This window comes from Adiantum capillus-veneris, chromosome 10 (genome assembly GCF_014529385.1).
Source record: "Adiantum capillus-veneris isolate H3 chromosome 10, ASM1452938v2, whole genome shotgun sequence".
Lineage (NCBI taxonomy): Eukaryota > Viridiplantae > Streptophyta > Polypodiopsida > Polypodiales > Pteridaceae > Adiantum > Adiantum capillus-veneris.
In genome coordinates, this window is record NC_140940.1 from 28,251,746 (window position 1) to 28,323,834 (window position 72,089).

At 42.6% G+C, this 72,089-nt stretch overlaps 1 protein-coding gene and 1 pseudogene across 1 annotated transcript; both read left to right on the forward strand.

The window, feature by feature from the left end:
* The first annotated feature begins 21,867 nt into the window (after positions 1 to 21,867).
* On the forward strand, positions 21,868 to 24,240 carry LOC147448608 (uncharacterized). The gene is made up of 6 exons (XM_086521423.1): positions 21,868 to 21,959; positions 22,056 to 22,393; positions 22,480 to 22,519; positions 22,593 to 22,627; positions 23,710 to 24,020; positions 24,102 to 24,240. The coding sequence occupies exons 1-5, from the start codon at positions 21,868 to 21,870 to the stop codon at positions 24,012 to 24,014; spliced, it is 810 nt and encodes a 269-aa protein (XP_086377549.1). The 3' UTR covers positions 24,015 to 24,020; positions 24,102 to 24,240.
* Positions 24,241 to 26,746: 2,506 nt separating this feature from the next.
* Positions 26,747 to 54,176, forward strand: LOC147448609 (uncharacterized; annotated as a pseudogene).
* The last annotated feature ends 17,913 nt before the right edge of the window (positions 54,177 to 72,089 follow it).

Below are 72,089 nucleotides of genomic sequence, written 5' to 3' on the forward strand. Positions count from 1 at the left end.
ATCTGCAGGAATTCGTAGCACACCATCCGAAGATTTATTCTCCTCATGCCATGATGCTAGGGCGGCCATGGACTTACATTCGAAGAAATGCTTGATGCGAGGAAGCATAGGGAAATGTCGCAAAACCTTTTGTGGAATTTTTGTCCCGTGGAGATCTACTCGATATCTTTCGGAATCACATTTCGGACACTTCTCCATGTCTATGTATTCCCCTCTGAAAAGAATGCAGTCATTAGGACAAGCGTGGATAGAATTGTAATCCATCCCCAAGTTTCGCAAAATCTTTCTTGGTTCATCTCGGGAATCTGGCATCACATTGTCAGCTGGTAGTATGTGCTCTTTCAGCAATCTACACAACATAAAAATATGATACAGTCGTGTAAAAATCTATTAGATCATTATACATTTAGAGTTTTATTAAAGTAAACTAATTGTAATAGATCACCTGAAAAGCGCTGTGACACTAGTGTCACTCCATCCAAACTTTGCTTGCATGTTGAGAAGAACCAGGAGTGCTTTCAATCTAGACATACGTGCTCCATTATACAATGGCGTATCGGCTTCACTTTTCATATCATCATAGATAAGCCTTTCTGAATCCATGATCGTCTCGATCATTTCATCAATCTCGGGCTCAAACATTGCCTCGTTGGGAATGTGCTCTGCATGATCATCCCCCGAGCTGTCAGAGGCTACATCTTGTGGCCTCACATATGCTGCTTGACCAAAGCGCCTGCGAACACGTCTATTGGGTTGCAAGATTGCTGCTTGTTGGCCAGCGTCAGAGTCCGACAAGTTATAATTGGCAACAACTCGATCTATAATAGATGGATCGAACTCGCCAAATTCGTGAACGTGCTGCAAAGAAACACGTCTTGTCCGTCGCACATCATGCTTGCATTGATTACAAGGACATAAGACCCTCGTTGAGAGATAGGTGTTTCGGTTGGACGGTCCCACATCCTCGTCGCTACTCATAATGAGGATAAAAAACTTATAACCTGGACAACAAATTTAATATTCTATTGGCATTCTTCGTCTTATCTCTCTCTCTCTCTCTGTGTCTCTCTCTCTCTCTCTCTCTCTCTCTCTCTCTCTCTCTCTCTCTCTTTACCTCACATTCTCTAGTCATGTCCAATCCCCGCACACCTCGGTCTAGAGGTGCACGGAGATCAGAACCACCGGGTTATAATCTCGTCTTTATTGGTAAATACCTATATTTGTGGGTACAAGAAATCTACATACCCACGTCTACATGATACTGCATGTAGTGGACAAAACCCCTTTGCCTCTTCTCTAGCTGTAGCACTTCACAGCATCTTAACATCTTTTCACAGTAGATCTTTTCACTGTTCGTCTAACTCTAAACCCTAAACCGTAAGTAATTCTTGCGTGGACTCGATCTAACGTAAATAAGCGTAAATCTAACTAAAAATAAACCTAAATCTAATTTAACGTAAGTCTACATCTAACCTAATCTTTAACGTCTTTTGGGATAGTTTCCTACGACGTTAAAACTCTCTTCTTCTTGTGTGTGTGTGTGTGTGTGTGTGTGTGGGTAAACCTAAATAAACCTAAGTCTAATCTAATATAACATAAATCTAAATCTAACGTAAATTATGTTATATTAAAAACAAAGAACTAAACTAACAGGGATTATAAGAACCTTAAAACTGATTTAACACATAATTTTTCACATAACTCGGCAAGAGTTGGCATTCTCATCACTAAAGATGTGAGAGTTAACTTCCGGCGATGACGCTGCCTCATCTCCATCCACATTTGACGACAGCAATTGGCCCTTTAGACCGTTCTTGCTCTTGTTACTAACTTTGAAGTTGCTGTTGAATGACTAGAGGTTGTCTAGATGGTCATTGTGTCGGGGATGTAGTGACTCTTGCCGCCCTGAAGATCCACCTTCTTCCCTATCTTCTGAAGACATTTCACCAGTACTTTTGGATCGACGGAGCCCACCATGAGTGAAGGCAGCAATACCCTATATTCCATTGAGGGCTTTCTTCACCCGCTTCATGCAGGCATCGCAGTCTATGGAGACCTAAATCTAATCTAATATAACTTAAATCTAAATCTAGCGTAAATAAACGTAAATCTAGTTAAAAATAAACCTAAATCTAATTTAATGTAAGTCTACATATAACTTAATCTTTAACGTCTTTTAAGATAGTTTCCTACGACGTTATAACTCTCTTCTTCTTGTGTGTGTACGCGTGTGTGAATGTGTGTGCCAATAAAAAGAGATAAATGGTATAACCTTTCTATCACCCATGCCAAGTATGATAGATTGATTATGCCATTTCCCTTTTGAATAATAGGTCTTGAGTTCAACTCCTCGTCGGCTAGATCTTTAGGTCTTTTAATTTTAATTAGTTTCCTACGACGTTAAATTAGTTTCTCTCTCTTTCTCTCTCAATGTGTGTGCGTTTTTTTGGATCGTATGCATGTTTTCTCTCTCTTTTCCTCTCTCAATGTGTGCGTTTTTTGTTTATGCATGTTCTCTCTCTCTTTTCCTCTCTCAATGCGTGCATTTTTTGTTTATGCATGCTCTCTCTCTCTTTTTCTCTCTCAATGTGTGTGTGCATTCTTTGTTTATGTATGTGTGTGTGCGTTTTTGTTTTTGTTTGTACTCTCTCTCAAAAACACTATGTGTGTGTGTGTGTATGTGTGTGTGTGAGAGAGAGAGAGAGAGGGAGAGAGAAAGAGGGGAAGGGAACATGAGAATGAGGAGAGGGAAGGAGCATACCTGGCTCTCCTTCCTCTCCTCGTGTGTGTGTGTGTGTGTGTGTGTGTGTGTGGAGAAGAAAAAGAGAGATAGAGAGAGAGTGAGGGAGAGCGTTACCTACTCCTTGCTTGAGGGCGCTGAAAAACTCAGATCTGAGATCTGAGTTTTTGGGCGCGCTCGGTTATTTTTTTAGCCCAGCCGACGTCGCTATGAGCGTCGCAAATTCACAAAGAAATTTGCGACGCTCATAGCGACGCCGAGATTTTTTTTTTTTGAGCGTTGCTGTGTGAGCGTAGCTAATATGAATAGCCTCTTCTAGTGGACGCTAAAAAAAAAATTTCCCGACGTCGCTATGAGCGTCGCAAATTTACTTGTAAATTTGCGACGCTCGTAGCGACGCCGGTTGGGCTAAAAAAATAACAGAGAGCGCCCAAAAACTCAGATCTCAGATCTGAGTTTTTCGGCGCCCTCAAGCAAGGAGCAGGTAACGCTCTCCCTCTCTCTCTCTCTCTCTCTCTCTCTTTCTTCTCCACACACACACACACACACACACACACACATGAGGAGAGGAAGGAGAGCTAGGTATGCTCCTTCCCTCTCCTCACTCTCATGTTCCCTTCCCCTCTTTCTCTCTCCCTCTCTCTCTCTCTCACACACACACACACACATAGTGTTTTTGAGAGAGAGAGAGAGAGAGAGAGAGAGAGAGAGAGAGAGAGTACAAACATAAACAAAAACGCACACACACATACATAAACAAAGAATGCACACACACATTGAGAGAGGAAAAGAGAGAGAGAGAGCATGCATAAACAAAAAACGCACACATTGAGAGAGGAAAAGAGAGAGAGAACATGCATAAACAAAAAACGCACACATTGAGAGAGGAAAAGAGAGAGAAAACATGCATAAACAAAAAAACGCACACACATTGAGAGAGAAAGAGAGAGAAACTAATTTAACGTCGTAGGAAACTAATTAAAATTAAAAGACCTAAAGATCTAGCCGACGAGGAGTTGAACTCAAGACCTATTATTCAAGAGGGAAATGGCATAACCAATCTATCATACTTGGCATGGGTGATAGAAAGGTTATACCATTTATCTCTTTTTATTGGCACACACATCCACACACGCGCACACACACAAGAAGAAGAGAGTTATAACGTCGTAGGAAACTATCCTAAAAGACGTTAAAGATTAGGTTAGATGTAGACTTACGTTAAATTAGATTTAGGTTTATTTAAGTTAAATTAGATTAGATTTAGGTTTATTTTTAATTAGATTTACGTTTATTTACGCTAGATTTAGATTTACGTTATATTAGATTAGATTTAGGTCTCCATAGACTGTGATGCCTGCATGAAGCGGGTGAAGAAAGCCCTCAATGGAATATAGGGTATTGCTGCCTTCACTCATGGTGGGCTCTGTCGATCCAAAAGTACTGGTGAAATGTCTTCAGAAGATAGGGAAGAATAAGGTGGATCTTCAGGGCGGCAAGAGTCACTACATCCCCGACACAATGACCATCTAGACAACCTCTAGTCATTCAACAGCAACTTCAAAGTTAGTAACAAGAGCAAGAACGGTCCAAAGGGCCAATTGCTGTCGTCAGATGTGGATGGAGATGAGGCAGCGTCACCGCCGGAAGTTAACTCTCACATCTTTAGTGATGAGAATGCCAACTCTTGCCGAGTTATGTGAAAAATTATGTGTTAAATCAGTTTTAAGGTTCTCATAATCCCTGTTAGTTTAGTTCTTTGTTTTTAATATAACATAATTTATGTTAGATTTAGATTTATGTTATATTAGATTAGACTTAGGTTTATTTAGGTTTACACACACACACACACACACACACACATACACACACACAAGAAGAAGAGAGTTTTAAGGTCGTAGGAAACTACATGGAGCGTGGTACGTGGAGCGTCATCGCTCTGGCGCATCATCGCGCGTTCCTACTCCATCCGCATATCCCTCTCTTTCGGAGCATTCGGCGCGCTCCGAAGCTTCGACGTCGACGAGACGAGCTTCACACTCGTCTAGACACCGGCGCTCTAGTGGTGGCGGTGGCGGTTGTTGTGGGGATTCCGCCGCCGATGCCTCCACACCGCCTCGTGTTCGACGAGGCTCTTTACCCTCCCCTTCTTTGCCCGCCCCCACACCAGCCACAGCATCGCCATCTATGCCCGGTTTTGCGCGGCTGACTGTTCCTAGCAGCTACACACCTCTACCTACTCCGCCAGGAGCCACCCCACTCGACACTCCTCGCTTCGGGGCCCAGACGCCGGTGGAGACACCTGACGTCGGTACCCCCATCGACACGCCGCTAGAGACCCCTGCCGGGACACCCAGGTTCACGTGTCACTGGCCAGAGGGCTTGCCTTACTCCATCGACTTCAGCGGCGGCATCATCATGGATGATGACGGCAAGAAGGTGATGTCGCGCATGCGTGGTCTTTGCTCTCAGCTGTTTAGACACTACATACTAAACAAATGGAGTGAAGTACCAAGTGATTTAAAAAACAGAGTCATCAGCATACTTCATGATGAGTTTCCCGTTCCAACACGGCATCAGTGCTTCAATGAAGACCTGATGAAGATTCGAATGCGCGAATATTGCAAACACAAGCGTTCCGAAGTGCAAAAAGCAATCAAGCATGGGTGGAACAGGCCAGATTGGCTGGCCAAAGAAGATTGGAAGAATGCGAAGAAAGCAGCGCGCGAGAATCCCGTGGAAGCAACAAAAGGATGCAGCCAGAGCGCGAGTAGAGGCAGGGAGCTCGCACCACTTGGGGAGCGGTGGATGGGCATCATTTGAGGCCGATTTTGTAAGTGTTTTCGCATTGCTCTTTATGTTCGATAGTTTAGGGTTTATGAGTTTTTTAATTCTAACATAATGAAATCTTTGTATGTTTTGACATTGGTCGATGACAGGACGTGATCCCACACCGTACGAGCGCGAGTACGCAGGCAAGAAGGGCTTAAACGCCCTGATGGACATTCTCAGTTCTCGCGGCGGCATGGTTAGTATTAGGGTTTACTCTTTTCTATTTTTTGTATTGTTTTATAAATGTCGTTATATGTTTATACTTACTGAAAGCTGTTTTATTGTCTTTTTTTGCAGAATCCGACAGATACGCCGCTTGGACGCGATGAGACGTCTGACTAGACGACGTCAGTTTAGCCGTAGCTAGATAGCATTAGTTTAGGGTTTCTCATAGCTTATGTATCATGAGACGGATTTTATACGTCTTTTTGAACCATGTATATTATTACATTTGTCACCGCAGTTCATTTTGCCAATCAATTCTTTATGCCTATGATGTTGTACAATTGTCATTATTACATTTTCCAATCAATTCATTTTGCTTATGATGTGTACAATTGTCAATTTTATGCTTGTCAATTTTGCAAACAATGCGTCTTGTGGGTGACTATTTTGGGTCTATTATCTACCCTTACACTTTTTTTAAAAAGTGAATGAAGTACAATATGCTTGATGGGTGGCAGGGCATTCAATGCCCTGTCACCAATTTTTTTTTCTCTCGGGCGTCGCTATAACCGTCGCTATTTATGGCTCTGTAGCGTCGTTATGAGCGTCGCTATAGACTTCTGTGTAAACGTCGCTATAACCGTCTCTATGAGCGTCGCTATATAGAGACGCTCATAGCGACGGTTATAGCGACGCTATTAGCGACGGTTTTAGCGACGCCGGGGGTTATAAAAACCCAGTGTATTTCCGTCGCTAACAGCGTCACAAGAGCACACAACCTCTTGTAGTGGCAGCTTCTCCCTTCGCCCTTTCTCCTTCTCTCTGTTGCATGCTTCCATACACGCACACTCCGCACTAGCGTCCATCAATTGGTATCAGAGCTCAAGAGCAGGATCCCGAGCCCCAGCATCCCCCACTCCCCTACCTGCATGTCCAGCTGCCCCCCAAATAAGGGAATCTTGGGAAGCATAAGTCGCTTTGCAAGGTAGTCAATGAAGCAAGGGCGGCAGCAGGTTGGGATCTGTAAATTTGAATTGGGAAGCCTTGAAGCCTTTGAGAGCTTGAGAATTTGCATGGTAAGAACCGAGTATAGTCGAGCTCAAGAGAGGAAATCAAGAAGCTTGGAATTGGGAGCTTGAGGCTAGTATAGCGAATAGGGAAGCGAGTCGAGAGACAGTGAATCGAAAACAAAGGCATCTTGCTTGCCCGTCAGCAAGGAATTAAAGCCTTGGTGCTTTGGAAATTTGGGAGCTCACGAGCCATTGAGTGGGTAAAATAAGCATAGCGAGAAAGAAAATGAACAGAACAAGCTCACACACACTCTGTTTTGACAGCCCTCAGAACCTGTAGCATCTCGTCAGTCTGCAAAATTTTGTAAGTGAGCAGGGAAGTTAAACACACACACACACACACACACACACACACACACACACACACACACACACACACACACACACACACACTCTTAAGCTTGCAATTGGCAGCGCTGGAATAGGGGGGCTGCAGGTGACTTGACCGGTTGCAAAGGAGCCGTGAGCAGGGAGCTCTCACAAGGAGTTTTTGACATGTTACCATATAGAAATTCGTTTTGGGTTCCATGTACTTCCTAGATCTAAGTAGGAAGTAAGGAGCTTTTTGCTAGATTGAACTAGAAAATTCATAAGTTACTATATGATAGGTCTATAATTGCTGGATGGAACTAGAAACTTTCAAGTACCTCTAGATTTCCTATATAGTACTAAGTGGAGTTGCTACATAGAAGTAGTAAATCCTTGGTCTAATGCAATTACTATATAGCAACTATGTTGAGTTGCTAGTTGGAAGTAGTAAAACCCAATTCCACACAATTACTATATAGTAACTATGTTTACTTGCTAGTTAGAAGTAGCAAATCCTAAATTCAATGCGATTACTATATAGTAATTATGTAGTCACTAGTTATAAGTAACAAATTCTAGCTGGTCCAGCCCACTTACTAAGCATGACTTTCCACATCGCAATATAGTGATTACTTTATACTAAGTACTAATCATAATACGTATTCTTTTAATATATGTATGTACTATGGTACTTATACTATGTTTTATTAAGCTATTTTGTGATGTTTTTATTTTTTCTCGTAATTCATTTTTGCAAAGAAGCATTGGACTGCATTATAACTCTCATATTCCATGACCTTGAAAAAATCAATACCTAAGTTTGGGCACTTGTCTATATCATTTCTCATATCTTAGAGTTTTTTTGTCTTTTTAGAAGGTATATTGTATGGTGAGATTTTTCCAAGGAAAGTTGTGCAAGACCTATTTAGTGTGTCTACTTTCAAAGGAGAGATTGTGGTGCCATCTCTTACTTTTTTATGGTGTGATTATGAAAATACTTATTAGTGTATCTTAGAGGTGATACAAGTACTGCAAATGGTGCTACACTCCTTGAAACTCATTGCATATATATCTAGTTCAACGGGAGAATGTATTCCCTACTACAAGAGGCAATAGAATATTGAAAACTTTAAATGTCAAAGATCCATATTAAGGCTTATAAATTCCATCTCCACTTGATGCTTGTCCATACATTGGGGGCTTTTTACAAGGAAGATACTCTTTGTTGTGAGATCAAATTTCTCCAATAAAAAATAAAAAATTGTATCTTTTCATAAGAACAATGATCGTCTATCAAATCAAGATGCATATCTAGAATTTGAGTTGACTATGTAGGCTTTGGAGATGATTTGCTTCATTATTTTTAGGTATAAATTGTCCTTTTTTGGAGGTAATTTGTGGAAAACTACATCCCTAGCAATGGCAAGCACTCAAAAACGGATCTCATTTGTCAAAAAGGAATAAAAATTAGAAAATAACGCACAAGGGTATGTCGGGAAATTTTGAAATTTGCGTATTATGGGAATTTCCACAAATTAAAGGAGTATTTTGGTAAATTTTCCTATATATATATATATATATATATATATATATATATATATATATATATATATATATATGTTGTTTCACATCAGGTGAAGGTGTAGTGAGAATGGGAGATTGTTCATGATTGCTTATCAAAGCATGATGAGAGAGCTAAGAATGGAAGTAACCTCACAATGTGGAGCTCATGCCTTTCTGTTGTGGTCTAGTTCATTGAAGCAGGAGACATCAATCAACTTGTATTGAAGGTGTCTACGATGAAGCTAAGTGCCGATATCTTGTGTGTGTGATGCTTGGCATATGAAGCACAAGAGAAGATTGAGGAAGGTATGAGGTGAAGACACAGGAAGGTACACATCTTTTCCTACGTCGAGGGATGCAAAAATAGCGGGAGAAGCATCCTATGCCGGGCTCTCTCTCTCTCTCTCTCTCTCTCTCTAAATTGCAAATGTTAATACTTTATCAAGAATTGGAAGCATGCAAAAAAATGAACCTCTAGGCTTTGGCTATGTTACATCAAAACTCAATAACTTTTCATGTAATCAACCCTATTTAAAGGCTCTTCTAATGAGCTGACATACATCAAGTTACATCAACAAGGCGATATGGTTATCGATTCATGATGCTTCAATTCCTCCTTTCCTTTCTTGTGACCCCCAATGTAAAGCCAATCTCTCTCTCTCTCTCTCTCTCTCTCTCTCTCTCTCTCAAGTGTGATCAATCACCATACTTTAGCGAATTGGATAATTCCAAGACATGCCAGATTGATATCCAAACATTCAAAATGAGATGAATATCAACTGTAATTTTTTGACCACAGAAGTATAGATACAAAATGGGAATTACACCATGCAGACACTGGAGGAAGATATCATGTATGCAATAGCATTGTCACACTCCGTTGCCTGCACTCATTAAATGCAAAGTTTGTTAGTCATCTCAAAGCCATAAAACACCTACGAATTCTTCTGCAGATTAGGTCCATCAATGTAGCTGTCAAGCTTTCTCACCACGCAAATGTGGCCGCAATCTACAAGCTGCACAAAGAGGGTATAGGATGGTAGTTTCCCAATTTATTGGCTTGGGAACATCTCAGGAGTGTTTGGGTCACATATCCGACACTTCGCGGGGCACGGCTCACCACACATCCCAATACAAGGATGACCACATTTTAGAGCTTTGCCACAAGGTGTGTCACATCGAGACCTTGTGCATATAGAACTGCAAGGAAGACTACAAGAATAGTGTTCACACATCCAGGACATGGCAATTAAGGTTTCTCACAAGCATGGGACACAAGGTTTCTCACAAGTATGGCACAACGCTCATGCACACAACAATTAAGGCATGGTTTCTTGAGGCCACAGGGCTTGCATGGTGCACCACATGGCAACTTGCATATGTGGAAACAGGGCAAGGGAATTGCACATGGGTGGTTTCAAATGCTCACACGCTGCTCAACTTGGCACCTTGCACACGTACTACTGCAGCTTTGTCCACAAGGCAGCTAATGAGAGCAAGGGTAGGAGCAAGACTACCACAATCCTGAGGTTAGTCGATGGAATTGTATAATAGCTTTATGGCCGCAGAGCAAGTTCGCATCGACCATCGAACGACATTGTATTGAGGAGATATGTTCCGCTAGACTGCATACCACCACCTGAATGTACCTTTGCATTGCAACTCATAATTTTTCTGTTACTGCATTTTGCTTCTGCGACATGACCGCAAGCTATCTGCATGCTGAGAGAGAGAGAGAGAGAGAGAGAGAGAGAGAGAGAGAGAGAGAGAGAGAGAGAGAGAGAGAGAGAGAGAGAGAGAGAGAGAGAGAGAGAGAGAGAGAGAGAGAGAGAGAGAGAGAGAGAGAGAGAGAGAGAGAGAATATGGCTTGAGCCATTGCAACCCTAGCTGTGCGTGGTGGTTCAACATGGTATCAGAGCCTCACGAAGATAAGCGAGGAGTTTTGCAGTACCGAGAGCTCTGCATGATAATGATATCATGGAATTGAAACATCACGAAAGATTACGAAGATGTCTGTAATACTATCATGGCGTCATGAGTCTGCCTGTAGTGTGACACAACTTCATGAGGAGCATGGTTCAATCACGTAACCATGAGAGATTATTTTGTGCCAAGATCCATGACTCATGATGAAATTCTACAGCTCAAGTTACCTTACATTGATGCCCTTTTGAAGAGCTAGGATCTCCTTGACAAACTATATCATCGTGAGTTCTTTTTCTCATCTCAACATCTTGCATTGCCACTTGTCTTCAAGATGCAAGCATAGGTGGTGATTGCTGTAACGGTAGATGGTCTAACATGCTCTTTGTTGGCAGCCTTTCATCTCAAGTAGCGACGGGATCCAATCTGCCTGGTGAGAGCAATAGCACCTGTCAAGCCTATCCCTTTCACATATCCATTAGCCTCGAGTGAAATTGATTCTCTTGCCACCACTGCCTTCACACTTTTGACCCTCTTAAGTCCTAGAATTTTCACAGTCGATGCAGTTGTTATTGTCCAAAACTTAGGTGCGATGCAAGAGTAACAAACGGATTTTCTTTGCGGGGCCCATCCGAGGGTTTGTAGTTCAGAGCTGGATCCCATGGTACAACACAGACTGAAGTCCTGTTAAATGTATGGGGACCTTTGTCAAGGATCTTTAAAACGTCGGATGCCTCCTTGAATCTAACCGAGAAAAAACCCTTGGCTAGGTAAGTAGTATTTTCAATTGTTCCCTCATGCTCGAGGATGTGCAGCCCATGAATCCATTATATCAGCTCATATCTATTAGGGATTCTCTCACTGAAGCCAAAAAACAGTGTAAGCTTAGTATCATAGCTAACTAATTTTTGATGAGAGATGGCAGAATTGTGACAGAAATAGCATGTGCCACTTCAAACTATTGTGGCGGAGACTTCTTTAGAGCACTAAAGGCTCAATCCGCCAGCCCATCTTCGAATGACCCATTGTCTTCTCCCTGTGAGCAAGTTCTCTTGTTACCATTAGGGCCACTAACTGCTGCCTGTTCACTTCCATTAGCTCTTGTAAAGTCGAGTCTTCACACTCTTCAGATTTTCATGGCCTACAACACTTGAGTCCTCAGCAATTGAGGCTTTAGCACACTTCTTAGCGTCAGACCCCTTCAAGATGCTTGAAAAAGAGATTCCAAGTCTGAGAGCTACAAAAACAGCCATCACCTTGTTTTCATCCGTACAAATTGTGCCTTCCGGCTCACCTGCTTTGAGGGTTTTCACCTCAAAGTTACATTGTATAGCATTTTTGGTCACACCGGCCTATTGTCGGAGTAACACCCCCCCAGCAAGGCTCCGTTCAATCATCGCATAGATGGCCTATTGCCTTCATCCATTGGGGTGATTGCATCACTCCACGATAGGTGGTGATTGCTCACTTTGCACCTTTTGAAAACAACTCAAAGCTTCTTGGCCCTACCACATTTGTCATACATATCGACCAAGGTAGTGCTAAGGGTAATGTTGTTTTTCAACAGTCATGCTGGCAATATCATCGTGAGTTCTTTCACTGCAATTCATTACTATTGTAATCATGTCTACTACAATCTCCATCATCATCACTTCATTGACTTTTGTTGTATCTCCACTGCGGTATTCACTTCTCTAATCATGTGTATCGTCACTGCTGCTTATGTCGTCACTGTTGCTTATGTGTTGCTCCTCTTCTGTCAATTTAGCCTTGTGCTCAAGATCTTTTTGGAGATCTTGCTTTTACACTATATTTCTCTAAATTTGTATCTCAAATTTTAAGCTTTGTAGGTAAGGGGTATGTCTGTGTAGATCAAATTTTAAGCCTTGTAGGTAAGGGGTTGATTGATTTGGGCCCACTAAAATTAAAGGTGTACCTACCTCAGCTATCCTATCGCCTGAAATTAACCAAGAGGTATGGCGCATGGGCGGGAACCCAGCTCAGCGCGAGCCAAAAGGAGAAAGCCTAGCTCGCAAGCTCTGCTACACAGTTAATTAGCATTAAGCTTCTAGCTGGCCGGAGATATACTCACGCGCGCATACACAGCTACTGCTGCTCCTCTACATACACGCAGGAGCGGCGCTCTGCTCGCGGTGCCGGTCGACGTGCTGCAGCTTTTTCGCTACATACAGACGTACGCTCTCCTCTACTGCTGCTCCTCTACATACACGCAGGAGCGGCGCTCTGCTCGCGGTGCCGGTCGACGTGCTGCAGCTTTTTCGCTACATACAGACGTACGCGCGCCGCGACTGTAGATTATATATATAAGGTGCTGCTCTAATATTTATAAAGAGCTTCTAATTTCGATCTATGATTATATTGTTTCTGATTGCCTCACACAATATATCCCCTCACTCAGATCATGATCAGGGCTGCTTACCGATCAAGTCTCCTATGATCGATGCAGCAGATATATCCTGCAGCTTCCTTACCCACAGCTTTGCAACTCTCAAAAAGTGGAGTGCGGTTTCGACCCTGCGACACCGGCGACATCCGTTTCGATGAAGAAGATCATGATGTGCTCCTCTTGCCAAGAATCACAGTGAGTGACACCACGTCTAATTATATAGAATTAATTAAGGTACTTCTCAATTCTACAGACATCGCCCCGGCCCAATTATATTGCGTCTCAGCTCATCAATTAACTGTTTAGTGGCTAGGGTTGGCGATACCCACGAGCCTCGATCAGCGCTGTCTTCGAATTCCCACTGCTGCAGCTTCAACTTAGCTCTACTTATACAGACCGCGTCGGCTGGTGCGTGCTGAATAATATTCCTTCTCAACGAATTCGGGACTGCTAGCTCCACAGCAGACGGCAACTCAATATCCAAGTAAGCTTTGGTAATTAAATCGTTGATAGCTTTAATTTAACACAGCTATTTAATAGTTAAATTAAAGTACAGTAGCCTGTTCAGGAATCATTTTTCGAAACATAGAAAACTCCTTTCCTTGAGTAGGAAATTTTAAAAAATTTGGATATTTTTCGGGTTTTTACACTGTTTTTTTCTATTTTGCAGTGGAATTTCTCCTTATCCTCTTGCCCTCAACCAACATTTTTGAAACTAGAAATGGCATAAAAGATATTAAGTTGAGACACATTTTTCCTAAACACTGATTCAACACGTTGAAAACATGGTGATATTTTTAATTGAGCAAGCTCGAAAAAACTAGATTTATTGAAATATATTTTATGATATGCATTGAGAGAGAGAGAGAGAGAGAGAGAGAGAGAGAGAGAGAGAGAGAGTAGGCTTGCCAAAACCGTTTCTTTAACCATAGAAAATAAGCACAAGACTCCCGTTAATTTCTAGGTTAAATTTGAAACTAGAAATGGCACGATATTAAGTTGAGACACATTTTTCCTAAACATAGTGATATTGTTTATTGAGCAAAGCTCATGAAATATATTTTATGATATGCATTGAGAGAGAGAGAGAGAGAGAGAGAGAGAGAGAGAGAGAGTAGGCTTGCAAAAACATTTTTCTTAACCATAGAAAATAAGGACAACACTCCTGTTTGTAGGTTAAATTTGAAGCCTTTGTCGGCAACTACGCTAAAATGTCTTATATTTGTTGAATAATTAGGGTAAAAAAGAGATCTAATTATTGGGTGCGTAGACTTGATGTGTATTTAGAGAGAGAGAGAGAGAGAGAGAGAGAGAGAGAGAGAGAGAGAGAGATTTTTTAATAATTACCACTTCAAACTTATTAGGTATTTGTAATCACATTGTCGTTATGGAAAAAGATCAAGAATTGCCTTGGAATGTTATGAAAGCAAGCGCTTATAAGGTTCGCTTTGACCTCGTGAAAAGCGTTGTTGATGGCTTGAAGGAAAACGGAGTCAACATAGATCATTGGCCAGAGACCTTCTATTATTTATTTGGCAAAGATGGGCCTCCCACATGTGTAGTAACCATCTTTATAGACGATTCTATAGGGTGGCATGTAAAATTGGGTGTGCTATCATTGAAAGCATGTCTTGGGCTTGTATTTGGTTACAAAATCTCTACCCTAGGATTCCAAAGTATGCCTATTGATGTAATTCACTCTAGGCTAAAGCTTTTACTAAGCCTCATACCCAACAAGAAAATTTGGAGTTGTGTTCTTCCTCCATTGGTTGTAGAAGATGCTCCAAGCTATGATTATAATTTGTGATTAAGAAAGTTCTTATTTAAAGTGTCATCTTCTTTCATTAAAAAAAGATCAAAACTTCTATTCTTGCTTTGTTTTCTTTCTTAATGATGATCTCAAATCTGTATTGACGTAAGAATTCTTTCTGAAATATAGAGTGTTTATTAGTCATGAGTCAAAGTCTATCTTGGAAGTGCTCGTGCGATTACCTTTGCAAACACTTATCAAATGGGTGTGCTTTTGTAACAAAGAGGACTTTCTATCATCACCGTCAACAAGATGCACTGGGAAAAGTCCACCCATCAGTAAGTAAAAGGAGAAGGGTGCAGCTAGAGTCAGACTGCCCTTCCACGTCAGCTCTGGTTACACCTCTATCTACACCTACAACTATGTCAACTCTTCTTGAACCCCAAGTTTCTCCCTCTATTGGTCCAATTAATAGAGTGGAAAGGGTTAGTAAGGGTGAAAGACACACTATCTGCCGTTGCTCACTGTATTGCGGAGGCGGTCGACAAGTTCATGCTTCGACCTATTATCGTCATCAAGATCTCTTAAAAAAATATGATAGCTTAAAAAATAAGTTTGGCTTAGCTGAGCATGGGCTATCAAGCGAGAACTTCGCCTACGATCATGTGCAAGACTCAAGTGACCGTGAACACATGTCATTTGAGGCAGAAGTGGATGATCAAAGCCAAAATGAGGCTCCCATGGACACCAATGATGTTCTAGAAGATGATTTCTCTATTTTGTACATGGAGCTCATTGAGAGAGTAGTGGAACTACAATCTCTATGGGATGAACATCGATTACCAATAGGTGTACAAGATAAAATGCTTCGCTTGATGTTCGACGATTTTGGGGGATCAAGGGTCAGTTGTCCAAGCGCCAAGCAAAGTTTAGCGAGACTCCTAATTCAGCTCCCATCTACATGGGAAGGAGACCTTGGTGGTATTAGAGTCCCTGCATGTTGGGACCAACTACAGACAATGCTGAAAGGGCTCGGAATGATTTCTGCCCAACGTTATCGTGTCTGCATAGGATATCAAGGGGCAAGGCATCCGCCACAACTCCTTCAACCAAGTTCGGAAGATAATTTTATTGGAGAAATGCCAAAGTGTTTATGCTCTAGAGAACCTCGCTCTAAAAAGCTAAAGCGAGATTACCTTCAATGTTGTGAAAAATGCCCCGTTTGTGAAAAGCCAAGGAAGTGTATGCTATCTTTCGACTATATACCAATTGGACCTCAATTAAAGCTTTTGACTAAATGCAATACATTTTGTCATGAGATGTTGAATGTATGGCGCCATAAGCAAGAATGGCTTCCTGAAATTGTAAACGATGCACAAAGAAGGATCGTTGATTTCTGGAATGGAATGAAGTTCCAAGAAGTAAAAGATTTCTGGGATCCAATGGTTTTATATGAGCTACCAGTGGTTTGCTCTAATCTAGTGTGCAAAAAGATCTACACCACTTTTCCAAGCTCTAAGCGACATGAAGCCTTGCAAAGAGGATGGGATGCAGATAAAGGAGCTTATCAATTCACGTGTCTCGAATGCTTGGAAGATATTCAATGCAACAAGAAATTTCAAAGGGTTAGTTATCCATGTATAATTTTTGTGACATTATTTCACTCATCTTTAATGCTAATATGTGTGATGGTGTGGTCAGGGTGATCCCCGTAATGTAGCATAATTGTTGCTTCATTGGGACGGTTTTCAGACGTCCCGGACGACTCAAAAAAGTTGTGGTGCTGTGGAGATTTTGTTGCTTAATGCAGGTCCCAACTCCTCCATAGAGGTCTTGCCAGTATTGTTTATCCCGCAAAGTTGTAAAAAGAGTATAAAGAGCTCTGGCGATGTTTTTGCAACATGATTAACTCCTTTAGTGGATGAGCTAGAGAAGTTATATCTTCATGGAGTGGATGTGATATATGAGTATCCAGTAGAAAAAGTTTTTGAGGATCCTGAAGGTTATTCAAAGTTGTGCACGATACGTGCCATGGTGATGATGGTTACTGGAGACCACCCTGCACAGTGCAAGATAGGCATGTTTAAAAATGGAGGAAGTGACTTTTGCAGGCGTGACAAGGCACAAGCAACTCTAGTGAAAGATGGTACAAAATTGGATGGTCGATATGTTTATAATGAAAATCGCTATCAAAGTAGATTTCCACCGCCACATAGAACAGTTGGTGAGATGAAAGCTGCTTTGGAGGAAGCCAGGCGATGCTGTACACAAGTTGAAAAGGAAGCAGCCTTGAAAAAAGCAGGTCTCTCAGGGGTCTCCATCCTGTGGAGACTTACTGACTTATATGGTTTTGATGTATCCCTTGACTGCGTGTACGATGTGATGCATACAATGTCATTAAATATATTTAAGAAGTATATTTCACATCTAATTCAGAAGGCCGATGCTTCTCAAAAGAAGGAGATAGATGCAGCTGTGAGAGAACTCACCAAGGTGATGCCTAGCTCAATTCGATATGGACGGTGGCCAAATGCTCCAAGTGTCTATTGTGACTCTTTTAAGGCTGAGGAGAATCAAAAATTTATTCAGTGGTGTCTTCCTTATATTCTAAGGACAGTCAATGGGATAGATGAACAGATGAAAGTTCTGGGCTATTTATTGATTGATATAGCTCATAGTTTCTACAATTACTCTAGAGATCATGGCTGGTCCATTGTTGATATTCAAGTGGTAAAATCACTTCTACAATCTTGGAGAATTCAAACAGAAGAATACTTCGGAGCAAATTCTTCTCCCTTGGAACATGTTGCTGGAAGTGGTGAGCTTCTTGATGATGTGATACGTCATGGTCTACATGATCGGTACTGGTGTTATATCTTTGAGCGTCTTGTAAAGATATACAGCACCATCAAGACAAATAATATGCAGGATGAAGCATCATTTGTCCAATATTATTTGAGGAAGTTCTTTACTAGAGTTTTTCAGATTGTGCAATCAGACAATGATGGGCTTCTTCCGGAACAAAGATTCTTAAGATCTTTGCATGCCTCTATGGGTGGCACTTTTTGTAACTCCGCTATAGAAGACTACTCAGAGGAGTGTCCACTGCAACATATGGATGGTTTAGCAATTGTTTCGTCTATTGGTGCAGCGAAATCTTTGTGGAATACCATGTTGAAACATGGTCAAAGATCTTCATGTATAGATAGCCTTCTTCTCAAAGGCATTGCAATTTCAAAGAAGCGATGTGTTTATCGGAATCCAACAAGTGAGGAGTCTACCTTTTTAAGGAGCTTTTGGAACATTGAAGCTAGCATTCCTATTGCAGAAGTTAAGGCGTATGACAAGGTTCTCTTCAGAGGGGAAATATACAAAGTTAGCTCTGATGTGGTGGTGAAGGTTGATGATATAAATCAACAAGTAGAGGAAAGGGGCCATTGGAAAGCTTGTATAACTTCTTTTTTCTCTATGCAGCATCAAGGAAAGTCCATGCTTTTCTTTGCAGGGAGATACTATAAGCAATGCATTGTAGGTGATACTCATTCAGAACGATTACTTATTGATACAGTTACAGGAATGAGTGTCCTTGAAAAGATACCGTTGCACTTCACTTGGGATTGTATTCGCCCAATCTCATCTTTGCTACATAAGTTTATTCCAATGCCATTATCGCGAGGACATAAGTTCATAGCTTATGAAGTGAAAGACTTAAAGAGAAGGGATAGATTGCTAGAGGAAGGACAATGTGGAAATGTTCCTTTATGGCTCCTAGAGCATGATATAGTAAAAGTATGCATCGAAAATGGAGGTGTGGAACAATTGAAGCATGCCGTGGTTAGGGAAATAAACTGTGAGGAAAAAATGGCAAAGCTTGCTATACTAAAGCCTCCTATGCATCAAATCAATATTTGGAAAGTTCAAATAGAGGAGAATGAATGGAGAAGTTGGGATAGTTGTCTGTTTCTGCTCGAAGGTTGGGTTGTAGTGAAGAAGAAGAAGATCACTAAGCTAGGGGAGCTTGATCGTTGGGTACCTATTATATGGCGCTCCAATGAATGATTATATTTTGTAATTCACTATTTGAACATGTCTAAAATGTGTCAAGTTTACATTTAATTTTGTACCCCACTATTTGAGCATGTATACAATGTGTCAAGTCTATATTTAATTTTGTAACCCACTACTTAGATATGTCTATATTGACTTAAGTCTCTTTTTTTTAAAGTGATTTAATTTTTTTAATTGGTGGTTGTTAACTATTTTTATATGTGTGTTCTTGTTTCACTTTGTTAGGGTAAATATGAGTTGTCCGCAATCTATTTTAGCTGCATTGCTTTCGAAACCTCATGATGAAGCTCTCAAAGAGTTGAGTGTATGGAGAGCCAATTATGCTGGGAACAAAAGAATTTTAGGAAATCCTACTAGCATTACTACACATGGGGATCCACCTTGTGCAACTAAATATGATCCAGAGATATATGACCAGGTGTTTAGACCTCCACCTCCCACACATAGAGATGGAGGGAAGCTTTATGGTAGAAATTTTCTTTTGAAGTATCATCCGGATCAATATAGAGTGTTATACTCTAACTATGGGGAGGTGGGAAAATGGTTTGCAAAAGTTGACTCTATTGGTGACCTTCGAAACAATCTTGAACGAAAGAGTCAAGTTATGAGCATCATTGGAGACAACATAGGCAAACTCAAAGACATTGTCATAGATGGAGCGTCTTATCCTTGGAAGGAGGAGGATATTTATTTATGGTGTATCAAGTCTCTTGCCGCTAAGCGCAAGTATACCAAACGAAAGGCCCACCAATCAACGTCTTCCTCGAGTGGATCTACGGTATGGTTATTTAATGCATTAATAAAGATATGTTTTTTGTGTGTTTTATACTTACAAGATATTTTTAATGCAAATATAGGCCATAAATAATGATTTACATGATAAGGATGTTGGGATGCAACATGGAGAATCCAATGACTTGGATAAAGATGATTCTCCTAAGAAAATGGTAAGATAGTTAGCATGAATACTTAGTGGCTTATTTGATGCTTTTTTTCATCTACATTTTATTTTCAATAGGTAGAGAATGGTCACGATGACAATGCTTTGGCAAAGCTTACTGACATGGATACTATTGTGGTAATTGAAAACAAGATGGAAAAGGAGGCACCAGCTAATGTGAGTCATTGGTTACTACACATCTTGAGCTTCTAAATGTGTGTTCTTAAACTTAAATTTGTTTATGGTTTATTTATGAAAACTTAGGAAGATGTAGAAGTATATATTCCAGAAATTCCTTGGCAAAATAATGATGAAGAAAATGATGCTTATGAGGTATGTTCAAAAGTACTCTCTCTCTCTCTCTATCTATCTATATATATATATATATATATATATATATATTTATATTTCACTTAAATTATGATTATTTTTTATTTAGGAGTATCAAAGATTTATATCAGATGGAAGCTTTGGGGTTGCTTTGGAAGAAAAAAAATCTTATGAGAGTTCACATGGTGTTGATCATAACCATGTAGAGAACAAGGTTTGAGTTTGAAGTTATGTTGTTTGATGCATAAAATACATTTTTTGTATTGCTTGATTATTGTGATTGTTTGGTATATAGAAAATGAAAGATAACACTTCAAGTGAATTTTGCGATTCAAACGTAGATCTGCTCTCTAGAAAAAGTGTGCGAAAAAGAAAGGTATGCTAGTAATATATTTGTGTTGAGTAGCTTGATCGATATTGGATTTTACTTTCTTTTATAAGTTGTTGTGTGTCGTGTTTTTAGGCTACGAGTAAGCTTCAGGAGCTTCTAAAAAAAAAGGAGAAAGCTTCAAAGGTTTCCAATAACAAAAAGAAAAAGGTAAATTGGTTAAGTTAAGCTATATAAATGAAATCTTGGTAACTAGGATTAAAACTATATTGTTTTCATGTTTAGGAACTATCAAGTGGATCCAGAGAAGAGAGTATTATTGATGAAAGCTCTGTTTTAGAAAAAAAGGTGTGTATTTTGTTAGGTGTACTACTTGCACTATACTTTGACTAATACACATAGAGTTTAACTAGATGATGACTGATACTCTTTGTTATTTTTTTGTAGGCACGAGAGTTATGTGTAAGTGATAAAGAAGCCATTCTAATGAAATGGCTTGGTACTAAGAAGGTTGAAGACATTTATCATCTTGTAAAACCTACTTATACTGCTCTCAAAAAAACACATTCCTTCTTCAAGAGGAAGACGGGTGACACCAATTCTTTTACCATGTGTGAGGATTTAGTGACTTGGCTCTTAGTGAAGAGCATAGTTTGTATCAATTTTGATAAGGTAGGAGCTTTGTCACTCAAAGATGTGGAGTTGGCAAATGAAGATTGAGATTTGTATCTTTGAAACTTCTATGTGTTTGAAAGTGACATTATCTTATTGAACTTTCATATTTGGTTACATGTACCTCTCTTGTTAAGTTGATTAAATCATTTCCTGAATCACTTAAAGATTTGACTTAGCATACATTCTACTAGTTTAGATTTTCTATGTGTCTACCTAGTTTAAATTTTCTAGGTCATTAACTAGTTTAGATTTACTTGGTGACTTATTAGTTTGGATTTGCTAGATGATTAATTAGTTTGACACACTAAGGTCAAACTAGCAAGTGTGAAGAGTTTCTAGTTAGATCTAGCAACATAGTTACTATATGGTAGTACCATTTGCCATATAGTAACAAACTTACTAGATTGACCAACTAGAAACTGTCTCACAGTTGCTAGTTTGCACTTTTACTAGTTGTGTGTATTCAAACTAATGAATCATCTAGCAAATTTATATTTTTTTCTATATGGTAACATGTCAAAAGCTCCTTGTGTCTGCAGGGGGAGTCGACCGGTTGCAAAGGAGCTATGAGCATGGAGCTTTTAGGATCTTGAGAAGCATCGAGGGAAGCCATAGCATCTTGCAGGCATCCATGGATGCAAAGAAGCACAGAAGTAGCCTGGCAAGTCGTCAACACATACAGAACACACACACCTCACCCTTTTTTTTCGGCCTCCCGTGAAACCTGCAGATCCTACAGTGAATTCGATTTCAAAAAGAAAAAATTCATGCCTTGTGTGCAAGTATGGTACCCAGCTGTAAAAAATGCTAAAATATCCCCAAAAGATGGAATCTGTTATTGCGATGCTGTGTTTGAAGGGTAGGGAGACGTGCCGTGCCAGTTTTGGAAGTTGCCGTCGCATGCTGTGGTCGTGGCAGTACCATATAGCTAGCTGCGTGGTTTAATTGCTGATAGCGCGCCACTGCGAGGCAGCTGCCATCGCACCTGCAGCGAGTATGGGGTAGTAGGGGACGGCACAGCAGACTGTCCCGACGCGTTTGCAGAGAGCAGAGGCGACCCAGCAGCCTGTCCTGACCCGTTTGCACAGAGCGGAGGCGACCCAGCAGCCTGTCCTGAGGCGTGGCGTTCGTTTGCATTCGCCATCCCAACTGCAGCGAGCAGAGGGCGGGCCAATCAGCCTGTCCCGTGGCCTCAACAGTCCAGTCGCCATTTCTTTGGCTTGTTAATAAAAAAAGCACTGACGGCAGCAGCCTGCAGAGGGCGGGCCAGCAGCGTGTCCCGTGGCCTCAACAGTCCAGTCGCCATTTCTTTGGCTTGTTAATAAAAGAAGCAGTGACGGCAGCAGCCTGTGCTGACCTGTCACGTTTTTTTGCTGCAGCTGTGGACGACGACAGCAGCAAAGTCTGCTCCGCTGCAGTGTTTGAGGAGAGCATTAGATTTTTGTCGACGACCGCATCACGTTGCTGAATGTGGATTGCTGCGGTGTTGAAGACGACACAAACCTGACAGTGCATCACGAGACCCAGGTATGTGCATACTGTATAGTGTTGTGTGTCTATTATAATGGTAAATCGAATTGGTCTTTGTAAGCTTTCGTTGTCGCCGTGTGTGTACATTTACATGTCGTAGTTTAGTGGGTTGTATCTTTAGGATTGTTGTGAAATGGGAAGGATGAAGAATCTTGCGAGGTGAGGAGACGTACAACCCTTTAGTTCAAAGAGATCTCGAAGGAGGCCTAGGCTCTCGGAAGAAGAGAGAATGGCGCGTACCAAAGGCAGCAAACCCAGGAAGATACTCGAGTTGAGCATAACGGTGTCTACAGGCGGTAGTGATGTGGATGTTGCTCTTTTTCCAAGGTTGAAAGCCTTTGTGGAGGAGGAGGCGGTCGCCAGCATGTGCTCGATCGAGCGTGGCGGCACCGTCTTCCACCTCCACTTTCAGATGGTTGTTCGGATCATGGCGACTTCGATTAAAGCAGTACCTAGGATGGGATATTCATAGTCCCGTCGGAGTGAATATTCTCTGTCGTGCCCTCAAGCAAAAGAATATGCACACCTTTCATGGTATGCTGAGGTATTGTATGAAAGATATGGATCAACCACATTATTAGAACTTCTCGCATAATGTAACAGTGAAGACATCAACAAGGGAATTGAACTATACACACAGTATGGTGCAGATGAGCTAAAAAATAGAGTTTGTCTGACACATGCGAATATTTTTGATCGTGCACTTATGTATTGGAAATTCCACTTGAAGCACCCAATTGCTAACAACTTTTTATCAACGTTGCACCATATGCTAAAGTCTGGCAAGTACTATTCGTCTTCCTCGTGGATAACACCTTTTCAGGGCTGTGGAATGCCGTTGAAAAAGATCAAAGCATTATGACAAACCATGATTTTCCCTTCTTCTACCACATATCAGGATGTGATTGATATTTTTGTTCTTGACGAGGCTTACACGAATGCGCAACCTCGCATTGATTGGTTCCTGAGAAGATGGCACGAAACCCACAAGTAGATTGATTTGTTCCCGTTAACATTTATTCTGATGTAATGGTAAATGTCACTACTAACATTGTTAATGATTTGCAACCTGTTGTCAGCGCGATGTTGTCAGCGCGATGAAGGGAAAACTGCAGTTGCCTATCCAACAGATGGTCATGAAGGACTAGTCGGCAATCCTTCAACTTTTAAAGGGAAAGAGAAAGTTGTTGTGCTGGACAGTGAGGAGGAAGAGGATGCATCTCTTCGCGCAGATGCTTGCGAGGGATTCATCGGCAACTATTCAACTGTAAAAGGCAAAGAAAAAAATGTTGTGCTCGACAGTGAGGACGAAGAGGATGTAGCTCTCGGCGTAGAGTTCATCTCACTTCTCACTAGACGCGGAGTCACTACTATTGCTAGTTAAAATGATGTATATAATATATTAGAATCACTTTCCCGACGGCTACTGTTGTTGCGTTTTCCTCTAAAACATTTCTTGATTTTTTGCAAGGTCGATGGAGCAGTCTAGCCCTCGGGATAGTGCAGACACACAGACACCGGAGCCGCCAGCATTGGACGATGATGCAACGCTCAACAGATTACATGAGGTGCTCCTACAAATGTGGCGGCAGCTGCGTGAAGACACTCCCGAAGACTTGACTACTCTCTGCACTTTCATTCATAATTCTGTAGATAACTTAAAAAATATGATTAGCGAGTACGAAGTGAATGTAACAGAAGTACAAATTTCCCAATTGCAAGAGCAGATACAATGCTTGTACACTGAGGTTACATCATTGAAGGTGCAGCTTAACAGGCTTAATGCAATTGTAATCGGATTAAATAATGTTACCGATAAATTTTATCGCTGACACTCTTTGCAGCTGTGTTTGTCACAACTTATAGCCTTCTAGTCTGCTCTTGTTTCATTAAGCACTCTGTATGTGTTTGTGATGTTTTTCGAAGATGGTCTTTGGCATGGGTTATTTTTTTCCAATAAATTAATGGATATGTTTTCCGTTATGAACCACTTTTTCTACTTGGGCTTTTTCCTTGCGGGTGTCCTATACGCATGGAAGCCACCTCTTGCTTCGCTTTTACCCTCAAATACGTTTCACCTTGAGTCGCATCCCACCAACCAAAAAAAAAAAAATCATCAACAAACCTCTTCGATCCTTCGATCCCGGCTCTTTCGACACAGACTTACACACTCCAAAACTTGAGTAAAGAGACCAGCCCTCGACCATCTTAAACGGACCTGCAGAAGAGTGACATATAACAAGGAGATTTTAAGAGAGATTTGTCTCAAGAGAGAGAAGTAGAGAGCCAGTGTTCTTTGGCGTGCGCTCACGCGCACACAAATCGACGTGTGCAGGTGCGGCATCGGCCTGAATTCAATTTTTGACATCGATCCGACTCGGCCCATACGGCACGACACCGGCTTCGAGCATAGACGTCTATGGCTATTCGGCTAGCCACTCCCATCCGGCGGCGGGAGACGACGCTGACATCAGCGGTTTATTGCTCCGCATTGGCACATCGATTTCGACACCATTTCTAGGCACTGGCTTGACATTATTAATCATTGCAACGGAATCCTAGATATCCGACCCGACAATGTTTCACACGGACGACTTTTTCCTGCAATCGACAACTGTGCTTGCCACACGCACGGGTGAGGTACCTCTACCATAGAGTAGTGACACCCATCATCGGCACCGAGCACACCGATTGCGCTATACGACACGATTTTTGGCTAGACACCCTTGGCGGCTATTCGACTAGTGCGGTTTTGCTAGGCGATAGAAATTGGCACATAGCAACACTGACATGCAGATTACAGGTTACACGGGGTTTTTCAGCCTGTTCACACACAGATTCTCTAGATTAACAGACATAGCGCTTTCATATGCGATTTCGCAATAGTCATATCGATAGCAGATTCTCTATGGACAAATGCGTTGATAGATGCATTTTGTTGTGAGCACACCTAGTGCTATTGAGCTCTTTTTAGAGCAAATATCCCCGCAGGGATCACTTTTACTGCATGCAACAGTTCTTGGTGCTTAATGTTTGAGCACGGTTTACTCATGTACATTGAGTTGCGGGCATTGCCCACCACTGTACTACATGTGGAGCGATTTTTGGCTATTTTGGTAGTTTTCCCCGCCCGTTGCTGAGAATCGTACCGGCAGAGCCCTTTCTGAGATTGTGGCTAGTCCATTTGTGTCTGCATTAGCCTTTGGAGGGTCGATAGCATGAGGTTTTCTTTGAGCTGGGTGTGCTCGAATGTTGACACACCTTCGGTGATACAGGTAGCTGGAGTTCCCCTTTAAAGTACCCTTGCCATAGGATATATATTTGGACGGTTTTTTGTGCTCTTGACACCGAGAGTTGGTAGTCACACAACAATGGTTTTGTGCAGTACACACCCACTTAGTGCAGTTGGCACATTTATGCATATTTTGAGTTGAGTTTTGACTCCTCGTACAAAGGTTAATCTGCCCAAATTTCTGCAACTTCTCACCATAGTTTGGCTCCTCTTAAACCCTCTTGTCAGTGATGGCTTCTTCTTCTTCAGAAAAGGAGGATTAAAGTTCAATGGCAACAATTTCACCATGTGGAAAGAGCACGTGAAAGATGTTTTGACAAAGAAAGGCCTATAAAAACCGTTCAAAGAGCGTGCAGAGGATGATGACTATACACAAGCTCAGTGGGGGCTTTTGGATGTGAGAGCCATGGCTACGATACGTCTATATCTAGCCGAGTCAGTGTTCTTCACTATCATAGGGAAGACAACAACCAAGGAACTTTGGGATAGCTTATGTTCAGCATGGGAGAGCAAAAGTGCATCCAACAAAGTTTTTCTCATGAAAAAGCTTATGAAGCTCAACATGAAAAACATGAAAGAAGGTAGCACAATTTTTGATCACTTAAATGAGTTCAACTCCTTGTTTAGTCAGTTGAAATTTCAAGGCTGAGTTTGACGACAAACTCAAGTCTATATTCTTGCTATGCTCTCTACCTAGTTCATGGGACATCTTTTCCACAGCCATTAGCAATTTGGCTCCGAATGGAAAGTTAGTGTTCAATGCTGTCTCACAGATGTGTTGCTCATCAAGGAAATTTGATATAAATCTCTCAATGGTGCTGGTCATGGAGATGCATATATGGCTGGCAGTTCAACGAAGACAAGAGGCTGTGACAGGAACAAATACAAAAGCAGAAGTAGAGAGAAAAATCCTTATAGTCCTAGCAGACACAAGAACTCAAGTAGAGACCGTATTGCCAAAAATGTCGAGTGTTACTATTGCCACAAGCAGGGCCGTTACAAAAAGGATTGTTACAGTTTCTTAAGAGATCAAAAGAACATGCAAAAAGATAATTCTGGCAAAGGCAAAAGTACGATAAAGATTGAGGATCTCAATGTGGTTGAATCTCCCATACGTACCACTGCAATAGAGGATGCTCCGCCTCCAATGATGATCATTATGCCAATAGAGATTCATGCAGAGGTGACATCAGATCCCTCAGATGTTCTCATTTTCACTTCAGATCTGACTCCAGATGCTTTGGTTGCACAGGATGAGGATTATGCACATAATTGGATTCTTGATTCTGGTGCAAGTTTTCATGTCACACCACATAGAGAGTGGTTTTCCTCTTATGCATCCATGCATGGCACAATCAAGCTTGGTGATTCCTATAAGCTTGAGATTATTGGCATTGGTGATGTGAAACTTCAGATGTATAATGACACTACTTTTGTGTTGCATAATGTCATACATGTGCCCAAGCTTACCAAGATCTTGCTTTCTATAGGGTAATTGGATGATCTTTGCTACACTATAGTCTTTGGTAATTGTTCTTGGATGATCCGCAAGAACAACCTTATCATGATGAAAGGTCGTAAAAATGGATCGTTGTACTCTATGTTTGTTTCAAGTGTCAACGACCACTCTATCTATGTTACCGAGTTGTCGTATACTGAGTTGTGGCATAGCCGGCTAGGGCATATTAGCCAAAAGGGAATAAAGAAACTTTAACATTTTGGCTACTTACCTGTGTTAGATTACACGGACTTTCCATTGTGTGAACATTGTCTATACGGCAAACAAACTAGGTTGACATCTTTGCCATTGAACAAGAAACTAGGCGAACCCCTAAACTTAGTGCACAATGATTTGTGTGGTCCAATGTCACATAAAACTCTAGGGAGGGCAAACTACTTTCTCACCTTCGTAGATGATTCCACTAGAAAGGTGTGGGTCAATTTCATTAAACGCAAGGAAGAGGTCTTCTCTACGTTCTGAAAATTCCTCGCCATGGTTGAGAACCAATTAGGAAAGAAGCTCAAAGCTTTTCAAAGGGACAATAGTGGAGAATACGTCTCCACGGAGTTCAAGGATTTTTGCAATCGAAGAGGCATTCATCGGCAGTTTACTACTCCATACACACCTGCACAAAATGGGATAGCTAAAAGAATGAATCACACAATTCAAGAGCGAGTTATCTCTATGATGTCTAAGGCAAAGCTTACTCCAGAGTTTTGGGGGAAAGCTGTTCAGACAACAATGTACATCATCAACATGTCACCTAGTTCTCCTTTGAATTTCAAATTCTAGATAAATTATGGAATGGGAAAATGCCAAGCTATGAGCATTTATGTGTATTTGGATAAGAGGCATATGCACACGTGCCCAAAGAACTTCATCGCAAGTTAGATCCTTGGTCACACAAATGCATGTTTATCAGCTATGGTGCAAATGGAGAGATGGGCTATCGTCTCTGGCACCTAGAATCCAACAAAGTTATCCGTAGCTCACACATGATTTTCAATGAATCAAAAATGCACAAGAAGCCCATTAAGGATGTTGAGTTTAGACGCATTTTTTTTGAGGATGTAGCCTCCAAACCAACTCAGTTCAGTAGTGTTGCACCTACTCCTCAAGTGCAAGATACTACTATTTCTCTGGAGAGAGCAGAGTCCAGAAGTCAGGCACTGAGACGCTCTGTAAGAGTATCACGTGTGCCCGAGCGGTTTGAGCCGGGTATACACCACGGTTTGGTCACTGATAGTGGAGAGCCAACCTGGTACAAAGAAGCTATACAAATGGACGATAGTATTGAGTGGGAGAAGGATATGCAATCAAAATACAATTTGATTGTGGCTAATGAGACATGGGATTTGGTTGCATTACCAAAAGGAAAAAATGCTTTACCTTGCAAGCAGGTATACAAGAAGAAGTATAAAATGGAAGATCTCGAGCCGAAGTACAAGGCTCGTCTAGTTGCCAAGGGTTTCAAGCAGCAAAAAGGTGTGGATTTCGATGAGATTTTATCTCCAGTAGTCAAGATGACTACACTTCGCACCATACTTGGCTTGGTTGCTATCCAGGACACGGAACTTGTCCAAATGGACGTGAACACAATATTTCTTCACGGGGATCTAGATGAAGATGTCTACATGAAACAACTAGAGGGCTTTGTATGTGAAACCCAAAAGTCAACAAGGGCAGAATTGGTTTGTAGACTTAAAAAGGCACTCTATGGCCTCAAGCAAGGTTCAAGGTAGTGGTATCAAAAATTCGACAAATTCATACAGTCTCATGGTTACATAAGAAGTCAAGAGGATCACTGCTTATACACAAAGAGGTTGAACGATGTCTCTTTAATCATCTTGATCTTGTATGTATATGATATGCCTATCGCAGGCAAATCAATTGATGAGATCAATCAGTTGAAAAAGATGCTAAGCACTCACTTTTCCATGAAAGATTTGGGAAATGCCAATCACTTTCTTGGTATGCAAATCAAGAGAGACAAGCAACATGGAATTATCTCAAGGAAAGTACATCCACAAAGTCTTGCAACGTTTTAGTATGCAGGGGGGGAAGTCACTGAGTACCCCCTGCAAGCATACTCCAAACTTAGCAAGATGATTCTCCCAAGAAAATTGTTGAGAAAGAGGAAATGGTGAAAGTGCCATATTCTTCAGTAGTTGGCAGTTTGATGTAGGCTATGTTAGCGAGAAGACCAGACATTGCACATGCAGTGGGAGTGGTTAGTAAGTACATGGAAAACCCTAGCAAGAAGCATTGGAAAGCAGTGAAGAAAATCCTCAGATACTTAAAGGGTACAACTAACAAGTGTTTACGCTTCGGAAATAGTGATGCATCTATTGTAGGTTACACGGATGCGGATAATGTGGAGTGTGTGGATCATAGAAGATCCACATCTAGCTATGTGTTCATGTTTGTAGGAGCAACTATCTCTTGGAGATTGTGTCTCTAAGACTGCACATCTTCATCTACCACTGAGGCAGAATATGTTGCTGCATCTGATGCAAGCAAGGAAGTCATATGGTTGGCTCGTCTACTGGGAGATTTGGGCATACACGAGGTTCCAATACTGCATTGTGATAGTCAGAGTACCATTGCTTTGGCAAAGAATCCGGTGTTTCACTCAAAGTTGAAACACATAGAGGTCAGATACCATGTCATGCGAAATACATTGGCTGGCAAGCGCATCGAGCTTGTCAAAGTTCACAATGACGACAACCCCACAGATGCTCTCACGAAGAGCCTAGCCTCAGAGCGATTTACATATTGCGTATGCTACAGCCGGAGGAGTGGAGTTCCCTGCAAAATACCCGAAATAGCATACTACAAACCATAGAACAGACTAATCGAGAAGGCGCACCTCTGAGAGCTGAGTGCTACGCCTGGCACGACGAGAGAGAAGAGAGGGGAGGAGAGAAGAATATACACGAGCACTGGGTGCAATCTCCCCCCCTGCAAGAGTGAGCATTTCTCTCTTGCACGTATTTATTTATAGATTTTTTGAATGCCCAAAAATGAGTACAAACTGGCCGACCGGTCATAAATGGACAAATCTCATAAAGAGTACTTGAATAATCAAATATACATAAAATATAATATTCTTTGCACAATCCATTACCTGCTAATGCTTTTGCCACCTGTCAGCTGCAATAAATGGATAAATATCAATTCTATAACATACCTCCCCGTTGGAAAGCAACTGTCCTCAGTTGCGAAGATAAAAATTTGCAAACAATACTTGTCAAAAACAATGAGTAGAAATCTGTATCAAATAGTAACAACTCCATAAAACTAGACAACAATGCTTATGCCTGTCGTCATCCACATACTACCTATTCTAGTGTCCCATACCACTAGAATAAGCAGTATATGTCATACCCTGATGAATCAGGATATCATTGGTCACACTCATCATCAATCTCATAATGTCAAGTCTCATCACATAAACACTGCGTAATAATCACCAGATACCAAATCCCAATACAACTCCAATTCCACAATATAAGACCAAATCCAAATCACTTTCATTATGTACCCGGGTAACAAAATCATACCAGTTGCAGTGGTGGCCAGCAACTGCAGCATGATTTCATGATTGGTGTTGCCTAAATCGGCGAATCTACACCAATAAGACGTGCTACCTAAATCGACGAATCTGCACTAATGCTGCGTAAATCGGTGAATCTGCATTTACCCTTGTGAATTGATGCATGGTTTTTAGGACCCCTTCGGAAGATGCAATAAAGGCACACTCAGTTGTTGGGGAGATGAAGATACTCTAGTCCAAGGGATCTCGAATCGAAAGAGAAGAAAAATCTACTTCACAAGCACCAAAGAGTAAAAAGTGCCATGGACAGAAGATACGTGGGAACGAGCTCTTATGCATGCCTACAACCTATATCTTACAGAATAGCCCATTCTAGGTGTGAATTTCTAATGAAATTTACACGAGGATGTTCGTGTGGACTCACAGCACAGCATACTCCGTTTTCACTTTTTTACCTACAGTAAATATTTTTCACCTACATGGTAAATACAAATCACTTTTTACCTATAGTAACTTTTTTTACCCATGGTAAATATTTTTTACTGCACCATAAGTATTTGGTAGGTAACAGTTCACTGTTACTAGAAGCAATGATTGGGCATCAACAATGCAGTTACAGGAGGAGAAAAGGAGAAAATCTTATGGTAAAGGTGAGTCAACAGGGATAAAGACTTTTGAGTTGAAAAGAGACATGCTGATTTTTTCAAAGAACACATGTCAAAAGAAGCCATGGTTGAGGATTTTTTGAGAATTTGATATTCAGGAGGACCCAACTGCCACCCCCCCCTCGCAGGTCCCCCCCTGACATGTGCAGAACCTCCAGTTTCAACAGCCACCTTACCTGCTCTTAAATGCTGGTCAAGGCCTTATCCCCATGTGTCACAATCAGAAAAAATCAGCATTTATCCTCCCCTCTCACATCACTCTAGAGAATATCTTGATGGTGACATATCAGGTGACCTCAATCTGTTGACCACCCTAAGCAAAAAGTAACCCCAATCAACGGATTTAAGCATGTTTATCCCTAATCCTAAACCCTCTCAGAAACCTATATAAGGAGGCCTTCTCTCACTCAAAACCAACACTTCACTCACTTCACCAAGCAACGAAGCTATGACGACATTGCTCACAACGAGGAGCTATGGATGGAGCTCTAATCTCTCTCCCTCCCTCTCTCTCCCTCTAGTATGCTACATTACTAGCCCTAAAACCTAAATAAGGAGTCTTCTCTCATGCTCCATGGCCACCATCCTCGCCATCATTCTCTAAGGTATTGATGTGTTGCTAGTAGGATCATACCTACTTGCTGGGTTGATTGTTTTTGACAAGGGATTATGCCATCCTTAGCTTGCTTCTCTATATCCTTGTTATGTATGATCAGATGCCGTTGTATTGTTAAGCTGATGTCTTGTGTATATATATGCTGCATAAGGTCCCTAAGCTTCGTTTCTATGTGTTTTGCCATATGTTTTGATGCCATCATAATGCCAGAAGTCTCACTTGCCTCTGTGCACTATGTGTGAGGTCCCTAAACCTCTTAATTTAGGGTGGTGCCCCCTTTGTTTTGTTCTTTGCTTGTTTGCATGAGGTGTGGTTTGTGGAGTGTGCACGAGTATAGAGGCCACCCGATTGCACTGCTCTTTTTCCCGCTATCATTTTGGTGCCCCCACTGAGGAGGGCTACACAGACCTTCAGTCCACAAGCAATGAAGATGTGCAATCTACAACATGGACGGATGGCGTGAGGAGTTTGCAAATTGGAGAACAGAAGAAGAGGAGGCTTTAGAGGCCTTAAAAGCTTTCATCGAGGTCTTGTTACCAGGTTGCAGTGTCATTGAAATTCAAGAAGTAAGTTCTTCTACATGCCTTGTTCGTGATCGTCGCCAACGAAGGAGAGTGAGAAGAAGAGCTTGATATACCTCTCCTCTCAACCTATGAGTGCTCCAGAAACCTCCAACGCACACGAGCTTGAAATATTCTACATCAACATACATGAAGGTACTGTGACACACATTAAGGGAAGAGAAAGCATCACCAGACCTCTCTTTCCTGAGGAGCCGATTAAGAGGAGGAAGATCACCTCTACACCTAAGTGGCCCAAGGCCGCAGCGCGTGCTCAAGTGTAAGGTAACATTTGGCTTAATCTCATTAATAAGGGATTACATGACCACTACAGGCAAGAAAAAGGCTAGTGAGCAACCAACTTCAACCTCCAACTTGCAACCACGACTCTCACCCCTAAATCCTCCTGAAGCAAAGAGACGAAGGCTTGCCTACAAGATTGCCGCCCGTCTGCGAGTGCTCCTAGTGCACTTTGTGAATCCAGACACCACCAATCCCAAGCCAACCTCCTGTCCGCGTGAAGATCACTTTGGATATTGTCCAAAGTGCTTTGGAGACCGGGCGAAAAGCCTCCCTGCCCTACCTTTGCTGCTAATTTTCAAGAAGTTATCTCAATCTAAGGAAACTATCTTAGTTGATGATGTGCTGCACATTAATGGTGTCACTTTCATTCGTCATGCTGATTATGGTAATAGCATCCAATTGTTGCTTGCTAAAAGGCTCAGCATTGTACAAAGTGTTGCCATCACGCCTTACGTCTTCACAGATGCATCAGGAAGAGTCAAAGTGATCCGAGGTGCTGACCTTCTGTGGCTGATCAGGCTCATTGGTCCCAAGGTGGTGCAACTAAGCTAGGCTCTTGTGTGTAAGTATGGATGCCAATAATGAGAATGATGATCCCCGCATGTTTCCTTTCCATTTTGTGTGTCATATCCGTGTGAATATTTGTATTGATAGAAAAATCTTTTATCAGCAAAGAATAGCCCTGTTGTTTGGAGCCGAGAGACTTGGGGAAATCTTGCGCTCTCCTCATCCTGTCATTCTACCCTTACTAGACTATTACCATTCCTTTGATGTGTCGATCTTCATTCTATTTTGAGCTAAGTTATGCTAAAGCTCCAAATTGTAATTACCATACTCTATTTTAAAATAAATTGGAGCTGTTTGTGTAATTGTTTACTCTCTCACTTATGGCCTTCCCTAATTTTTATGGTAAGCCTGGGGAGGTTGCTCCAGACTTTTTGGATAATTTGGAAATGGCCTTTCTGGTATCGGGAAGGGATGACGAAGCTACTAAGTTAAGGGCCTTTCCTTTGGTCTTGAGGGAAGGTGCAAAATTATGGTATCAAACTTTGGCACCTGAAGAAAGAAGGGACTGGGAGTCCTTAAAGATGGCCTTCATCGAAGAATTTCGCCGTCATGAGCCTCCAGAGGAGATATGGAGACAGCTCTTAGAGCTACGCCAAACATCACCCAATGACTATAGAAGCTATGAAGGAAAGTTTTCCAACCTGTGGGAGAAATGGTGTGCATCACTAGGTGAAGGAGAAAAGGCGCCAGAATGCCTAAAGAAGGACTGTTTCCTGGCAGGGCTTTACCCCATCCTTCGAGAAAAGGTAAAAGGTAAATTCCCAGATACCTTTGATAAAGCTATGACTTATGCAAGGGAGAAGGATAGGAAGTTAAAATTCCAAGCTCAACTACAAGGGGGAATGGAGCCTCCACCGCTAGCTCAACCTACGGCAAGGGTAGTAGCAGGGACAGGAGCAACAGACCAAGAGTCCTCTCAACAAGAATTACTTCAACAAATCACCAATCAACTAGAGAGCCTGTCCATCAATCTAGTTCAAGGTGTAAGGGCTCCCCAGCCAGGAAATGAACGAAATAGACAAGAAGGACAAAGGCAAGCACGTGAGTACATTTGCTACAACTGTGGAGAGGTAGGTCACGGCATGTATTATTGCCCCCATCCACGACGCTATCAAGGAAATGGTAATCAAAGACGGCCTCCTCGCCAGCAAGTCACTCCTCCTCGAGCTAGACGACTAAATGGACAAAATGCACACGTGGCTCCACCAATCCAAATATTGAGACCCCCTCCTCCACCACCACAAGCACCAACAAAGATCCCTCCACTACCATCGGGAGGGGAGGACAGGGCTGTCTCTGTCATAAGTCTTGACAATGGTAAGGATAAAGGGAAAGAAAAAATGGAGGAAGCTGTTGCCATGCCAATAAAGAGAGTTAGGAGACAAAGAACTGATGAAATGGAAGCTTCAGAGCCGGATAAAGGGAATGAGGGTTCCTCCCAAGTGATAGGAGACAAGAAAAGGAAGAGTAGGTCAAGGAGGCACATAGGAGTAGAAGACTTTCCACTTGGGGTAGGATCCATACCTTACGACCTGGTAGCAGATGTGAGTAAGCAAGGACCAAAGATTTCATGGCAGCAACTCCTCCACCTTTCCCCAAAGATGCGTAGAACCTGGTCTAAGATGGTCAGCACCAGGAGGGCTAAGGCAAAGTTAGTTGGGTCTATTAGTGCAAGAGGCATGAAGGATATCGTGCCAGTCATTGATGCAGAGATTAAGAGTCAACGAGTCTCCAATGTGTACGTAGATGGTGGAGCCGAGATTTGTGTTATGACAGAGAAATTAATGCACAGGTTGGGTTTGGAAGTAAACGGGCAAACTTCCTTACGAGCTAAGATGGCAAATAATGTAAGGGTGGCTTGTGTGGGAAAGGTTAATGGAGTGAAGGTTTCAGTTTTTGGTGTGGCAATCTCAATTGATGCTTATGTGATCCCAACTAAGGGGGAGGGCTATCCGCTAATCCTTGGAAGACCTTGGCTTATGGCTATGAAAGCTAGGCAAGATTGGGAGACAGGTTCCCTTGAGTTGCGACCAAATCATAAGATAGGTGGCAAGCAACAAAAAATTGTGTATGACATGAAGCAGGGTAGACAACAAGACCTAGAGATGGAGACTTCTATGGATGAATGGAGCACAAGCAGCTGCTCTTCATTTGAGGATGAGTCATCTGAGGAGGATGCTAGCTCTTTGGAAGTCATGGGTATAATACTGTGAAACCCAGAAGGAGAAGGTGGTCAAGACTCTCTAAACAAGGAAGAAGCCACAGGCTTAGAGGAGATGCTAGCTAAGGACCTACTAGAAGAAGAGAGAGAACCCTATTTGCAGGTACTAAAGAAGCATGCTGGCCTCTTTATAACTGATTACGAGCACATTAAAGGAGTGACGGTAACCCAACACCATATCCAATTAAAGGAAGGTGCCAAACCGGTGGTACAAAGGCTAAGGAGATTAGGGCTAGTGCAACAAGATGCACTCTTAAAAGAAGTAAAAAGATTACTCAAGGCAGGATTTATCTACCCAGTGGAAGATTCTGAGTGGGTGTCTCCAGTTGTGGTAGCACCAAAGAAAAATGGGAAGTGGAGGGTATGTGTGGATTACAAGCCTCTAAACGCAGCCACAAAAAGGGACCATTTTCCTTTGCCTTTTCAAGATGAAATACTAAATGAAGTGGCTGGTCATGAAAGGTACACAGTGTGTGATGGGTACTCAGGCTACTTCCAAATCAGAATTGCAGATGAAGACCAAAGAAAGACTACCTTCATAACACCTTGGGGGTGTTTTGCTTATAGAGTTATGCCTTTTGGTTTAACTAATGCCCCAGCTACTTTCCAGAGGTTTATGAACTTGGTGTTTCAACCTTACTTTGGTAAGTCCATACGAGTCTTCATTGATGATTTTTGCATTTACAGCTCTAGGGAAGTACATCTGTCCAAGGTTGATGAAGGTTTCACCCATCTGGCCCAATTGGGTGGGCAATTGAATAAGGACAAGTGCCACATAGGTGAGAGCAAGGTCACTCTACTAGGCCATGTTGTGTCTCAAGATGGTATTGAGGCTGACCCTGAAAAGGTAAAGACATTGAGGCCACATAGGTGAGAGCAAGGTCACTCTACTAGGCCATGTTGTGTCTCAAGATGGTATTGAGGCTGACCCTGAAAAGGTAAAGACATTGTTAGCTTTACCTACTCCTTCAAACGTGAAGCAACTAGTCTCCTTCATTCAAAAGGTTCGCTACATGGGACGATTCATACATCTCCTTTCTCAGGCAATCTATCCTTTGTAGCAGCTCACTAAACACACTACATTGACATGGAGTGAGGAGGGTGAAAGGTGCTTTCAAGAAGTTAGAACCATTTTGAGCTCATTGCCTGTCGTCCAACAACCCACATGGGGTGAATTATTCTATGTAAATCCTAGTGTAGGTCCAGAAGCTCTAGGAGCTGTCTTGATGCAAAAAGACCCAAAGACATCTCTCATGAGACCAGTCTACTTCTCTAGTAGAGTGATGATAGCTGCTGAAAAGGGTTTCAGCGCAACTGAGCAATTGGTGCTAGCTCTTAAGTTTGCAGTGGAGAAGTTTCGGGCTTACTTACTTCCGAGACAATTTGTGGTGATCACAACTGAGGAGGTTTTTCCATATGCCCTACAACACATGGAATTGTCTCAAAGAATAGCAAAGTGGGTGGTGCAGCTTCAAGAGTTTGACTACACACTACAAGTAGAGGATTCCACCCGTGCTTGTTTGGCAGATATCCTCACACAAAGGTGTTATGAGAAGGCCAAGAAAGAGGCACCTAGTAAGGTACCGCCTATCCCGGAGCCTGAAGTTCTACTGGGAGCACACAGTCTGTATTTTGATGGGGCTTACAAGAGGACCAAAGACAAGGCATCAGCAGGCATAGTAATATTAGGTCCAGAGAAGGAGAAGATCTTTGCAAAAGGGTTTCATCTAAAAGAGGTTCATTCTAACAATGAAGCAGAGTACCATGCCCTTGTTTTAGGGTTGCAATGTTGTCTTTCTCAGGGCATCACAAAGCTAAATGTTTTTGGTGACTCCATGTTGATTGTTAAGCAAATGGTTGGTGTATGGGCCTGTAAAAATGACAAATTTTCTGTTAAGATGAGGGAAGCAAAGGCCTTGTTGAAGGGTTTTAAAGAAGTTCGAGTGCACTTTGTACCTAGAGATCAAAATCGAGAAGCAGATGCCTTAGCAGGTGAAGAACTACAAACTCTCATAGTAGGTGCTATCCTTGTGAAAAGTCCTTTATACCAGGGAAAGGAGGAGCTGCATGATTTACTTTACTTTCTTGAGCATTGTGAAGCACCCTCTGGTATGAGTAAAAGTGAACGTAGGTGGTTGGCAAAAAAGGCTACCAGCTATAGCTTAGTGAATGAGGACTTGTATTGTAGAGGGAAAGATGCTGTCTTAAGGAGAGTTCCTGCATCCCAAGAGATAAAGGATATTTTTTTAAGTTGTCATGAAGGTGTGTGTGGTGGCCACTTTGCACAAGAGATTACTAGCAGAAAGATTTTACAAGCAGGGTTCACGTGGCCAAGCCTCCATCGAGATGTACAACATTGGTGCCGCACATGTGAGGTTTGCCAAAAAGCTGGACCAAGGCGTCTTACCCATGAAAATCAGCATCCAATCAAAACCTGTGGGCCATTTGAAAAATGGGGGATAGATGCAATAGGGCCACTACCTTGCACTCAATCAGGGAAGGAATACATCATTATGGGGGTGGAGTACATGACCAGATGGGCAGAAGCTCGTCCCACAAAGCGCATCACAGCCAAGGACGTGAGTGATTTCATTTTTGAATGCCTTTGTTTCCGTTTTGGCACACCTTTGGAGATTCTCTCGGATAGGGGACCTGGATTTCGAGCTGATTTAGTCGGGCAATTGATGAGCAAGTTAAAAATCAAGCGCAGGCACTCTACACCATACTACCCTCAGTGCAATGGTCTTGTGGAAACGGTAAATGGTCTTATATGTAAAATCATCACTAAGCAAGTGCATTTACATCCTAAGGCATGGGACAAACACCTAGATGCAGCACTTTGGGCCTACAGAACATCCTTTAAAACATCCTTGGGGTATACACCTTTTCACTTGGTTTACGGGCAAGAGGCACTATTGCCTATAGAAGTGGAGCTAGCGAGCCTCCGAGTTCTAAAAGCACATCAAGAGGATAGTCAAGAGAAGCAGGTGGAAGGAAGAATCATCGATTTGGAGAGGTTAGGGCTAGATCGAGAGTCAGCAGTGAAGTACTATGCAGCCCAGGTAGAGAAGAAACGAAAGAAGTTCAATCGCAACCTTGTCAAGAAAGGTATCAAGGAAGGTTCTTTAGTGCTCAGATACGACAATCGCTTTGATCGCAGGAAGGATGGTAAGTTCTTGCTTAAGTGGGAAGGCCCTTTTGTAGTGATATAGAGGTTCTCAAATGGTAGTTACCAACTAGGTGACCTAGATGGTAAGGTATATCAGACCCCGGTAAATGGTTGGCGATTGAAGGCCTACCAATGTCGTCTTTCACAGCCATATGCTGGTGAAATCAATGCTAAGGATGGTTCAGAGGAGAGCTCATCATATTCGAGCTCCAACTAAGGTAACAATCATGTACATAGTCGTTTTAGAAAAAAAAAAAAGGAAAAAAAGAGAAGAAAAAAAGAAAAAAGAGAATGCTACCAGTGAAAGCGGATATTGACAATGGATGGGGTATGGCTTTCAAGGGTCTAGGAGACCAGTTGTTAGTCATGGATGGATACAATTATTCATCAGAAAGGACTAAACAAGGTGTATCAGCCAAGAAAGCAGTAACATGGCAAATTCAATTGGTACCAGGTGGGTAAGTATTCAAGAGAACCCTATTGTAGCACAACCTACAGCTAGAGGCATCAAATACCTCTAGCTTAAGGGGGAGGGCTATATGATGCATGGTTTTTAGGACCCCTTCGGAAGATGGAATAAAGGCACAGTCAGTTGTTGGGGAGATGAAGATACTCTAGTCCAAGGGATCTCGAAAGAGAAGAAAAATCTACTTCACAAGCACCAAAGAGTAAAAAGTGCCATGGACAGAAGATACGTGGGAACGAGCTCTTATGCATGCCTACAACCTATATCTTACAGAATAGCCCATTCTAGGTGTGAATTTCTAGTGAAATTTACACGAGGATGTTCGTGTGGACTCACAGCACAGCATACTCCGTTTTCACTTTTTTACCGACAGTAAATATTTTTTACCTACAGTAAATATTTTTCACCTACATGGTAAATACAAATCACTTTTTACCTACAGTAACTTTTTTTACCCATGGTAAATATTTTTTACTGCACCATAAGTATTTGGTAGGTAATAGTTCACTGTTACTAGATGCAGTGATTGGGCATCAACAATGCAGTTACAGGAGGAGAAAAGGAGAAAATCTTATGGTAAAGGTGAGTCAACAGGATAAAGACTTTTGAGTTGAAAAGAGACATGCTGATTTTTTCAAAGAACACATGTCAAAAGAAGCCATGGTTGAGGATTTTTTGAGAATTTGATATTCAGGAGGACCCAACTGCCCCCCCCCCCCCCCCCCCCCCGCAGGTCCCCCCCTGACATGTGCAGAACCTCCAGTTTCAACAGCCACCTTACCTGCTCTTAAATGCTGGTCAAGGCCTTATCCCCATGTGTCACAATCAGAAAAAATCAGCATTTATCCTCCCCTCTCACATCACTCTAGAGAATATCTTGATGGTGACATATCAGGTGACCTCAATCTGTTGACCACCCTAAGCAAAAAGTAACCCCAATCAGCGGATTTAAGCATGTTTATCCCTAATCCTAAACCCTCTCAGAAACCTATATAAGGAGGCCTTCTCTCACTCAAAACCAACACTTCACTCACTTCACCAAGCAGCGAAGCTATGACGACATTGCTCACAACGAGGAGCTATGGATGGAGCTCTAATCTCTCTCCCTCTCTCTCTCTCCCTCTAGTATGCTACACTACTAGCCCTAAAACCTAAATAAGGAGTCTTCTCTCATGCTCCATGGCCACCATCCTCGCCATCATTCTCTAAGGTATTGATGTGTTACTAGTAGGATCATACCTACTTGCTGGGTTGATTGTTTTTGACAAGGGATTATGCCATCCTTGGCTTGCTTCTCTATATCCTTGTTATGTATGATCAGATGCCGTTGTATTGTTAAGCTGATGTCTTGTGTATATATATGCTACATAAGGTCCCTAAGCTTCGTTTCTATGTGTTTTGCCATATGTTTTGATGCCATCATATATAATGCCAGAAGTCTCACTTGCCTATGTGCACTATGTGTGAGGTCCCTAAATCTCTTAATTTAGGGTGGTGCCCCCTTTGTTTTGTTCTTTGCTTGTTTGCATGAAGCGTGGTTTGTGGAGTGTGCACGAGTACAGAGGCCACCCGATTGCACTGCTCTTTTTTCCGCTATCATGAATCTGTAATTTTTCAGTGTGTTGCCTAAATCGGCGGATCTGTGTGCATGTGACCAATGGACTAGACAAGACATAAAAAGACAAAACATGTACTATCTGTGTGACACCACATTAGAGTGTAGTTGAGTAGCAGAGAACTTACAAATTTTTTTTCACTAACTCAAAAGACCGCAACTCATATGAGTAGCTGCGTAGCTTAATGCCAAATCCTCTCAGTAGAAATTACATGCATTGAAGCACAAGCCAAAACTTTAGGGATTTTTAATCTCATATGCCATAAGAAAATGCAAGGAAGTAAAAGATCTTTTTGCTTTCAAATTGTCCAATGGTATTATACTTATTGCAAACTGCTTGACGTTGTGTCCTTAAATATATGCACCAACAATATAAACTTCCAAGCAAGTAGAGAAAGTGAGTATTATTGTAGGAATATGTTAAGGGATGTCATTGCAGTATAGGCAGACGAGATATGTTGCGTAAGTGATGTGATCTTAAGAAATATGATAGCCGTAGATATATATAGGAATGGACTCATTAAGGAGAATTAAAATAACATGGAAAACAACGAGAAATTACGTACCTGGAGGTGGTTTGCAGAAGTGACTCAAATCAGCAAATGCTAAACAATTTCTTGAAAACAAAGGTCAACAACAAAATTCATCATGTGAGTAATGTTATGCAAATTAGAACAAACCAAAATTCAAGTCGTACAGATGGATGTCAGATATCGGTGAGGTGGACTGTATATGTGAGTAAGTGTTTAAACCATTGATTTTTGTCTCAAGAAAATTAGTAAAATTTCACCAGTGTTATTGAAAGTAGTTAAAACAGCAAAACATCGGCTAGATTCCATGCTTTCCTTCACATAAATCGGCAAAGTTTTATAAGTTTTAGTGTGAATACTTGAAAACCTTTGAGTTTTGACCTAAAAACAAAACAGCTTTAGGTGTGCCCTTATGGTCTTTAGTTAGAAAAATTGTTTTTGGCAAGCCCTAACTCGACCAACAAACATTGCTATGAGTACTCTGATTCAAAGAGAATTTCTCATGAAAAATTTCGTAGGAACTACTTTGGATGGTCATCTTTGAATGGATACAACAAACACTAAATTACCAAGAGACATAGCAGCGCTTATCGCCACCTTAAATATAGACACACAAATCCCACACCACGTAGCCACGAACATTAACTTCAAGCTATGAAATACCATATAGAACACTTATAGTATGTCATGTGTGTGTGTGTGTGTGTGTGTGTGTGTGTGTGTGTGTGTGTGTGTGTGTGTGTTTGTGTGAGTGTGTGTCAAATTGACGAATGAGTGTGTGTGGAGGGCAAGAGGCTAGGTCAGTGACTTGCGAGGTTGGGGACAATCGAATACAAAGGTAGGGCCCGCACTTTGGTTGAGGGGGGAAGGAGAGAGAGAAAATGAAATGAAATGTTATATTAACCGTTTTTAGAATTGCTAAAATTACGTGTGAGACCAAACGAATACAATCCTTGTGGATTGAAACCAATGCCGGAAAGACCGACATAACCAATACGACTATAATCCTAACAGAAGCAGCATGAGATTTCACCCACCACCTTTGACAATAAAAAAATAAATAAATAATAATAAAGCGAACATTAGTAGGGAAAGAAGGATTCTAGAATTCTTTCAGGTCCAAATGATTACCTAGAATCTACATGCAGTGGCTCTCCTACTCGCTCCACATAATTCTAATAAAATTCAATACTGTGTCAGATTTCGTATAAAACACCTCCCCTAAAGTAGTGCCCTCTCGATAGGTTGAAAACAACCCTTGCAGTTGAACTGTAGCTAGGGACACATAAATTAATGCTTTCAACACCATCTTCACGCGTCGGCTCGTCGTTCGTGTTTCTGGTCACAAGTGCCTAATGCAATACAGCCTCGGATAGCGCTCGATTCCAGCCATCCCTAGACACTGATGTTCAATTTTAGCCTGTATTTTACTTAATTTGATTGTGTCTTGAGACATTGTATTAGATCTTGCAAGATTGTATCACTAATGTGATCTGGAATGACATTTTGGCCTTGTGAAGACAATTAATATAACGTGTTATTTTTGTTGTTGTTGTTGTTCTTGGGTGTGCGTGTGTGTGTCGGGCTCAAGATAGAGGTGGTCGTGACTGACGGATGGAGAGAAACTGGTGTGTGCCAGAGAGGAATGTGGCGTGTCGAAGGGTTGATGGTTGAAAAGCTGGGGCCGAAGTGACGGATGGAGAGAAACTGGTGTGTGCCAGAGAGGAATGTGGCGTGTCGAAGGGTTGATGGTTGAAAAGCTGGGGCCGAAGTACTGTTGGGGTTCATGTCCGGTAATTTGCATGCACAAACCATTGGTGCACGCCAGACGCCAGTTGCCGTCCCATGCTCGTGCTTGGGCTGCAGCCTGTGCATCTGCTGGGGAAGCCAAGGCCGAGGTGAGGCGGGGGTAGAGGGCAGCAGAGCCGGAGGCGAATTAGCCAGGGGGCTTGCAATTAGACCTGCCGCCCTCAGGGGCTAACAGCTCCAACATATGCCTACAGGCATGTTTGCCCGATTTCGAAGGTCTCCCACTCTGCATACTCCCTTTCATCGAGAAAGTCATTTGTGGACTTGAAAAGCCTAGTTCGAAGAGGACGCAGTCCAAGCAGTGAGCATCGGTGGTGAGAGCTCCTGCAACGCCCACAAGCTGCTTCGAATAGATCTGCTGAGAGCCTAATCAATGTGGCTTCACAGTACGCTATAGGGCCCATCCTTGCTGGAGAGCTTGCCACCTGCACTGACCAGAGAACTCCCATGAACGAGAGAGAGAGAGAGAGAGAGAGAGAGAGAGAGAGAGAGGTTCAAGGCGTATTGCTGGTTAGAGGTTTCTGCTCTCTTCTTCGTCTCTTGAAAGTGCCACCATCTATAGCACTCGCTTATCGCCACCATATGCATGCCAGGATCAACTGCTTCACTCCGTAGAACGAGCGAAAGCCGCCGCCTACCTCAAGGTGTTCGAGCATGTCTGAGGCACGCGCAAGGGTTTCCCTGCACCCACTGAGCAAGAGCCGGAGAGCACGGTGGCCCTTGGAAGAGGCTTGTACCCAGCTTGAAGCTTGACAGCAATGGCGAGTCTTCGGTCGCAAGAGAGAGCTCCCTCGGCACATCTGCCATCTCCTCTGTGGACTGGAGGGCTTCTGCATGTAGCGTCGTGGCACGCATCTCTAACAGTACAATCGGGTGCATCATCGACTACTGCACTGCTTGCTTTTCAGCTGCCGACGCACACGCAGGGAAGGACAAGTTGGAAACCCTTGTCAGTTACCGCTTCAAAAGGTACTGTATAGCGGGCCTAGAGGGTGAAGCTTTTGTTGCACTGCATGCATTAAGGGTGGGAGGAGAAGGGAGAAAGCAAGGGCGGTGCCAAGAGGGAAATTTGCGTGTGTGTGTTTTTGACTGTTAGGTGATGAAAAAGAGAGAGTGGCTGGACGACAGCTGGTTGTGGGTCGTGTGGCTGCATGGTTGACGAGAGAGAGAGTCTGTGTGCATATGTGTTGCAAACGCAAGATAAGAGAGAAAGAGAGAGTGAGATACCAGTGGTCATGCATTAGTAGGTGGCTTGGGCGACTTCATGCTGACCTACATGCAACCCATTAGAGAGAACTGATAACGTACGTTGACGTGGTTGGCACGCATACCATGCAATCGAAAGGGTGTGCATGTGGTTGTCAGGTAAGGAAAAGGAGCGAGAGGCAGGCTGATTTCACTGGCTCTGTGTAGCATTTGAGCTCTCTATTGAAATGGTCGAGAGGTGTTGTGTGGAAGAGGGGGCGCCTTGTAGGGTGTGTGTGCACTATGGAGCCTCACGCTGCCTCTGGTAGCTTCACTAGATCAAGCAACAATCATGCAAATGGATCAGCCCGTCATTCTCTTTGGTACTCTGCACCAGGGCGCTTCTCTACCTTTCCTCTTCAAGCTCTGCCTTTTATAGCTCAGAGCTCTTTTGATCCACCTGTTGTGCAATGCTCTTTATCTGTGCTAAATCAGCTCAAAATCAGCCTCGAATTTAGCATTGTGGGTTGTGTGTGTGTGTGTGTAGCTTGGGTAGCCACCTATTGAGCCTCCTTCTGTTATGGCATGCCATGAGTCAGCCCCCGAACAGTTTATAGCACTCAATTATCCCGAAAAAGATGGTGCCTTCATGGCTTGATGGAATCGAGATCGGGCCAGCTGATCCCTGCTTCCCTTGTGCAAAACTTCCATACATAGAGAATGCTCTCTTTCCAAAGCTTTACCTCATTCCAGACTTCTTTGCAGACTCACCGATTCAAAAGAAAGAAATAAAAACTCACATCTAGCTCCAATGATTAGTTTCAATGATCAATGATCAACACAATCATTGCCTCATCAACTTCCTCTCTTCCACTTCAAGATTTGTACACAGACACCTCTATTTTCCAAACTACAGAGACTTCTTCTACTTGTTTTAGCGCTACATACGAGAAAATCCTATATCCTATTTTGCCATGATCATATTGGGCTCCCTTGACCTCCCCAGAAATTTCAAAGATTTTTCCAAAAACATGTCAATCAAGATAAAATCGCATGAAGCTAATTAGAGTTGTATAATTGCACTTATCTATGGTACTTGACTGCAAAGATCTACATTTTTAGAAAGAAAATTGTGCACCTTTTTTGGATACCAAATTCAGGTCTTCGATGACTGCTTGTTACCAAGAGCGTTACCTATGCTCTGATACCACTACTACAGCCGGAGGCGTGGAGTTCCCTGCAAAATACCCGAAATAGCATACTACAAACCATAGAAAAGACTAATCGACATACCTGGCAACCACATAGACGCATAATCGCGAGATACACGAACAGAGAGAGACAGAGTGCGAGAGAGAGGAAGAGAACATGCGCAAGCGCACCTCCGAGAGCGGAGTGCTACGCCTGGCACGGCGAGAGAGAAGAGAGGGGAGGAGAGAAGAATATACACAAGCACTGGGTGCAATCTCCCCCAGTGCAAGAGTGAGCATTTCCCTCTTGCACGTATTTATTTATAGATTTTTTGAATGCCCAAAAATGAGTACAAACTGGCCGGCCGGTCATAAATGGCCAAATCTCATAAAGAGTACTTGAATAATCAAATATACATAAAATATAATATCCTTTGCACAATCCATTATCTGCTAATGCTTTTTCCACCTGTCAATTGCAGTAAATGGATAAATATCAATTCTATAACAGCGTAGAACTTCATATTGGCCACCATGACCTTCAAATGGGAGGTTGTTGGGGTGTAGGCCAGGTGGCCATGGGAAATCACCCTTACCTTTTCTTTTCCTAATCAATATAGGGAGAGAAAGTGAGAGAGTTGACCACTCTCTCACTTTCCTCTCCACTAATCCAACCCTCTCCACTAACCCAACTCCCTGTGCAGCTTCTCCTTCATCCCCTTCCCCCTTTCTCCTTCTCTCTCTTGCATGCTTCCATACACGCACACTTCGCGCTAGTGCCCATCACTGATGATGAGGCCACAACAATTCTACTTAACAGTATTGACAAAGCACCACTTGACATTCTTGTGTCAACTTTGCAAAATATGGAAAAGAAGCTCGATGAAGTAATTGCGGCACCCTTGGAATATATTTGATTCAAAGCACAAGACTGAGCCAGACGGTGCAGGTCTAGCAGAAGTACCAAGAGATCAAGTGTTCTTCAATCAAGGTGGATTCAAAGGAGGAAGAGCAACCATGACAAGAGAAAGAGGACGAGACGAGGTGAAAAAAGAGGACAATTATCTGTCATAGATGTGGACAACCATGACATTTTGCTAGAGATGGTCCCAAACAAGAGGCAAGTTTCATTGGAAGAAGAGAAGAGGAAGGAGAAGAAGAGGCACCAACATGGGAAGGGACTACAAGGATGGTTGAGAATCTATTTTAGAATATGTTGTAAGTCCCCATGATGTATGTATGCACATGTCAAGACCTGGGCTAATCTATAGGGATGGGAAATACGGGCTAGATGATAGAAGTCTGGAGCATCTTTTTTGGGCTACTCATTGTGGAGTAAAGGGATTAGGAAAGTGCACAGATTGTATCTTTGAGAGGGGGTGTTGAGGATTGTGGTAAGTTTGGTGCAGAGTGAAGGGCACAAAACCCACATGCAATTTAACAATGTATGGCCTCGTATAAAAGAGGCCCATTTTTCAATGAAAATCATCCAAGCTTGTGTACATGAGGTGCAAAGCTTCTTATGAGTTAGGTCTTTGAGCGAGCTTAGGAATGAGTTTTTTTTTTTTTTTTTTTTTTGCTGCCCTCCTTAGCTCTCCTTCCTCCTCTTGCCGCCCATGTGCCTCCTCCCCTCCACTTGCTTCTCCTCCTCCAACATCCTCCCTCCCCTCCACCTTCTTCCTCCATCACCTCCTCTAGCCGCCATCCTCTTCCTCCTTACTCATCCCTCTCTTCTACCTCATTCCTCCCTCTCTTTTCTCTCTCTCTCTCTCTCTCTCTCCGTCTCTCTCTTTTCTCTTTCCTCTCTCTCTCTCTCTCTCTCTCTCTCTCTCTCTCTCTCCTCTTTCATCTCTCTCTCTCTCTCTCTCTCTCTCTCTCTCTCTCTCTCTCTCTCTCTCTCCATGCCTACCCCATCTCTCTATCTCTCTCTCTCCCTCTCCCTCTCCCTCTCCTCTACCTCATCTCTCTCTCTCTCTCTCTCTCTCTCTCTCTCTCTCTCTCTCTCTCTCTCTCTATCTCTACTCCTCCTCAGACCTTCACTCTTCTCCTTTTCCACACTATTTCGCATACTGCCACCCACATTGCAATATGTTTTTTTATCTAATTGAACCAAAAAGAAAACAACTACTCTGACTTGGGTGCATGTTCACGCTATCGCATGCTAAAATCATTTAGGCTAGAATATTCTCTCTCTCTCTCTCTCTCTCTCTTGGTGAATGGAATCCGGAATCGGATCATAGGATGTTATGTATTGACCTCAAGTGTGGTAAACGGCCCGAGCATGTAGCTTCCAATCATGATGTGAATCATTTGTACCTACGTCTAGACTTCAAACGAGCACTTATATATGCTGATATGGTGGACCAAATGTTAAGCATGATAGAGCATCAAGAGAGCCCAACATTAGAATGCAAGTGGAAAGTTTTCAAAGAAGTAATTTTCTCTTGTGCGAAGGAATGCTTTTCGGTGAAACACATGTCTTGCAAAAGGTCTAAGAAGGGTAGCACCAAGAAGAAATGGTTTGACATGGAATGTAGTCAAGCCCGAAAACACTTGCTAAGATTGGATGCAATCAAAGACAAGGAAGTTTACTTGGAATGTTCACACACATACAAAGCACTTGTTCAAAAGAAGAGGAGACGGTGGGAAGTCGAAAAACAACTTCTTTTAGCACAAGAGAAAGCACATGCATGTGGCAAGTTTTGGCAAAATCTAAAAGGCAAGCGCGTTGAGAGTTTTGGTGACTTAACTCTTGAGGATATGTATATGCATTGTAAGAACCTCTATGAGCAACCCAATGTTGATAAGATGGAGTGTTGTAGCTCCCTTCCGTTTATGTCTCCCTTCTTTACCATTGAAGATGTATGCCGCGCGATTGAGAAACTTGCTACTCGCAAGGCAGGTGACCTTCAAGGTGTCAAGGCTGAAATGATTAAATGGAAAAGCAAGAAAACACGATATTGGATATGCTGTTTAACCTTGCACTTCAGAATGGCATGCCTCATGATTGGAGTGCAAATTGGATCAAACCTTTGCACAAAGGAGGAGATGTAAATAATGTGAACAACTATCGCACTATAATGGTTGGTTCTTTAATGGCAAAGTTATTTGGATGTATCATGGAGATGAAGATAAGTGAATGGGCTAAAAAGAATGGCAAACGTGAACTTGGCCAAGCAGGTTTTCGAAAGCATCATAGCACTATTGATCACCTTGTCACTCTTCGAGTTCTTATGGAAGCGTCTCGATTGAAAGGAAAAAAGTTGTATTGTTGCTTTGTGGATTTCAAGAAAGCTTTTGACATGGTACCGCGAGGAAATCTTTGGAGACGTATGCAAAGCCTTCAAGTGCCGAGAGAATTTATGCATGCAGTTTTTCGCATCTACCAAAAAGTGATACGTCGATTACGTATGGGAGATGGAATTTCAGAATTTTTTGCAAGCACTATTGGTGTCAAACAAGGATGCCCACTTTCCCCAACCCTCTTTGGGCTACTCATTGATGAATTGGAATGCATGGTTCTTGACTTTATGCAGCAAGAAGGCATAGAAGAGGTTAAGATCGGAAATGCGGTGATCATGCTTTTGCTTTATGCCGATGATGTAGTGCTCTTGGCACATACCTTAGAAGATGCACAAAAGCTTATGAGTGTCTTGGAACGATTTTGCCTACATAGCGGGCTGATCATGAATGGATCCAAAATCAAGGTTATGCTTGTAAAGACCCTCAATGATGAAAATCCATGCATTGTATATAACAATGAGAAACTTGAAGTGGTAGATCACTTCAAGTACCTTGGCCTTGAGGTTCCATCCAATCATAAATGGAAGGATTGTACAATGCGTCGCTTGGAAGCCGGAAAGAGGGCCTATTATGCATTTGAGAACATGTGCAATGCAGGAGAGATCAAGTGTTGGGCTCTCAAAAAGTACCTCTTTGACACATTGGTGACACCGGTGCTTCTTTATGGAGTGGAGGTGTGGGGTGGAAGCATCGGGAAGTCTACTTGGAAAGAGTTTGAGAATGTCCAAAAGCGTTTTCTCACCAACTTTCTCCAAGTCAAGACACAAACACCCTACATGCTCTTACTTCTTGAGTCCGGATTGCTTCTCATTGAGGTCTTGGGCATGCAAAGGGTTGTGGAGTACATGCGTAAGACACAACGTAGCCCTTTGCATCGACTTCCTAGAATCGCATATGAAGCAAGTCAAATGGTTCAAAAGACATGCAAGAGCAAAATACTAAGTTCGGGGTGGATGCTTGATATCAAGAAATGGTTTGGAAGATGGGATGCATGTCACTTGGTCAAGGATGCGTCGATCGACTCCCAAGTTAATGAGGCCTTCTTACAACGCCAATGTATCACGGCTTGGGAGAAATCCAGAGGTTCTCGCTTCAGCCATTACACCACACACGTTGCCCCAAACTACAAATCTCTCTTCTTCTCGGAACGAGGTTACCAAACCCATTCCTACATCCTTGAGCCCATCCCGTTGAGTGCGATCCGCACCATTGCCTCCATTCGTCTTAGCTCCCATTCTACGCTGTGAGACAGGACGTTGGGGCACTGGCGAGGAGTGTCATCGACTTTGCACCTTATGCCCTCGTCAAGTGCGAGAGAGTGAGTACCACACACTACTTGAGTGCTCAGCTTTTGACCACATTAGGTCCTCTTTTCCCCATATATTCAGCCATGATCTCTCCCTACATACCTTCCTCTCCCAACCACGATGTGGACTCTCTGTTGCGACGCTCATTTCAGCCATTTTTGAGCATCGAGAGTCACTTATGAACTCTGCTCACACCACGTGACATGTTCATTTGGTCCCATAGGTCATATTTGACCTCCCAGGACGATAATAGAATTATCTATCTATCTCTCTGTGCTTCTCCTCAGACCTTCTCTCTTCTCTTTTTCCACACTATTCCGCATACCGCCCCCCACATTGCAATATGTTTTTCTAACCCCTATACCCCCCCCTCTCTCTCTCCATCTCTCCATCTGCTACTACCCTCTCTATTCTCATCTACCGCACCAATCCCTACCCCTCCCCCCACATTGCCATGTGGTTTTTTATCCAATTTAACAAAAAAGAAAACAATTACTCTGACCTGGGTGCATGTTCACGCTATCGCATGCTAAAATCATTTAGGCTACAATATTTGCATTCTCTCTCTCTCTCTCTAAACCATTCTCTCTCTCTCTCTCTCTCTCTCTCTCTCTCTCTCTCTCTCTCTCTCTCTCTCTCTCTTCTGTACATATCTAAAACCAAATAGATTAAAACAAAGATAGAGAGTGGATAGTAATAAGTGACCCAGATAACTGTATTTATTTGATGACGTTAACAACTAAACAATGTTGTGTACACAATTATCTTGGTCCCTTATCACATGTACACATCTAAATCCAAATAGATTAAAACAAAGACAAAAAGAGGAGACTAAAAAATGACCCAAATATTTTTATTTAGTTAATGACGTTCAGTTACAACACATCAGCTAAACATTGCTGTGTACACAATGTTCTTGTTCCCTCATCACATTTTAGGATGTGCCATGACCGCATCTCCTCCAAGACCACATGTCGCATCCATCGTGTGCTCAACTTTCCCACCATGCGCTGCAGAAACTACAATCAAATTTTCGTTAGGGACAATGCTCTTAGCAAAGACTACATTAATACTAAAAGTTTACTAAGAAGTCGTAGAAGACAGTATTTGAAACCAATCACCTATTAAATGAATCCTATGACACACATTGCGTACCCTGTTTGAAAGGTGTGTTCTTGATATAATCCGTTGCTAACCCAACATATGCATGAAGACCTTCTAGATATGGGAGTAAATTCATGAGGAGCACATTGTCGTTGCTCGCTCCATCGTAACTCCTTACTGTGACAAGCGTATGTGGTGGGTTTTCAATTGCCTTCTCAGGATTTTCATCTACTAGAATGGTGTCTAGAGGGTCCTTGTGGAGAGGATTCATTGATAATTGACTTAAAGAGACGCTAGACATTTGTGTTTATCCACAGAATTCTTTTTCCAGGTCAATCTAATAGAGAGGAGGATAGATGTTTTGTATTCAAGATGTCGACAAACAGGTCCTGGCTCAGGCATAGACCTTGTCAATAGAATGCGAAGAAATGGAAACGGAGATCTAAAAAGAGCGTGGTTTTGCTTTGATCACATTCGACGGGTAGAAGGATGGACAACCATGGCAGCCCATGTTTACGATCCAAGGCAAGTTTTAAGTTAATTCTTTTAATTTTACGTTCAATACATCCTACAACCTATTATAGAACAAATTCTAGAATACTAAACACATATTGACACATACTCAAAATTTCATGTGGCTTTGTGTTGATGTTCAGTGTCCAAGAATTAATGACAATTGCCATATGTGAGATGAAAGAAGAGGACACTACAACACATATGATATTTTGGCAACAAATGATCAACGTGCTAGAGCGCAATGGGGTGCCCCCACCAGATTTTTCTGGCTTTATGGCAGTGAAGCCCAAGCAAACTGGAATGCGGTGCGCACAATTTTCAATGGAGGTCCATATATGTTGATGAAAGGTAGGGAGAGATCATGCCTTTTCCATTGGGAACAAAGTCTAGGGATCCACACCACAAAATATGTTCTCAATGCATTTCAAGACGAGTACAAGCGACTGTGTCGAATGTGGTGGTGTGCGCATAGCAGTGAAGATGCAGAGGCCCAATATCGGTTCATTCGAGCTTGGTGGGCAACAGGAAAGGTGGAAGATGGGAATCTAGGCCCAATGGAGTGCTGGTTGAGTTGGTGGCATGTGAGGTACCCTCATTGGAGGAAGGAAATTGTTGGTTTAAGTTTTCAAATTTATTCTAGAATAGGTTGTAGGATGTCCATTAAATTAGACCCTTCATGATATTAATGAAATTATTAATTTATTTTTTTGAAGGCTTTGGATGACTATTGCATCGAGGTCGTCCCTCGAACAAATCTCTCAGAGTCACGTCACGCTTCATGGCTAGCAGGTGAAGGTCACAAGCCTAAAATTTCTTTGTAGATGCAACAGTTTCGGATATTGGGAACACTCTTCTTCAACAATCCAAAAGAATGGCATATATAGAGGGTAAGTATATAGGAAGCGGACCAAGCATAAGCAAGATGAGAGACAAGGCAGCTTCACGACAATTTCACACATCTACTCCATCACAGAGTAGCCGTGTTGTGAACGATGCAATTGGAGGAACTAATCTTCCAAAGGTGCCAGAGTTTTTTGGAGATCGGGTTACAATGACAAGGCGACGCAAGACATACGGCAATGTTATAGGCGAGGAGGCAAATAGTTCACACAGGCCAGAGTATGTCACTCAAAATGTTGCTCGACAAAGAAAGGCTCGAAAGTTGTCATTTGGAGATGCATCACAGGTAATCCAAGATCACTCTATGGACGAGGAGAATGACGGGGTGACAATTAGGGCCATCGAGTTTGACATAAATGACACCATGTGGGAAATCCGCAGGTGCAAACCGGGGTCTAAGTTCACTTGCCAAGGAAAAATCAAAGGAGGAAAGTGCAAGAAGAAGGTGAATTTATGCAAAGAGGGAACATCGGCACCCAGTTTTTGTGGGAAACGCAACTGGGAGGGGCGTAACAATGAGACATGGGTATGGTTTTGTAGCGATGATGTCAAACATGTGTGGGATGTATGTCCATATATTGTGATGCGACCTCCAAGACCTCCACTTGAGTGGCCAGTGGCACAGGGCACGAACTTAACAACGCTGGAAGTAAAGTCTTTGCAGCTAACGGGGTTTCATATCGCAACAAAAACTATGGAAGTGCAAGGGCAAAGACATGCAGGCAGGTATAGGACAGGTGTTTTTGAAGAGGCATCGAAAAGGATCGACAGTGCTTTAGGACTAGAAATGGTCATCGAACAAGTGGAAATGGTAAAGATCGGTAAGCATGAAGTCTTCATAGCAGTAACACCAAACTCGAAGTTACGTGGTGAGAAATATCGAGTCACAGTAGCTAGGAATCCTAGTTGTACTTGCAGAGACTTCGAAAGGAGGTCAGGGGAAGGAATGACCTATGTGGCTTGCAAACACTTGCATTATATCTACTTGAGAGTGTTTGGAATAGACATAAACAACAACATGTTCATTCATCAGTCTAGTTTGGCTGATAACGAGCTCAAAACTTTACTGAGTGCAAAAAGACTGTTGTAATAATGTAGCATTTGTTGTGCTATCAGATTTACCTTGAGTTGTGCAAACGATGATATTTGTTTTGAGTTTTCAACAAAATGAATTCTATCATTGTTGTCTTTTGATATGCAATTAGACAGAGAGAGAGAGAGAGAGAGAGAGAGAGAGAGAGAGAGAGAGAGAGAGAGAGAGAGGGGGGGGGGGGGGGGGGGGGGGGGGGTAGAGATAGACAAGTGACAGAGAAAGAGAGACTAAATCAAGAAAATAAAGAGAGAGACACATTGATAGAGAGAGAGAGAGAGAGAGAGAGAGAGAGAGAGAGAGAGAGAGAGGAAAGAGAGATAGAGAGAGTGAATTCTATCATTGTTGTCTTTTGATATGCAATTAGTAAGTGTGTGATGAGAGAGAGAGAGAGAGAGAGAGAGAGAGGAGGTCCTTGAGTAGCGAGAGAGAGAGAGAGAGAGAGAGAGAGAGAGGGAGGGAGGGAGGGAGGGCAAGAGAGAGAGAGAGAGAGAGAGAGAGAGAGAGAGAGAGAGAGAGAGAGAGAGAGAGAGGAGGTCCTTGAGTAGCCCACTAGAAGGAAGAGTGGGAGGAGAACCATCGGCAATGGGCGGTGGTGGTAGGAGGAGGGGTGGCAGATGGTGGTAGTTGGCTAACATCACCAACCTCCGGTGGTGGACTAGGGTGTTGGTTGTCATGGGTGGTAAGGGGTGGCAATGGGCGGCAATGGGAGGTAGAGGTGGTTGGGAAAAAAAAAAAGCTCGCTCCATAACCACCCCCACTTCTTATGAACTTGTGATCATTGGCACTTAGCTCAAGATCGTGTTTATGTGTCCAAGCTAATCTATCTTGGAGCCTAATTTGCTTGAGTCATATCATTTGTTCACACTCCTCTCTCTCAGTTATGCATTATGGTTAGGCATTACCGACCTTAGTTCCCTTGAACCCATAGTATTTAACATGTATTGCCTACATACTTAACAAGTGGCCCACTAAAGCTTTGCAGTCTACAATTCCATATGAGGCATGGCATGATAAGAAGGCATTTATTGATCACTTGCATGCTTTTGGTTGCTTGACTTATGCTCTAGTGCTACAAACGTAAAACAAGAAATTGAATGGTAAGGCTGTCAAATGTATCTTTGCTGGTTGTAATGCTAAGAGAAGGGTTACAAGTTAAATCATCCGAAGTTGAAACGCATCTTTACTTCTCGAGATATTGTCTTTGTGGAAGATGCAGCTCAGCCCTTGTTGTCATGTACAAAGAGACAAGTGTAAGCTCACATGATATTTTTGATACCTTGTTGCCTTTTTTCAATGGCGGGAATATAAATGTAAGTCCAACTAAGATAAATTTTCAATCTATTCAGGCTTCAAGTGATGTCATAGGTAAGCTTATTTCTGATATAGATATAAATTATACACTTGATGAGGACATGGCTGAAAATGAGGAAGTTAAAGGTATGCCAAAATGGCTGGTGCATTCTTTGCATGACAATAATTGAATGCACCTTTGCCTAATCGTACTCGTACAAGTTCTCATCATGCTTCTTGTGCATCTGATTCTTATGCTTTGGTTGTGTCATGTATGTGTCACGAAGAGGAACGCCTTACGTTTGATGAAGCACAAAATTCAAAAAAGTGGATGGCTACTATGCAAAATGAATATGGTACACTTGTGAAGAACATGGACCATTGGTACAAAGTGGGTTTATAAGCTAAAATGTAAGCTAGATGGTATTACTGATTGCTACCTCAGACGGGATTTGTTACCATGTATACATCAATGATGTATGTGAGCACACTTAGTACCACTGGAGTACTTTTTTCCCTCACTAGGTAGTTCTTTTTTCCCGTGCTCTATATATACACCCATCACTCTAGAGAAATTTTATATTGTATTTACAAACTTAGTGATACATTCTCTATTGCGTACTCGAGCTTCCTCTCCATCTCCAAACTGTGTTTGCATTCGTACAATCCGAACTCCAAGAAAGTTAATGTTTTGACAAATTTTTGTTTGATAAAATTTCAAAATGTGGATCAATTTGTATGATTGTGTAATATTAGAATTCAAAAAATATACGTAGTTATCGGTTTAACTTATAAAATCAGTTTTGGACTCAAACCACATTGATTCTTTGATATGATATTTGAAAAACCATGAAATATCTCTTCGTAAGCAGTTTGAAATTTTTGATTTTTTGGGTTATATAGTAAGCATTAAAAGCTACGCTTTGAGGATAATGTTTTCTTTTTCAATTGTTATTACCTATTAGAAATGATTCATTAATATATAAAAATAATTAAAAGCTATAGATGATTATCTTTATCTTAGTATAAGATTTATTTTGACATAGAAAAAATCCTCAAATTTCTTAATGCCATTAACTAATTAGATAATTAACAAAACCTCAAAAGTTTATTTTTATCTACATAATTTAAATCTAAAGAACTCGTGAGAAGACAGTACACTTAAGTGTCTTAGGACACGTGAACATCCAATTACAGACCTGGTGTGAAATTGTTTTAGAATGCCAAGGAGATCCTTCACCTTGTTCAACAAGCCAATACAGAAAGCAAAAGGAAGTCAAGTGAGGTTTTAAAGGAAGGGACCACAATGTAAAAGCACTATAAAGCAAAGAAAGGATAAGAAAGTCTAACGAGTCTTCAAATGTAAGGACCCATTTACAATGTTTAAAAAAAAAAAAGCAAAACTCACAATTGTGAGTGAATTATATTGACCATCTCAAAAAAATTACAAGGACTTGCCATGCTCTGTCGAGCCATGACATCATCCAAAGACCATACTTATATCGGCTATCTGGGGAGCCATCCCTAACGACCTGCCCCCTTGCCCTTCATACACAAGGTTAATTATCACGGTCTTCACAAATCTTCTGTTTTCAAGATTTTCCCCTTTTCTAAGCATTTCGCTGACAACAAGGCACATATAACCCTAGACCAATCATCAGAGTTTTGCTTGCACTCAAGCGTCCATATTATCACTCTGCTTTCTTGTATAATTTCTACGAAGCTTGCCACTTCAGGAACTCCTTCAACGGCGGTTCCTTGTTTGCCATACATTATGTACAAAGAAGTATCTGCACTCAAGTTATCATTTACAATGTTAAACAAGGTGAAAATTTACTATGGCCTACATATGGCTAATGAGAAGAGTTTCATAATAAAAGGCTTCTTTTTGTGTGAGAGAGAAATAGAAGCGACACTAAGATTTCAAAACATGTGGTATCACAATAAAATATTATGTTTAAAAAAAAGTATAATAAAAAACTATTTAAATTATAATATAATTTAAAAATATAAAAAATAATATTTGACACAATACTAATTCTCCTAAAAAGTACACAAATGTCAACACTCTCTTACAAGGGTCTAACAAAATAATTTAATAGAAAAGTTTATTATCATTAATTTGCCATTTGGCACTAATCCCTAAGCTTTATCCAATGGTTTATAAAAATCCAACCCTTTACCAAGGACTTTTTATGTAGACATATAAAAATTTACCCTCTCTCCTTGTCCTGTAAGACTAGTTTTAGAAGGCCAACAAAGCAGGAGTGCATTTTGTTGTAGTTGGACCTGGACAAGGCCTATGACAGAATAACATGGACATATATAGAAGCCATCATGGAAGCTCTTGGCTTTGGGCCGCGCCTCTGTCAGATGTGTGATGGGGGTTGGAAGCTAGTCAGAGCTCCTATTTACGGTAGAATTGTGGGCTCTTTTGAGGTTAAAAGGTCTATTAAACAGGGATGCCCTCTTGCCCCCCTACTTTTCGCCATAGGATCACATCCTCTAATACGACTCTTGAAGCTAGTGTTGAACGCGGGGAGGTGCAAAGCCTTGTTTTACGAGGAAATAGGCAACTCCTGGCAAAACTTTTTGCAGATGATTGTCTCCTCTTCTTGAAGGCGTGCCCCCATGTCATCAGAAAAGCTCTGGAGATTGTACAAATGTTCTCAGTAGCTTTGGGGTCCCAGTGTAATATAGAGAAGTCAAGAATGATCTCCCTATCAAAAAATGACTCATATGATCCTTCTGTATGGTCAGGGGAGATTGTCACAAAAGGAAAGATCTTTAGACATCTAGGAGCGCCCTTGGGGGTGGAGGTAACTCACAAGCAAAGATTCCAGTGGGTGCGTGAAAAAATCAAAACAAAAATGCGAAGGTGGGAGTATGCTCTTCTCCCATTCCCAAGTCGGATAAAAGCGATGAATGCCTTCATGATTCCTTATATTGCCTTCACTAGCCCGCTTCTCAAGATGGCTAAGTGTCACTGGAAAGAGTTCTTAGAACCAATAGAAACATTTTTATGGAAAAATAACACAAAATCTTCCAGGCCATGGCAATGGGCCAGTTGGGAATCAGTTGCTCGGCCGGGGAATCAAAGAGGCCTCGGGATTCTTAACCCTATGACCCATGCAGAAGCTTGTTGCACCAAATTTGTTGTTTCCTTGGCTAGACAGGATCAAGTTTGGGCAGTTATGATCAGAGATATGATAGAAGCAACTAAACTTGGCTCAAAGGGAGGAAAGTGGAGGGGAGTGGAGTTTCATGACAAGCTACTTACCCCGGCGTGGTCTACCTTAAGACTGGGGGGCAGCTCAGGAGAATTGGTAAGAAAATGCAATAGAGTAGCAGGAGTCTTAAAGTGGCGGGAAGAAGCCAGATACTTCAAGAACTCCATCCTACATTGGTCCCCCTGGCTCTCCAGAGTTGTAGATCCGCCACAAACTCCCTATTGGATTGAGACAGCAAGGAAGCTAAATAATAAGGGTCTTATCCGACTTGAGCACTTTTGGGACAGTGTCAACAAGAGTTGGAAAACCATTGACCTTATGATTGCCCAGTACCAACTCAATAGCTTGGAGGTCTTACTTGTTCACAAAATGATGAAAGAACTTGACAATCTAGTGATGCCAATCTGTGACTCGGAGTTGGACTGGAAAGCCTGGAAATGGCCAGGAAGCAGTCTCTTGTGGAAACCCCATACTAAAATCATTTATAAGACAATGACGCAAAAGAATAATTGGTCTAGCCCCCTTAATAAGCTATGGAAAAAGCAATGGCCGGAGGAAAGGTGGGAGTATGTAATGGAGAACATATGGAAGCCAAAGGTTCCACAGTACATGAAGGCTTTCTTATGGAAGGTTATTTGGGATGCTCTACCGACGGGGGTGAAGATTCAGGAGAGAGGGATTGGGTCAGATCGATGCTCGGGGTGCAGGTTGACTAGGGAAGATATGGCCCACCTTTTCATGGACTGCCCAGCTATAAAAGGCCTCGCAGGGAAAGTATGCAAGTGGGTCCAGAGAACATGGAAAATTAGTTTTTTCAAGACTGACCTATGCTTTGGAGGTAAAAACTCAGGTAGTCCTGCACTCCTCGTCAACACTCAGATTGTCAGATACTTCTTCTTGCATCATGTATGGCAAACAAGGAACCGTCGGGTTTTTGAAGGAGGATTTGAGGTGGCAAGCTTCGCAGAAATTATACAGGAAAGCAAAGTGCTAATATGGGCACTCGGGCGCAAGCATCACTCGGAGGATTGGTGTAGGACTACTTGTGCCTTGTTGTCAGCAGACGGAATACCTGGGACGGGGGTAAACCTTGGCCATCGGTAGGAGTGGCTGCCCTAATAGCCGTTGTAATTATGATCGGGATGTGGAGGCGAGGTGGTAGGGGTAGCTACCCTGATAGCCGTTGTAATTTTGATCCCTGGATGTTGTCATGGCTTTACATGAGCATGACAAAACCTTGTAATTTTTTGGGCTGCTCAATATAATCCACTCACAATTGTGAGTTTTGCTATTTAAAAAAAAAAAGACCAACAAAGGAATAATTCAATACTTTACATTATATCATATGAAAAGGTAGGTCCAATGATCCAATCAACAAAAGAAGAACGGATGAAGTTTTACACGTTTTCTCTCTTGAACATTAAATTAAAATATGATGTAATATTAAATATTACATGTAATATGATGTAATGATTTGCATGTTTTTGCAATATATGATGTCCCACCCTTAACCTTTTGAAAGCAAAAGGCATGAAATCAATCAAGTGCAAATATTTTTTAAAAAGGCAGCAAAAGTTTCTATTTAATTCTACAAATTTGAGCGGAAATTGAGGTAACAATCTAAAGCCCACCTAACAAATAAATCACAACGATCGTAACGAATAAAATCTCATATGATAATAATTAAATTTTATAGTTTTAGTTGCCCCAAAGAAATGAAAAGGACCCATGGGAAACTTTTTTTTTTTTTTTTTTTTGCAAAACTCACAATTGTGAGTGGATAGTATTAAGAACATCAGAAATATACACCAACCTCGAGACCGAGCCTTGAGGGTCAAAGGATTACAAGTTTTCTGCTTTTGACAGAGAAACCACAACTACTCCTAGGCTTTACTTATTACAAGATGTCATCATGACATGTATTGTTCTAGACCAGTCATGTGAGGCTTCTTTGCCTCCGATCCTATGGATCGTCACTTTGCTCTTTGTATGATTTCACAAAAGCTTGCCACAGCCACATCCCCCTCAAACACGCAGTGGTTCCTTGCTTGCAAAATATGGTGAAAGAAGTAGTAACTGATTATTTGAGTGCAAACAAGAAGAGCAGGACTTCTCAACCTGTTACTACCAAAGAACAGACCAGTCTTGAAGAACTTAATTTGCCATGTCCTTTGAATCCACTTGCATATTTTCCCAGCCATGCCACTGATTGCCTGGCATCCCATGAAAAGGTGGGCTAGGTCTTCACTAGCTATTCTGCACCCCGAGCAACGATCGGACCCGATTCCTCTTTCTTGTATCTTTACGCCCGTCGGAAGAGCACCCCACATCACTTTCCACAAAAATATCTTCACCTTGGCTTCCAGATGTTCTCCATGACTCCCTCCCACCGTTTTTCCGTCCAGTGCCTCTTCCATAATTTGTTGAGGGGGCTACGCCAATTAACCTCGTGCATTAATGCATGGTAAATGCCTTTAGAATGTGGTTTCCAAAAGTGGCTACTCCCAGGCCATCTCCAAGCGTCCCATTCAAAGTTGGATTCACAAATTGGCATCACCACCTTATCAAGCTCTTTCATCACCCTGTAGACTAGTAAGATCTCAAAGCCATTCAGTTGAAATTGGATGGCTAAAGAGTCAACAGTTTTCCAGCATTTCCTGTTGCCATCCCAGAATTGCTCTAGTCAAACGAGCCCCTTATTATTCACATTCCTTGCCATTTCTATCCAATAGGGGCTTTGCGGCGGCCCCAATATTTTAGAGAGCCAAGGTGACCAGTGCAAAATGGAGTTCTTAAAGTATCTGGTTGCTTCCCCCCATTCCAAAACCTCAGCTGCTCTTTTGCACTTCCTCATTAGTTCCCCTGAGAGTCCACCAGATCTAAGATAAGACCACTTCGGGGCGAGAAGTTTGTCGTGCATCACAATTCCTTCCACTTTCCCCCTTTCGATCCCAGTTTTACTACATCAAGCATTTCCTTGGTCATGATAGCCAAAGCTTGGTCCTATTTAGCGAATGAAACCATAAATTTGGTATAAAGGGCCTCAGCATGGGATACAGGGTTAAGAATGCCGAGCCCTCCTTGGTCTACCGGGCGAGCAACTACCTCCCATCTAGCCCACTGCCATGGCCGAGAGGTTTTTGTGTTGTTCTTCCAAAGAAACCTTTTCACTGGTTTTAAGATTCTTTCTAGTTACACTTAGCCATCTTGAGCTGGGGGTTGAGGAAAGCAATAAACGGGATCATAAAAGCATTAATCACTCTAATCCGGCTTTGGAATGGGAGGATAACAAACTCCCATCTTCTCATTTTTTGAGCTTGTCTTTTCAAGGACCCATTGAAATCTTTGCTTGTGGGTTACATCCACCCCTACGGGGGCTCCTAGGTGTCTGAATACACTCCCTTTTGAGATGATCTCTCCTGTCTAGACTGCAGGGTCAAAAGAGTCATTCTCCGATAGGGAGATAAGCCTTGACTTCTCTATATTGCACTTGGATCCCTAGGCCACGGCAAATGTTTGCACAATCTCCACAGATCTCCTGACAACTTGAGGGCACGCCTTCAAGAATAGGAGAGAATCATCTGCAAATATTTTGGACAGTACCCTTATCGTTGCTCGATAATGCCAGACCTTAAATCTCTCCCCGCGCAGCACTTCGAGCATCGTAATGAGAGGATGTGACCCGATGGTGAAAAGCAAGGGGGCCAGGGGACATCCTTGCTTAATAGATCTTTTAACCTCAAAAGAGCCCACAATTCTATCATTAAACAGGAGCTCTGATTGGCTGCCAACGCCTAGTGTGCGTATGAGGCGACAAAGGCGAGGCCCAAAGCCCAGAGCTGGCATGACTTCTTTTATATAGGACCATTCTATCCTATCATAGGATTTGTCGAGGTCCAGCTACAGCAAGATGCACTCTTGCTTGGAGAAGGATGCATACTCTATTCCTACCATTGCTGCCAATATACTGTCATAAATAGATGTCCCTTTAATGAACCCGTGTTGATGGGGAGAGATGATCCGCCTTAGGAGGGGGGCAAGTCTCTGAGAGCTATCACCTTGGCAATAATTTTGTATGCTACTGACATCTCGTAATGGGACGCTAATGTTTAAGTTGAGAGCAACAGATCTGTTTGGGGATGGGCTTGATAAGCCCTCTCTTAACACTTGCATCCAATGACTCCTCCGAAACAGCTTGATTGACCATCCGTGCGACTGGACTCTTGAGATCATCCCAAAACTCCCTGAAGAATTCAGTCGTTAGTCCATCCCAAGTGGGGGACTTTTCATTGCCAAGAGCTTTTAGTGCTACTGAGCATTCCTCCTCAGAGAAGGTCTTTTCCATGCGGTCTGCTTCCTCTTCGGGACCCTCTGTTTGAATCTAATGCAGCATTCAAGGATCTCTGCCCAGTATGGGTGGAGTTTGTCAACCTCCCCGTATGGCTTAGAAAGAACTTGAAGGACCTCGCAGCTTCGCTTGGTGATCCACTTTTTGTGCCATCTGCCAGAGCCTTGGGTGTAGCAGCAAACAAGGTTTGTATCTGGTGGGATCTGCGGAAGCCACAGCCAAAGAACTTGGTGGTGAATGTTGGGGCAGGACTAAAGATCATTCCTCTGAACTTTAACACCTTCTTCGGGGCATGCTTCAAATGCAACAAATTCAGGCATTATGTGAGGGTGTGTCCTGCTGAGGGGCTAAAGCCTACAGACTAGGTGATGGAGAGTGAAGGGGATCGGGGAGCACCACAGACAGAGAGTGAGAGAGAGAGAAGGAGACACACGACACAGATATGGGTGGGGAGACTGTGAAGTGGCAGCTCCCCCTTATACAATATACTCACTATAAGTATAGGGTAACAGTGGGCGGGCGCCCATGACCTGGGCGACCGGTCAAGGCACATAGGCCTTAACCCCAACAACCTCCCACTTAAAGGCCAATGTGCCTTTAAGCAAGATCTACTAGTGTACAACTAATAGAAGGTGAGAGATTCTCTCAACCTATGCCCACTGACTCTCGATGAGCTAGTGCATCCGGCTCTACTGATAGATAAACATCCCGCTGCGGAAGCCACACAGAGCTAGCTCCAAGCTCTGCAAAGAGTCTACAAGAGCTCATGCACTCCTGCAAGTATCGGTCCAATACCTGCAAAACTCCCCTATGCTCTATGCCGAGATCAGTCATCGAACAACTAATCAACCCTGTTGCAAATGCTCCCACTGCAGCTGCTATGTCGGGCCTCGAGATCAGCATCTCGTACATGAGGACACCGAACGTTGATGCAACCCTAGCAACCTTTGCCACCTCCAACTCAGAACTCAACTCATGGCAATCCTGCCCCCATCATAGAGACCATGGCACTCTGACTCCGAGCTCTGGAGTGACTCCTCGTGCCCACCACATATCACATGTGTACCAAGAGTATCCATCTGTCCTGAATCTGCATCAAGCTCTGGCATAAGCATATCAAGAAATGACTCCACAATAGCCGACATCTCAGCATCCATGTGAGTCATCTCTGTCATCACCTCTGATGACTCATCGTGCTGTGACTCACTAGAGCTGTCCCGCTCTACCTGTGCATCCGTAGACGCAACCTGCACAACAAGGTCACTGCTCTACACTCCATGCAAAGCACCCTGCAACCCACAAGCAAAAGAGACTCCCCTGCTCTCTCACTCTCTACTTGGCTGCGTGATCACAGAGACAACACCGTCTCTCGCGTGATCCACATGCAATGGGTAACCTGCACCACTCCTGGCACCTCTCGCAATCACTAGCAAACCCAAATGCAACGCAAAAGATCGCTCAAGCAGCGATACCCGACATCCACTATCCCATAACTTTCTGACTGAGATCAAATCCCGTCTCAGATCTGGCACATAACGCACATGACGCAGGGTAAATCTCATACCACTGGGCAAGGACAAACATACGTCTCCTGCACCCTCAATGTCATACACAACACCATCAGCCATGTGCACACAACCAAGTCTCCCACTAGAAAACGTGCTAAACCACTCACGATGCGACGTGACATGGAAAGTAGCATCTGAATCTAGTAACCAATGTGAAGACAATGTGCAATCCGATATGCAATCCGTAGACATAAGATCGTCTGAAGACAAGCTAGATATAAATGTGACATCACCGTCACAAGCATACTCAGTAACCACCGTACTGATCTCACTAGCATCTGTCATGCCCAAATCTGCATCACGCATCTGTCGCCTCCGTTGTCTCAAACGCCTGAAACATCGACGCCTAATGTGCCCTCTATGTCCACAATGCCAACATGTCAAGTCTCTATGCCGTTGAGACTTGCGTGTGGGACCAATCTCTCCCATGGACATAGAAGTGGGACTAAACTCCCCTGTAGACATGGATGTCGCGTACATAGCATGTAAACTCTGCCATAAAGCATGAGTTGTAGTCTCCCTTGAGACCTACCAGTCAACAGACTCAACCAGATGCAAACGAATCGTAGACATTGCTAACTCATCAAGATCCTGCCAATCATCATCACGCATAGACTTGGGCTTCGCCGATAAACCATGCAAGGGTTTATCCTGCCCCAAATCTGTGAATGCAACAAGCATATGTTCCTTCCAAGCAACAAAATCTATACCATCAAACTGTGTCAGACCATAATGCTGGAAGTCAAATGAAAAATCAGCCATAATGCTCGCAAAAGAGCAACCAACAATGAGTAGCAAATGTCAACCAAATCAGCCCTAAACTGGCTCGAATCGCATCAACAAAAGTCTGCAAATATGGTTGCAAATCAGCCCCAAAATTCAGCTCTTAAACAACCGCATAAACAAGTCACAAACGTGTCCCAGATCAGCCTACAAACTGAGCCATACATGGACACCTGCAAAGAGGAAACAATGGCTGAAAATTCAGCGCCCAAATAAGCCCTCAAACCTGCCTGTAAACTTGTAAACCTGCTGAAAAACCTCAAGCCATTAGTGCTCGAATCCGGCTACCTAGCTCGTAGCCAAACAAGCATACATCACAATACTCACTCCTGTGAGTGTGCCAAGATAACTGTACGCCTGTCAAACCCGTGAGCTAATCACCAAGCCCACACTGTGCGGTATCGATGCATACATACGCACAAATCTCCCACCTGCAGAGAACACCGCACGCAAATGCTGAGTGCAACCCGCAATCTCTACCTAGATCGCATAAATGATACGCATAAAACTCCTGGGAAAATTTCGCCAGAGTTTTGACGCACAATGGCTATCAACACAAAATAACCATTGTCCTGCAAGCTCAATACAATGAGCAATCAATGCGCATCAAACTACACTCAATATACATGCATAAGCTCTGCAAAACTATGGCAAACAATGCTCGAGATCACAAGACTCTCCCACCCGAGAGCAAACCACTGTCGCAAGCAAAGAAAGATACACAACTCCTCACTCTTGCGAGAGTGGATACAAAAAACACAAAACTGTGTCCAAACTGACAAAACCTGTCAAAGTGAGAGTAAACACTCGATCACAAACTATGGCGAGAATCTGGGAAAAATCCGATAGAATTTCCCCTGAAAACTAAGCAAACAACTCAAGTACAATCTCTACCATAAACCATAACACTACTCAATGCCAATGAGTAGAAATGCCAAAATGGCTCCACATTTTCACATACAATGGCAATCCGCACTCAACGTACATCAACGGAGTGACCGCGCATAAGCAAGCGCCAAAAGATTTGCAATTCGGAAACTTGATCAATGCGAAAACAATGCTCTCAAGAGAGCTCACCGGCACTTGAAAGTGCTCGCCAAAATGCATGTATAATGGGCATCAACCATGCGCCATAACCATATGCAAACCATCCACAAAGACCATGAATCCAAGCACAAAAGCACTGCCAAAGTATCCAGTGAAAACCAGTGAAAGAAGCTCCACCTGTGTGCTCCAAAAACTGCGTCTCTCAAGAGACCGCTTCGGTGGTGTGTAAACGTTTCCGTACTTCGTTGCCCAAGTCTACCAAAAAACCCTCAAACCACAAGCTTAACACAAGCTGCAATTGCATCTTCAGCTCAAAATTTATGCACTCAACATCAAGCATCTCCCGTGCTTCCAAAAGTGCATCAAACTCTCACACAATGCGACAACAAAAAATCTGGAATTTCTGTATACAGTCAGTCTGAGCTGAATATCAGCAAAACGGTGAGGAATTTGCAAAAAGTTTCTTCTGCAAAGTTGTAGACCACGTCGAAACGGATAGGCGCCAACGACAGAATTCTCATATCTGCATTCTACAAGGAGAAAAACGAATCTGAAAATAGTGCTGCTGCGCACACAGTTTTTAGGGCAGCACCTTCACTTACACACAATCTTCCACACTCCTTTCTGAGCTTCCACAAGAGCATACATCACTCTCAACTGAGCTCCCATTGCATTCTCACAGCAAGTCTTCTGCTTTCTTGATCTCTCTACCGTCGAGAGCGAGCGAGCTATCGCCTCGAAGCTCTCAAAGCCGTCGTGCTCTCCGCGGTCACCATAACTTTGATACCAATTGAAGGGGATCGGGGAGCACCACAGACAGAGAGTGAGAGAGAGAGAAGGAGACACACGACACAGATATGGGTGGGGAGACTGTGAAGTGGCAGCTCCCCCTATACAGTATACTCACTATAAGTATAGGGTAACAGTGGGCGGGCGCCCATGACCTGGGCGACCGGTTAAGGCACATAGGCCTTAACCCCAACAGAGAGAAGCAAATTACAGGCTACCCCACAGGGTGGCACAGTGGGCTTTTCGCCAAAACCCTCTCAACCATTGCATTGTCGTTAAACTGAACTGACACGAATCTTTTTGCTATATATTGGGTGAACATTACCGAGCCGTGCTGATTCAAAACCAATGGACTGCAGAGCCAGTACTGAGCTCAATTCTATTGGGAACTCTCTCCATAAACCCGAAGACCAGAGTGGAATTTGCAACCTCCGCAAATTGTCTTTTCACAATGGCAGGGGGAACAACCACCGTAACGGCATCTTCCACCTCGACACGCTGCGGGAGTGCCTTCTTGAGTGGTTGGAAAGCTCTGTCCCCTTTGGCCACTTCAGCAGCATCCTCCTGCGTTGCCGAATCTTCGCCTGACCTTTTGTTCAATGATAGTGCACAAAGGATTGACACTAGGTCTTTTTCCACCTACGTCTTTCTTTGTTTCAGTTCCTCCTTACTCAAATTAGTAAGGGAGCTTTGATCGCTATCATCGGCGCTCAGTTTCGTAAAGTCGCCTGTGGGAACGATAGCCTTCAGAGCATCGGGCTGCTCTTTGCCTACCACCACTGCTTCGACGTAGGACGGCTTAGATGAGCTCGCCATGGCGCGGTCAAAGGCCTCATCGACACCCCCCCTTCTATTCCAAACTTAACCCAAATTACAAAAAGTAGGTTGCCCACACAAGCAACACCTTTGCTTTGCCAAAAAGTAAACAAAATTGGAGGCTTGAGAAGAAACGCTGAAAAGCGATTACTTACTTTAGAAAGTAAGGGCACTAGCAAAAGCGATTATTTACTTTAGTTCTTGTAGGCGCGATTTTTAGTTGTGAGCGTGAAGCCCATCACATGAAGATGGCGATGGCTCTACCTTCTGTCTTTTGAAGATGTAGCTGATACAAACCGTTAGACACCCTAGAGATTCTAGTAAGGCAAGGTAGCACCAGGCCGAAAGCAGATGTGCTGAGGGCATTCCCCTCTGTTGGTGGGTCGTAGCGGATTGTAGAAAGGTTGTACGGGAGCCGTGTTGGTCATTGGCTCAGAGTTGAGGGCAAAGTGGGTCCTGACTGGGTGCGAGCTGTGCGAGCATTGTTCTCATATGCTCCTACCTACACCATCGCTCGGTTTTTTGTCAGGAAAAGGTCAGTCTTGAAGAAACTAAGTTTCCATGTTTTTTTCGACCCACTTGCATATTTTCCCTGCGAGGCCTTTGATAGTTGGGCACTGCATGAATAGGTGGGCCAGATCTTCACTAGCCATCCTGCACCCCAAGCATCAATCTGATCCAATCCCTCACTCCTGAATCTTCACCCCCGTCGGTAGAGCACCCCAAATTACCTTCCATAGAAAGACTTTCATGTGTTGTGTAACCTTTGGCTTCCATATGTTCTCCATTACTTGCTCCCACATTTCCTCCGGCCATTGCTTTTTCCACATCTTGTTAAGGGGGCTAGACCAATTCTTCTTATGCATCATTGCCTGATATATGCTTTTAGGATGGGGTTTCCATAAGAGACTGCTTCCGAGCCATTTCTAGGCATTCCAGTCAAACTCCGAGTCACAGATTGGCATCACTAAATTGTCAAGCTCCTTCATCACTTTGTGGACAAGCAAGACCTCCAAGCTATTGAGTTGGTACTAGGTAACCAAAAGGTCAATGGTTTTCCAACTCTTGTTGCCACTGTCCCAGAAGTGCCCAAGTTTCTTCAGACCCTTGTTATTCAGTTCCTGGCTGTCTCAATCCAATAGGGAGTTTGTGGCAGATCTATAACTTTGGACAACCAGGGGGACCAATGCAAAATGGAGTTCTTGAAGTATCTGACTTCTTACGTCCTAGTTCTAAGGATGTAGGCGATGTTGAGGATGTTGTAGGTCTTGCTGCAAGGATCGCAGCTGTTAGAGTTGTTTTGCCTACGACAGAACAAGCTCGTTGGGATGTTAAGGATGCGTAGGCTCATGCATTGATTGCGTTGTCTGTGAAGCACACCATTGTTCCTCACATCCGTTCATCAAAATCTGCAAAACAGGCTTGGGATATTCTAGCAGGTCTTTATGCAAGCCGTAATGAGGCTAAAATTGCTTTGCTGCGTAAAGAGCTGGAGTCGAAGATTATGCATGAGGAAGATGATATGGACACTTTCCTTGCTAGTGTCAAGGATATCAATGAGCAACTTATTTCTGCAGGAGAAGTCATTTCAGACAGTTCCCTTGTGCAGACTGTTCTTGATGCCTTACCAGATTCTTACCAGACTTTTGCTAGTACTTGGAGACTTATGACCCAAGGAAATCCAGAAGTTGTCAAGTTTGATGCATTATGCACATTGCTGTTGCAAGAGTCACATTCCATAAAAAACAGGACTAGGCAGCGTGCAGTTGAACAGGCTTTTATTGCTTCTCAAAGAAACGGCGGTAACAGTAATGCAGCCACTTCTTATGGTTCTGCTACGAGTGGCAAAAATTTTGTTCTTAATGCTTCTGCTGGCAGCAATTCGTCTGGAAATTCTGGTGACAAGGGCAAAAAGAAGATGCCTTGCCATTAATGTAAATCTCATGATCACTTGATCAAGTCGTGTCCTAAGTTGAAGGCCAAAGAGGCTAAGAATAAAGAGGGTGGTTCCACTGCAAATGCTGGTTCCACTACAAATGCAGCCATTGTTGAGTCTTCTGTGAAAGGAGACTGTAATGTTGATGTTGATGCAGAATGGGCTTTTAGCGCAGAGTGCACTTACAATCCTACTATCCATGATGCATACTTGTCAGTTGCAGATTCACATGTGTGGTATTTCGACAGTGGTGCTACAAAGCACTTTACCTCACATCGTGAATTGTTTACCTCTCTCGAGTTTGTCCCTCATGGGAATTCAGCCACTTGCGCCAACAACGTCTCTTATCTAGTTCAGGGAGTTGGAAAGATTGTGCTCATTGCTGCTAATGGCAGCTCCTTCACACTTGTTGATGCACTTTATGTACCTGGGATCAAGAAGAATCTCTTGTCTGTATCCACGCTTGCTAGACTTGGACTTGTAGTCAAATTTGTGGATGACAGATGTACAGTTCATGATCTCAGTTTTGGTGATGAAATTGTTGCATCTGGGCTTTTGTGCCGTGGGTTGTAAGCTCACTTTGTATGACAAGTGTGGACAAAATTTTGCAAATGCTGTTGCAGATTCAAGGGCTATTTCAAATGCAAAACTTTGGCATGCACGTTTTGGTCATCTGAATTTTACCAGTTTGCTGCGTTTGCAAAAATCTCATATGGTTGCTTCTTTGCCGCCTCTTGAAGCACCTGCCAAACATGTTTGTGAAGGCTGTATTCTGGGTAAAATGCAACGTTCTAAGTTTCCAAAGGATGGTTCAATTAGGGCCACATGCAGATTGCAGCTTGTGCATAGTGATGTTTGTGGGCCCATCCAAACTCCGTCCTTGGGCAATTACCTGTACTTCGTGACTTTCATTGATGATTACTCCAGGCATGCATGGTTATTTCCGCTTAAAGCGAAGTCCGAATTTTTTATGTGCCTCAAACAATTTCTGGCTATGGCTGAAAATGTCTCGAAATGTACTATGGGCACCCTCCGTTCCGATCGAGGGAGGGAGTATATGTCTCATGAATTTAATGCATTTCTGGCTAGTCGTGGGATAAAACACCAATGTACAGTGCCTTATACACCTCAGAAAAATGGTGTTGCTGAGAGGAAAAACATGTCACTTACGGAAATGGCACGATGTATGGTCAAAAGCAAGCTTTGCCGCATTCTTTTTGGCTTGAGGCCATCATGTGTGTCACTTATGTACTTAACAGGTGTCCTACGAAAGCTTTGCAGTCTATTACTCCATATGAAGCATGGCATGATAGAAAGCCTTCTACTGAGCACATGCGTGTTTTTGGCTGTTTGGCATATGCTTTGGTGCCACAAGTGCAGCGCAGAAAATTGGATGATAAGGCTGTCAAATTTATTTTTGTTGGTTATAGTGCTGAAAGAAAAGGTTACAGGTTGTATCATCCGCAAACAAAACGTATTCTGGTTTCTCGGGATGTAGTGTTTGTGGAAGATTCTGTTTAGCCCTTGCTGTCATGTACTAGAGACAGTAATGTAAGCTCACAGGACATTTATGACACTTTGTTGCCTCTTTTTAGTGGCGGAAATACGAATGTAAGTTCCAATGAGGCAAATGTACAGCCTATGGGGGTTTCTGAAAATGTTTTAGATCAGCCTATTACTGATGCATATGTACATGATGTACTTGATGAGGAAAGGGCTGAAAATGAGCAGGCTAGAGGTATGTTAACATGGCTGGTGCACACTTTGCATAACAGTAAATTGGATGCACCTTTGTCTAGTTGTACTCGTTCAGGCTCTCGCCATGCATCTTGTGCATCAGATTGTTATGATTTGGTTGTGTCTAGTTTACATGATGTTGAGGAGCCTCTGTCTTTTGATGAAGCACAGAATTCAGAAAATTGGATGGCTGCCATGCAATCAGAATATGATGCACTCATAGAAAATGACACATGGACTTTATGTGATTTGACTCTTGGCAAAAAGGCCATTGGTACGAAGTGGGTTTACAAGTTGAAACGCAAGCCGGATGGTGAGATCGATCGCCATAAGGCTCGACTTGTTGCAAAGGGTTATGCACAACAAAAAGGCATTGATTATGAAGAGACTTTTGCTCCCACTTGTCGTATGACTACTGTGCATTTTCTATGTTCATTGGCAGCTCAT

Excerpts from the sequence above, each read along its gene's own strand:
- LOC147448608 (XM_086521423.1), top strand. The coding sequence starts at position 21,868 with ATGCCTTGTGTGCAAGTATGGTACCCAGCTGTAAAAAATGCTAAAATA. Across the intron at positions 21,960-22,055 it reads TGCGATGCTGTGTTTGAAGG|CGCGCCACTGCGAGGCAGCT; the intron begins GTAGGGAGACGT and ends AATTGCTGATAG. Across the intron at positions 22,520-22,592 it reads AAAGTCTGCTCCGCTGCAGT|ACGACACAAACCTGACAGTG; the intron begins GTTTGAGGAGAG and ends GCGGTGTTGAAG.